Source organism: Rhododendron vialii, chromosome 13a (genome assembly GCF_030253575.1).
Source record: "Rhododendron vialii isolate Sample 1 chromosome 13a, ASM3025357v1".
In the NCBI taxonomy this organism is placed as follows: Eukaryota; Viridiplantae; Streptophyta; class Magnoliopsida; order Ericales; family Ericaceae; genus Rhododendron; species Rhododendron vialii.
The window spans coordinates 22,842,695-22,913,939 of record NC_080569.1 but is presented as its reverse complement, the minus strand read 5'-3'; the positions used below and the strand labels follow the sequence as shown (position 1 = coordinate 22,913,939).

The window sequence follows — 71,245 nt, the reverse complement described above, 5'->3', positions numbered from 1 at the left end:
GTCAAGGACAGAAAGATTGGATCATGGAAATTTGGAGCTCCGTGCAAATATTCCTAGACTACCAACATAACAAGCTATTCCAGAAACTACAAAATAAAGAAAGACCACATGAAGCATTACATTACCTTAATGGTGCTATACACAAAATGCAAACTCATAATGTCCACCACACTATGAAGCATAGTAAGAAAACGGAATACGGATATGAAGAGGAATTTTGAAAACTCTCTGTTGGGGGCATGAAGATGCTATTACGAATACGGTGATACTGCAAAACCTAAAAAGATACGGATACGTCGGGGATACGGCTGTGTAAATTATACATTTTTATAATCATTAGTCTTCTACTAGGCATAAAATTGAAGCCAAAAGACATACACATTAGCATGTAATTGGTATGCGCAATATACTAACTACATCATTGTGCAGGCTACCATAGGTATACTTTACAGTTTACAGTATATAGTTTATGCATACCATCACATCATATTACAACTTTTACCAATTAAAAATTGTGGATCTGTGTATTTTTTGTAATAGGTATATCGGTATATGTATACTTCATGTATGTATCAGTAAATATTATGTACTCCCTCCGTCCCTTATTTAGAGTCCAGTATTCATTTTGGGTTGTCCCTTAATAAGTGTCCATTTTGTAAAGTTAGTGGGTAAAAGTTGGTGCATTGTCTATTTTATCCCTAAAAGTAGATTCTATTTTGAAAAGTAAGTGAGTAAAAGTGTAATGATGATGGGTAAGTAGGGAAAGTTGAGGAAAAAGTTGATGTGAAAGGCATAATGATAGATGTTTTTTTAATGAGTTGGAGTTACGAAGCAGGACACTTAAAAAGGGACGGAGGGAGTATAATTTATCGTGAATGTAAACAATGGAAACTCAAACAACTAAACCAGTAAAACAGAGATACGACGAGAGGAAGAGAGACAAGAGTGCGAGAGAGAGTACCATGTGTGCAGCGACTGTTTCAGGCAGATAATATTATGGGTTAGTATTTCATAGTTATACTATTACAGTTTTCCAACTTAGAGATTTTACTTGATACTTCAAAAAAAAAATATTTTCACCCCCTGCCGTATCCCTCGCATATCCGAAAATAAAAATTTTAATTTAAATACAGGATACTTATTTGCCATATCCGATATGTGTCGGGGCGTATCGGCCATCAATATCCGATAAGTATCTGATACACGTAAGCGACTAGTTTCGGACTATCCGTGCTTCAGAGGGCACCACACCTCCCAAAACCTTAGTAGATCTTTGATTTTTTAGTTTTACCACAAGAGTTATTCTTCTTCAACTAACACAGACTTACACAGATCCAACTAACTTAGGACTAGGGGATTACTCTCCTACAAGTAGCGGGCCCAAGACAAATAATCAACAGCCAGCAACAGAAGGCTTTAGAAGCTGGATTTTGTGGCTGAAAGAGTAATAAAGGTATAGGGAACTAGGGTGTGTATTAGGTTAGAGAAGGGCAGGGTTTTGAGAGGGAAAGGGTTTAGGGGCTCTTTGGGGGCTGCTTTGAAGCAGTGAACATTAGTTACATTGAACAGGAGCATTGTTGAACAGCAACAATAATACGCATGTATTGGAGAAGAAGAAGAGTACTAACTCTGGCAAGAGTTGGAAACGTCACAATCCCAACACAAGCTCTCATACAAAAACTAACTCTCCATTAGAAAGAAATATTGCTTCATATTCAAAGACTAAGAGTCTAAGAACCCTAACTTCATCAGAACAATTTAGACCAACTAGGAGTCTAGGACTAGGACTCTAATTCTTCTCCAACTAGGAATAGGAAACTCCTACTCGTTTGAATAGTCTGACTTCTTAGACATAATAACACCCATGTAAATTGACCCTCCTAATAGCTATACTCATTTTAAGATCCATGGATCCAAAAAAGTACCCAAGTCCAAGAAAAAAATACCAAAATACCCTTAGCTCAGATACACTGTCAGTCCATCATGGATACTTTTTTTGGACCAAAAAAACTTCTTGACGATCTTGGGAGCCACGGCCTAAAGCAAAACTACCATACTTGTTTGATAATTGTATAGATCTTGCACAGCCAACCCATGTTCATGTCATCGGCATTCTCCAATTTCTTGAAAGAAGTGGGCAACTATCCTAACACTTTTAAGTCCTCTACAAACTGCTTGGACAGTAGGGAAAACCTAACATGCTACAGCAGCTCATTAGCGAGCTAACACATCCAACCAATTTCTTCGAGCGTCAAAAGCTCAATCTAATCAATTGGTATTCCTCATACCATATTCTTCATGCTTAACCTCAAAACATTTAGGCTTCAACATTATAAACTGCATAATTCCAATGACATGGAATTTATGGATCTTTAGACCTTGTTCGCTTTGGGTCTCTAGACTAAAAGCTTCTCTCTGCCTAGGGTCCCCAAAAAGCTTTCTCTACAATTATTACTATCATTTTTTCTATCTCTCTCTCTCTCTACTCATTATCCAATAAACCTCCCTCAAAACAAGAACCCAACACAGTCTTGATGTCCAAACTATACCTTTGATATATGAATAAAACAAAGCCAGGCACATTTCACGTAGTAATTCACCACAACAATCGGGAAAGGGGCAGGGTTGATGAGGATCTGTAGATCACATTTAGTATTTGGCATTTCAGATAAACACCAAAGCAAGGTACAAGTACAACTTATAAGAAATGTGCACTAATGAACAACATTCCCAGCAGATGAATTTATAGGTAAGTTGAAGTGTGACCAACGAGAGAGGAGACGGAAGGGAGATTGCATTAAGAAACTTACACTATCCACTGTTGACTGTTCAAGCTGACGTCTTGCTTCCAAGTACTTGGGATTGACATGAATTCCATGAATTGGTCGAGGAGATTCAGAAGCCTTAAGAGAAGGAAGGTTGGAAGATTGATGATTCGCCGACGGAGATAATTGCAATTGCTCCTCAATTTTGCGAAGTACTGGAGCTGGGAAAACTGTTAACCAGGTCCCAAAGAGGTGCCGCATAGCAGGACGCATGTTGGCGTTAACTTGTCTGTAGGCCTCGCAGAAAACCTTGAAAAAAAATAAACCACGTGAAACAGAAACAATGCTTGAGTAAGAGCCATCAGAGAAGAAAAAAAAAACAGTGTCCACGTGAGTGTAATGTCTTGAACCACAAAAACATGATGCATCATATCAAAATACCACTCACCTGCGGCAAATGGGAAGAGAAATACCTAACATATTCTCTGCCAATATTTTTGACAATGCTGTCCAGAAGATAAAGAGAAGGTAGTTTTTGATCCACTGGGACCTGAAAAGAGCAAAGCATAAGCGAACAGTTGTCCGTGTCAGGATACTACAAAATAAATGAATGGCCATACCAAATATGGAAGAGGGATTCTAAAATTCAGAAATAGGAATTATTACTTTCACAAAACCAAAGAGAAGGGAGCAAAAGAAAGGTGGGTGAGGGTAAAACTGCAGTTGATCCTTGAACAAATGAAACAACTAAAGTACCAGCATATATCACAGTACACCGTTGCAAATGGTCCACAAATACTAGCACACAGCCGGCAGTATATCAATATTACACAATCCTGATGTTAGTACTACTCATTAGATGCTTAATACTGGAGCTAAGTTCCGCTCAACCAAAATCCAGTTCCCTTTCCAACATCACCCAAATTGCTTACTTTTTTAAAGAATAATCCCCTAATTTCTTCCTTTATGAATGCTGGTAGATCAAACAGCATGAAAGTGGTGACTCCAGGTGACAAATGAATCACCCGATATCAAATACACCCTCTGTGTCAGTTTTACTGGATAAACTTTCGTTTCTAGTCCGGGTGGAAATTCAAACTGGTTACTCCATCTTCACCACAGACTGGAGAAATAATTCGTCCACTCAACCCTAATTGATTAAGACACAAGGCTTAGTTTTGTTTCGAGATTGAAAACCACATCGCGTAAAGTTGAGGACAACACGAAAATTATTGATTAGTAACACACAAGGCTTAGTTTTCTACTTTCGCATCCCAGATTCTTTACGGATTAATCAAAATCGAAAATTTCCCTCGTCCTATCTTTTTCATAACTTGATTGTGCATGCATTGCGCGTGTGCCTGGCCATCTACTATGCCAAACGGCCCAAACATAATGTACGAGAAAGGGAAAAAAATTCCTGCTCTGGAAATACAAAATACTGCAATAGTAGCCAAGTCTTTACACTCCGAAGTAGAACAAAGAAAATACCGTAAGGAAAACTACACAACAAGTCTCAAATTGCAATAGCTATACATAATCGAACTAATCCCAAGCCAAAACCCCCGAAGCTACCTCGAGAATCCTCGCGCAAATTGCGTCGGCGATGCCCTCGGCGTACGCCCTGTGCTCCCCGGCGATTATAGTGAGATCGGTGATAATTGGCTTCGAATTGAAAGTGAGTTCCGATAAAACCCGCTCGTAAAGCCGCACAACAACTTCATCTCCCTCGTCGTCCTCTCTCTTGTTCAACAGAGCGTTGAACCGGTCCAGGATCGAAGGCAGGGCCGCCGCCTTCTGCGCCGCGGGTAAGTCGCCGTTGGTGGTGTTAGCGGTGCCGAGGTACCTAGGGTTTTCTCTCGCGGATACGAACCTCTCCTCGTCCATGGCTGTTCGAGAATGGTTACACAAGCGTTTAGTGAGTTTGGATTAGGGTTAGGGTTTTGAACCACCAACACTGGGTAAGTAAAGAATGAGCGTTAGAACTGCCCATCAAATTTAGAGAGGGGAATAGAGAATTTAGAGGGAGAGAGAGAGAGAATTGGGGGGTTGGATTTCTGGTGCGATGGATTTCGCTTTGAAAGGGGAACTAGGCTAAAAAATTTCAAAATACCCCCAACTTTTATTCTAAATTTCAATTAAACTTTCAAACTTTAAAAAAAATCAATTTTACTCTCAACGTTATCTTCCGTTACTCAAAACGACCTCTTCCGTCCAAATGACTAACGGATTTTGTTAAAGGCTCCGTAAAATAGCGTTCCGATCGAATTTTGATGATGCGAGCCGCTCAATGTGTTTAAAACGTGATGTTAAGGGTACCTTTAAGAAATCAGAAAAAAAAAGAGCCCAGAAAGGGCTTGATTTAACAGTTTTTTATTAAACAATTCAATAAAAAACTGTTCGGATGAAGCCCTTTCTGGTCATTTTTTTTACTGATTTCTAGCAATTACCCTTAAAATCACGTTCTGAACACATTGAACGGCTCGGATCATTGAAATTCGATCAGGAAAGAGGAGATGCGGATCGATCCGAAATTTGTTCAAGTTAGGGCGTCTGGATTTTGCTTCGGTTCGCACCTCCCTTTTTCTGATCAAATTCAATAATCCGAGCCGATTAATGTGTTCAGAACATGATTTTAAGGGTACTCGCGAGAAATCAACAAAAAAAATGGCCGGAAAGGGCTTCATCCAAACTGTTTTTTATTGAATTGTTCAATAAAAAACTACTCAAATCAAGCCCTTCCCGGTCATTTTTTCTGATTTCTTGAGGGTACCCTTAAAATCAGGTTCTGAACATATTGAGCGGCTCGAATCATCGAAATTCGATCGGGAGAGGAGAGGGGCAGACCAAAGCAAAATCTGGACGCCCTAACTTGAAAAAATCCGAATCGGTCGGCACCTCCCCTTTCCCAATCAAATTTCGATGATCCAAGCTGTTCAATGTGTTCAGAATGTGATTTTAAGGATACATGCAAGAATTCAGCAAAAAAAAATACCGGGAAGGGATTCATCCAAACAGTTTTTTATTGAACTGTTCAATAAAAATTCAATTTAATAAAAATTGTTCGGATGAAGCCCTTTTCGGTCATTTTTTTGTTGATTTCTTGTTGATACAATTAAAATCACGTTTTGATCACATTGAGCAGCTCGGATCTTCGAAATTCGATCAGGATGCTATTTAACGAGGCCTTTAACGAAATCCGTTAGTCATTTGGACGGAAGGGGGGCGTTTTGATTAACGAAAGATAACGTTGGAAGTAAAATTGATTTTTTTGAAAGTTTGGAAGTCTAATTGAAATTTAGAGTAAAGGTTGGGGGGTGTTTTGAATTTTTCCCAACTGTTTATGTTTATGGAATTTCGACACTTCACATCTTTTTTATCGATCGGATGTACTAGTCAGCTCACGTGAATTTCAATTAATCATTGTCTCAGTCCGGTCGAAGACAAGTCATCGATACCGGGACTAGGTGGGTGTTTACGGAAAAAAAAATTGACAAATTTTCTAGATTCTAGCATCTAAAAATTAATTTTGAATGTTTGTCAAAAATTATACAAAAAGTGATTTTTAAAAGCTACAGATCTTGAGAACCTAAAAAAGGAAATAAATTTTCAAAATCCCAAAGCTGGATTTCAATATATTTTGCAATTCTACAACACAAATTTTCAAAAAAAAAAAATGAAATTCTCATAATCTCGCAGCTGCAATAAACAGATTTCTAACCTCCTATTAAAATTCGGAATCTAAAATGTGCAGTCGAATCTAAATCTAAAATCTAACGAAAATGATATTGGTACCGACGGGGTCGGTACCGAAATTGTAGGGACGGCCACGCCGGGCCGTCTCCGGCCACCACAAGGCCAATCCGAGCCGTCCAAAAATTCAAAAAAAAAAAAAAAACAAGGGATACACACATATATACACGAAAAAGGGGTGCCGGATCAAGCACCCTACACACCTCGGATGCCGTTGATACACACATATATACACGAAAAAGGGGTGCCGGATCAAGCACCCTACATACCTCTGATGCCGTTGATTCTCGCGTTGGCCCCTTGTTTTTTTTTTTTTTTTGAATTTTTGGACGGCTCGGATCGGCAGTGTGGTGGCCGGAGACGGCCCGGCGCGGCCGTCCCTACGATTTCGATACCGACCCCATCGGTACCTGTAGCACTACTCAAAATCTAAAGTCCACATCCACAGATATCGTAAATACGCCCTAGAAAATTTATGAAAAATACTTTCTTTCAACCTCACTCCAAAAATTGAACTCAAAGTCTAGGAAGCAAACCGAACTAACCTTGAGGCTAACTTTGACCCCTTGCCATGGCCGAGCGTCCATTTTTAATCTTTACTACGTTTTTAGTGAAATTCAAGATCATCTCCACTTCTTACTCTATTTTGAACTCATTCAAATTTGAGTTAAAAAATCCTCCAAACACAGCTTCACTACTTACCCAAATTCAAATCAAATTTGAGTCACTCAATTTTTTCACCCAATCTCATTTGAACCAAATCAAGAACCAAATTTGCAATGGTCACTTTTGGTGGTTTTTGCAGTAGGTAGTTGTGGTTGCTCGTGGTGGTCGACAGTGGTGGTGGATTTTTGGCATGAAAGCTGGGTTTTTTCGGTCGGAAATCTGGTAGTGATCGACGGCAGTGCTAGGTTGTTAGTGTGTAATTTGATTTTTCGACCTGGTGGTGGTGATAGACAGTGATGGTAGGATTTAGGGTTCTCTGGCGGTGGTGATGGTCCCTGTGGTGGTGCTGGTGGTAGTGGCTCGTCTCTGTGCTAGTGATCAGGAGCAGATTCAGCTAAAGCACGTGACCCTCCTGAAATTATTGGAATTTTTTTTGTGTGAATCAAAAGATGAAGTAATACGGAGTAAGATTGGTGTCTAGTTCGTTGTTGGTCTCCAACTTGAGCGGCACAGGTGCAAAACTTGCTGCCGCCATATGATTAACCTTTTTTAAACTTACACGAGTGGGAAAAAATCCTCCAATACTTGCTCCTAATTGTAGTTGAACCATGTTACAAGTGTGACTTAGATTGTTGGACTACCACAAAGCCATCCCATACAATTCTATCAATTACACAAATAAAAATTTAATAAGCCAACCCATAAAATTCTACTAACTACACAAAATAAAACTGTCATAAATAATCTAGTAAAAATACAGAAACATTAGCAAATTCATTTTTTATTCTCTTTATATTTTTCTGAACACATGTTTTTTTTCTATTGGATTGTGAGTATTTTTATTAAATTTATACTCGAAACATGACCTCTCTGTCCGAAATTTCTAAATCCACTACTGTTGGTGGTAAAGGAGATGAAGAATTTGGGGCTGTGGAGGAGGGTAGAAATGGATAAAATTGTTTTTTAGTTTATTTTATGCAAAGTTTTGAGGAAAAAATGGGTTTATGATTAGGGTGGATGATACCATATCAAGGTGTTACCCAAATTTTACTCAAATTTTGAGTGAGGGCCGGATTCTGAGTGAGGGCCGGAGATGCTCACATTTGACGATTGTCAAGTCTAAAGACATTGATCAGATAAAAAGTCTAGAGCGCTGCTATTCGCAGCCCTTTATTTTCTCCCATAGCCCACTACATTTCGGTAAATGGTTGTTGAAAAGTATAAATAACATTTCGGTAAATTGCTGTTGAAAACAAAATTATATTTCGATAACTACATGTCGAAAATATGTTCAACTTTCGGTAAATAACTGCCGAACATACATTTTCGGTAAATAGTTGTTGAAAAAAATATTATATTTCGGTAATTGGATGCTGAAATATATCTTAATTTTGGTAACTAACTGTCGAATATAATTGAAAATTGTTAATTGGCTATGGGAGAAAATAGAGGGCTGCGAATAGCAGCGTCCAAAGTCTAAAGACAATTTTGGCTTAATTTTCTACACACTCCTAAACTATCATTATGTTTCACTTTAACCCCCTAAACTGTTAAATGGTGTCACTGTAACCCTTCTATTAGTGTTCTGATCCATATTTGGATTACTGGATTCGGATTATCAGATTTACGTTATTGGATTCAGATTTTTTGGATTGGATTTGATCTATTGACAGACCAAACTGAATCCCCCTTACTCCTATTATATGCTCACATCAACCAAAAATCACCACTAATTATTTTTACATGCTTCCTTTTATCAATCTGTATAGTATTTGTCCACTTTTCGTGTGGTACACGCTACACCTACACAAATTTATACAATGTAAACAGTTTGTATAATGCGAGACGAGATTAGTATTTAATATGAACCTAGTTAACTGCGGTCATCCAAAGAAGGCTGATGATGATCTAGTCTTCTACTCTTGTATGAAAAGGTTAGGCCCAAACAAGGATATGGTCGATAAAAGGAAATGAAAGAAAACCATTATAGGGATTCATCTTTCCAATGGCTTGTCGTGGACAGTACCATGAGAGAGAGAGAGAAGATGTCAATCTGGAGAGAGAGGGGGTATATGTCGTGGCAATATAAAAATCACTAGTGACATTATGACTTGCCTTTTTTCCGTGGTATTGCAGGGTGTCCCGGGCCATTGAAACACAAATTTTACAAGAATCACTCAAGATACACTACAAGAAATTTCACTTTTCCCGACATTTCATAAATGCCGTTAAAAGTTCAAAAAATGCCGGTAAAGAGTATTACCGACATTTTATTACAAATGCCAATCTCAGTCTAGAAGTGTGTCGATAAAGGTACAAATGCCGGGAAAAGTCTCTATAAATGCCGGGATAGTTGGACTAAGTTGTGGCATTTTACAAATGCCGGGAAAAATTGTACCATATGAGACGAAATGCCACAAGGCGCTTGCGTGGCACTTGATTTTGTGGAGAAATTGCTTACCCCAGGATTTGAACTCATGACCTTTGCCTCGCGTACGCATGAGGCTACCAACTGTGCTAGCCACCATATTGGGTCACCTTGCACAATGAAAATATTTATATTATACGGAGATTTTTTCCGGCGTTTTTTTTAACAAATGCAAGTAATAGTTTGGCGGCATTATTTTGGTGGGAAACTCGACTTTTGCCAGCATTTTTTTAAACAAATACCGGTAATAATTACTATTTTTTTTCCGGCATTTCATAGTGGCTTTTCCGGCATTAATTAAAATGCTAGGAATGACCATTTTTCTTGTAGTGATAAGCATAATTTAGGAAAGCCTTTGTTACATGTAACATGGTATCACCTAGTTGTCTTTAACAGATATGACTTTGATATTTTTAGATAATTGTGGCATTTTTAAGTCCTACTGAGGCTAGATTTCTCTCTGATGTACCTACACTCTTGCGATCAACACCTAATATAATGGTCTCCTCAAAGATTGGAACAATCTAGCGTCTGCGTTTCTGTAATTTTTCGCCCCTCATTTTTTTACAAAGTTGCTCAAGGAATCTTCATATGAAGGTTCCCTGTTAAGTTAATCAATGAACCAATACAAATATACATATTAAAATTTTCAAGCGAAATCCTCAATTGTGTAAAAGAGTTGCAATGGAATATGAAACCTACGCATCTTAACTTACATCAAAAGATTTTATATTTAATTCCTGTTCCGAAAATAGTTCATTTTGTAAAGTTTAGCTAGTCCCTATTTAGTACAAGAACATCTAGAATTACTTACAAGGTTTCCCTCATCTGGAATATATACCTAAGGAAAGGATCAAGTTGGCCCTTGCGAAAAAATTTATTTTACTCCTGATTTTTGGCCATCGCCTGGGGGTAAAAATGGGAATTAAAGAGAAACTCAACAACGAAACTAACACGAAACTTTGTTTGGAAGGTTGGGGAATGTGGCTTCCCCTCTCTCTGTTCAAAAAGATTGTTCCAAAAAAATCCAGACTTCTAGTGCATTGACCTTCCATTCTAGTTGTAAATGTTGCAACCCAAAAAACAAGTTTTATGTTTATTGAACTCTCAACTGGTCATATAAAGTCAGATCTCTCATAACCATAAGGTCCATAACCACACACCACTTAAAAGATACAAATAAACACATCTATGAATGCACAAGACCTCAAATTCGTCCAGTTGGAACACAAACTCTCATTTGTCAGTAACAAACACAATGGAATTCCAGTACCATTTTCTTAACGTAACTGTATGTGGAAACTCCCGTTTCATTTCATGGCATATCGAAATACTCGAAAACGGTAACAACGTCACCGATCAATGGTCGGGTCACAGGTGCTAGCTTCGTCTTCGAGACAGATGGCCGCAACAAATGCTTGATAGAGTCCCTTCACAGGTTAGTTCCCTTAGTCTTGGGTCAACCATTAGGGTGAACTTTCTTCTGCTCTTCAAAAGTGGTGCCTACAATATGGACAAAAGAAGATAATAAACAGACAACTACAAATTCCCCACTTGGATTCTCAATCTCTCTCTACTAAAAATGAGTATCTAATTATGGACTAAAAATGATTATTGTGGGATTTCACGTTGTTAATCTCAACAGAGTTTTTTTTCTTCTTTTTATCCTTAAACTATGCACATTTTTTCTATTTAGTCATAAACTATTAATTTTAACGATTTCATCCCCTCAACTATTATTTTGTTGCCTACTTAGTCCAATAGATAACGGAAATTAGTAATTTCGACGGAAAATGTCACGTAAGGCCCTGTTAGAGTAGATATTTGATTATGAGAGACTTAGAGATAAAAATTAATTAATGACCATTTGGGATGAAATGATCAAAAAAATAAAATTTTCGCATCGGTTCAAACAGATTGAAAATTGGAGCACTTAATTTTTTAACCGTATACCTAATATTTTCCACACACTTCTAGTGCACTTGCACGGCCAAGTTACATTTTACCCTGAAGCCGTTAACACTGCTACTATCACTGCCTCTAATTATAGGCTACCACTTCCGGACACCACCTCCAGTGGGGTGGATCCAATGTAGGCACAGAAGGGTCACGTGACCCTCCTAAGAATTTAGTAAATAAATAAAAAAATTGTTACCTTTTTATGAAGGTGAGTAATGGTCCAGTGGTAAGTGAGCAAGATCTTTAGGTTTGAAGTTCAAAACTTTCTTCGCTTCCTTTTTGATTCTGCCTCTGTCTTTGCTTTTTAATGCTCCAATCATCTTTTTATGCTTCCTTTTTAATACACCCAAGTCCAAGAGTCCTCCGCCATCTCTCAAAGATTTTTTGGACAAATATATATATATACACACACAATACCTTTGTATATATTTTTTTTATAGGCAATAAAAGTTTTATTATGAATATACCTTTGTATATTAAAGCGTCATGATTAAAAATATTTAACTTTGTTTCAATTATTTTCCTCTTACAAGATAACTTAAAACTTTCATTTACTATTTTACCAATTCAATAAGTGATTAAATTTCGAACATCATTAAAAAGATTATATTCAATTTTAAAAATACTAGTATGGACATTTTTGAAACTCAAATTACTATGATTATAAAAAGATTTTTTTTCCGCATTCTTAGCAAATTTATTATTTTGTTGTTGTCCATTACATTATATTAATTCAAAACCAATGTTACAGCAAAGGCTCAACTTTCTTTGAGTGATTTTATCTTTTTTAATTATTGTAAAATAAAACTATCAAGGATTCCATATTTAAGGTTCGCTAGCCCTAAAATCTCAAGGCCATTTTTGTACTCGAACGGTGACCCCTTTGTACAAAATTCCTAGATGCGCCATTGCCTCCGGTGACCTCCTTCAACCACAAACTCTGGGGTCCGCCTCTAGTGATCGCCTCCAACCACCAACAACAGGTACCGATGACCTCCCCTTGCATCCACCTCCTATGACCCACACCTCCAACGACTAGCTCCGATAAGTTTCTCCAATCGGCAACCTTTGACCACCAACTCACCAACTCCTGAGACATCCGACCATCTTCTACTATCTCTGACCAGTGACCACCCCTCGCCACCTCTAAACACCACCTCCGACCATATTTCATCTTTCTATTTTTTGAAAGAAAAAACAAATGTCGGCCAGTGCATTTTCGGACAAAGATACTCATTTTTTCGTTTTCTTTAAAATTAATGAACATATTTAAATTTTCTGATTGAACTTTTGAAAACAAATAAACTTATCTTATGAAATGTTTTAAAAACATAAAAACTTACTTTGCCAAGTTTATCTATACATCTGCCAAAAACGACAAAACAACGTACAAATAATCTAATAAGATTATTTATTCATCTGTTCAAAGTAGTTAGTAGATAAACTTATATTTGCAAAATTTATCTTTGTATACTATCAGTCAAACAATAAAAAATATCTATGTTTAATTTGTCACTATATCTGTTCAAATAACTAACAGGTATGCTTATCTTTGCAAAATTTATGTCCTTATCTGTCCAAATAATAAATAGATAAATTTATATCGCTAAAGTAAATCACACTTTAGATGATGTGGTGAGAGAAGCTATTAATTGTAAATTTAATATGAAAAGGTAAGTAAATCAATATATGTGAGGATATCTGTCCGGTCAAAAAATTAAGTGAACCTCACTCTTTAGAATTACAATTAATGAATCCTAACCCTTGCTCAAAATGATAGTGGACTGAGACTTGGTCCAAACACCTTTAGTGAACTTTAGATCAATTTTTTATTGATTAAAATAGTAGCACATACATGTGCACATTTAGTAGTCTAGTTGATAAGCTATATTGATATAAGCCTTACCGTTAGTTGTTGACTATGTGCATGGGGAAAAATAATATCCATTATGTACAGCAATTTCGTCAATCAAAGAGAAGTTAAGTGATTTTTATTCATATATTTTTGCCAAAAAAATCCATTAACATCAATTTATATGTTAAAAATCGCTGATGAACTCATATCAATTTATCATTATTTAGATAATTCTTGAATCACGCAAATATGCTTACATGCAAGGATACAATTTTGTCCACTAAACCAAAAATAGGATGGACATTACCCATTTCATTTGGGATACAAATCGGTTCTATCAATTATCTAAACTGTTTATTTTGTAAGTCTTAAACTTTTTATCATTCCTAATTCCTCCAAAAAGCTCATATCATTGCAAATTGGTAAGTGCTTGATCAAATTATACAATTATTTTGTCAAGACTATGAACCAAAATTCTAAAGCAAGACACTTGTTATTTGATCAAATACTTACATGTAGAGGAATCAACCAATGTTTTGCTTGAATTGTTTAAAAATCAAGCCCTACAAATGAATATTTATTAGGAGTATCCATGTAAAAACCAAAGGTGGACTATGCAAATTTGACTAATGTTAACCTACTTTTTGGATGGGTGAACAATATAATCCTCACATATAACTTGTAACTTTCCTTGGTTTCTCACGCTGCAAGAAGCAATCCATCGTTACATCGCCAACAACCACCAACTTGCGGGTGTGTGGGTTGTTGTCGACGTTGACTATCGTCAAAATTCTTATTTCATAGTGCCCCACTAATACATATTCCTGTCTACGCTACTGGATGAGCTCTGGAAAATTGAGGTCCAAACTTTGTGGGACCGTGGTATTTTTAGGGGGAGTTCATTCTAAAAATTGGGATTGTAATACCGAAAACATAAACACTCTATTCGGCACAAATTTACCACTCAAATCCTCTGGCGAGGCATAAGTATCATGACGCAGGATCCACCACTCAATTTGATGTCCAGATTTGAGTTTTTCCTAATGGCCGGTCCTATTGGTTGGTTGAATCTAAATTATAGAATTAGAATTAGAATAGCTATTAATCCCAATTCCCATTTTAATTACATCTATCTAAACAGGTGTGAAAAGAAAAATAATAAAAATATCACGTTAGAGTGAATAATTAACTGAAGTAGTAGTTAATGATTTGGGTGCACGTGTGGGAGGAATTAGAAGACTTGCCTTGGAATTGGATGACGAGAGGGTTCTTTGGAATAATCAGAAGGGGGTTCTACACAGAGAGAGAGAGAGAGAGAGAGAGAGAGCGCGCGCTAGGCAACGCACAGAGATTAATCAATTCCAATGGCGATGATGGCAGGAGAGTCGGTGGTTCCGGCGAACAGGGGACGGGGACAACTATGGCTACGAGAAGCCCTCCGCCATCCAGCAGTGGGCCGTCGTCCCCATCATCATGGGCCGCGACGTCATCGCCCAGGCCCAGTCCGGCACCGGCAAGACCTCCATGATCGGCCTCACCGTCTGCCATACCGTCGACACCTAGTCCAGAGAGAGTACACTATACGCTTCTTGCAAAAACCCAAGTTTCCTTAGAACTATGTCGTTTTAGGGTTTCAGTAATTTTGAATAACATATCTAGAGAGTAAAAGCTTCTCACAAACCCACCTTGCCCTCTTTTTTTTACTGGGTCGTGTATTTAGGTACGCGAGTATGTATATTTAGGGTTTCGTATTTGATCTGGAAATCCTGTATGTTATGGCTTGGTGTATGTTGTTTGTAACAGAACCCCAGTTTCGATTTATGTCTTGTTTACTCTTGCTAGACCGTCAACACCCAGTCTAGAGAATACGCCACGCTTCTTGCGACACCTAGTTTCGTTTTAGGGTTTGAGCGTTTTATGTTGTTTCTGGATGAATAGGGTTTGTCTTTTCTTCATATTTGGTTTCGGAAATCCTGTATTTTACAATGTTCTAAAAGTCGCTAGGCGCTAGTCAGGGGGTCGGCCACCTTCGAGCAATTAATCGGATTGATCAGTGCATATTAATTAGTAATCGGCGATTAATGGTTAGTCGGACCTAATCGGATAGGCCCTGCCAATGATTAATCGCCAACTGATCGCCGATTAATTCCTTATTTTAGAACACTGGTATTTTAGGGCTTGGTGAATGTTGTTGTGGCAGAACCCTAATTTTGATGGATTTATTGTTTTCTCTTGTTGCTAATGCATTTGGTTGCAATTTTCAATCATACAATAATTTCCTCCTTGATTGCCCTCGCCATTTGCCAGTTTGTACCCTAATGTCCTTGCCCCTCTTCTCTTTTTTGGGGGTTGTGTTTTGAAATAATTACTCTAAAGTTACATAAGTATGCGTGTTTGGGGTTTTTGCGTTTTATGTTGTTTGTCGACACGTAGGGTTTGTCTTGTTTTCGTATATGATTTATCCTGAATTCTAGGGCTTGGAGTATGTTGTTTGTTAGAGGACTGTAGTTCTGATTGATATATTTTTCTTTCTGTTCTTCCCAGATTATAACTTACATGCTTAGAGAGTACGCTAGGCTTCTTACGAAACCCTAATTTCCTTAAGGACCTTAACTACATCTTTTGAGGGTTTCTGCGTTTTTTGTTAGTTTCTTTATATTGTAGCATTTGCTTAGTGTTTGGTAGCATTTTATAATCATACTGACACATTTTCTATTTTTGGGTCACTATTAGGGGAACACCCATGGTATTGCCCCAAATACTCTCATCCCAATTGATGATAAGAACTTATCTTAGATGGGCTTGTGTATGGGGGTTGGGTACATTGTGGATGACTGCATGTATATGTTCAAGTGTCTGATTCATCTAATTCCCATCTTAAAAACACAGGGACATGAAAGATAGACATACTAAGTTGTTAACAAATCTGTGTTTTGGTCCTATATGTTCCTAGGATAAATTTGTTTTTAACAAGTGCTATATGTTATACTATACACAATGTGCAAGATTTATGCAGAGTTTTTTGGTGAACTCAAATTACAAAACCCATACCCTTAATCGAGTGCCTGATAAGGGTACTTTTGATCTTGTGACTGACAGAAAACATTGCTTTGAAAAGCCAGAGTCGTGTTCATCAATAAAGCATACAAGACACAAAGTTAACATGCCAAAGTTCGGAGCAGGCCCGCTGTGAAACTTCTAGTTTTCCTTTTTCAAATTACGCAATGAGTTGCGTAAAGGTATCCTGAGACTCACCATCAAAATCAAAATATACAGAGGGGGGTATCTTGAGATTAATCAAACAACGATTCCTGTCTCTTCGGGGAACTCGGTTGAATAACTGGAGGATGGTGATTGGTTGGGCAAACTTTATGTGGAAAAGATGGGTGTATTGGCTTATGGATGAAAAAGAGATGTGGAAAAGAAAAAAGCAGTGTGCGATTGACTGGACTAGCTGATTATAATATTCAAACAATTTCCTCTTTCTACAATAGTCAAAAGTTCAGTTAACTTCTTTGTTAGCTTTTTAATATCTTGCAGCTTGATAAATTTCATTTCAATCTCACAGGGTCCAAGCATTGATACTGTTGCCGACACGGGAACTGGCTACTCAATTAGCCCTTGGGAATTTAATTAACATACAGGCCCATGCATGCGTTGGAGGCAAAAGTGTAGACTAGGATATCAGAAGACTAGAAAGTGGACTTCATGTGGTGTCTGGAACTCCTGGGAGATTTTGTGACATGATCAAGTGGAGAACATTGCGGACTACAGCTATCAAAATGTTGGTTCTTGTGAGTATAACTTCCTGTTTATGTGTTTTTTACCATTTAGTGATTTCTGCTATTTTTCTTTGTGTCTGGTTCTTTTTGTAGATATTATTGTTAAATGTTGAGGACATTCATTCGGGGAATTCATTTCTTTGTAATCGATATCACAACAGGATGAATGAGATGCTATGCCAGGTTTTGAGGATCAAATTTTTGATGTCTATAGATACCTTCCTCTATGTGTGTGCATGTGGGGATGGATATTGGCATTGCATTCAGGATTTAGGGGTGATTTAGTTTAGTAATGAAAATCTTTGTCATGCTTCATGTGTTTCTGATGCTAGTTTATGACAATTTTGTTTGTAGTTACTTATCTAAGCATGCACCTAGCTTGTGCTGGGACATAATTTGGGTTTGCATTACTGGTAGTTCGCTGCTTAGACATGGCAATGTGTGCAGATCCTGCTGGGAGTGGCGTGGTTGAATGTTTAGAATGTATAATATTTGATCTTTATTGCAGGTGGTTTTGATATCTGCTACCCTTCCTAATGAAATTTTGGTGATGAAGAGCAAATTTTTGAATGATCTTGTTATGATTCTTGTTAAACGTAATGAGTTGACTCTTGAGGTAACTTCTCTTTTGCTCTTTATCTTCCTTTTGAGTTTTGAGAATCTAAAATTCAAATTTCGTTACCTGTAAATTGCTTTTTAACTATATTTCCAAATATTACAAGGTATCAAGTAGTTCTTTGTTGCATTAGAAAGGGAGGAGTGAAAGTTTGATACTTTATGATACCCTTACCATCACCCAGGCTGTTATTTTCTGCAACACAAAGCGGAAGGTATTGGTTTCAGTGGTCTTATTCATGATATTGAGTGTTGATGTACTTAATGTCTCACTATGATGCAAGTAATGGGATATTAATCGTAGACATAACGTAATAGGGATCTAAATGTATATGCATTTTGGAGTCGAATTATGGTATTTCCAGGTATGCAGCAGGAACAGCTGTTGGCATCGGCTTAACAATATATTTCATTTATGTGTAGTTCAAGAAAATTATGTTGGAGTCTCTCCATATCCACTTACGTACCTGTACGTATACCCGTACCGTAATCGGCTATAATAGTATTAGGAAAAAACTGGTCACGTAATCCATTTACCTTATACCCTGTACAATTAGTCATGCCCGGGCTATACCAACATCAAATATGTATTCAGAGGCATCATTTTTGACGTACCCATGCTTCATATATCTCCAGATGCAGTTTTATAGTAGAAATTGTTAATGCCCAATTAAGATTGCCAAATTTGGTGTTTTCAACTATTTGCCGTACACTTATGATTTGTTGCTACCTGTGTTCTAAATGGCGGCCGCCGCCGCGATTATACCCCTTAGCGGTTCAATCGGCGGCCAGGGAGGCTTGGCAGAGCTTGGCGGGTCTTGGCGGCTTAAGCATTGTGGTATTAAAATAAGAGGGCTTTACATGTAATTGTACAAAAGTATATATATACATATAACTACAGTACTACTTCTGTACTCCAGAGTCCAACATCGATCGACACCCCTTGCGCTAACCCAGACGAGAAACCTAGATGTTTGTTCACGCCGATCGTCGTCGATCACGTCGCTGGTGTCGTGATATGTCTCTTTCTCTCTCTTATCTCTCTCTATCTCTCCTCTCTCCTCTCTCGTCTCTTCTGTCTCTGTCTCTCATCTCTCTCTCTCTCTCTTCTGTTTCTCTCTCTCTCTCATGTCTCTCTCTCTTCTGTTTCTCTCTCTCTCTCTCACGTCTCTCTCCCCTCACCCGTCTCTCTCGTCCACTATGAGCTACTGTCTGCTTATGCTTCTGTTGTTTGGAGCTGTATTAAGTATTTAAGTGATGTATCTAACAAAAATAAATAAATAAAAAATCTGCCTAAGTGCTTGGGCGCCCTCGGCTCTTGACGGTGGGTCGCCACCCAATTTTAGAACACTGGTTGCTACCAATTTTAATCTATTCAGTGTAGTTGATTGCATTTGTTTTAGATAATCAGCCAGATATCCATCAAGTTTGTATCCTCTGGATGATTTAGGCCTATTTCATAGTAAGAATCCAAAATTTGAAATTCAAGTAATTGGGCCTTGTCTGAAGTTGGCCAAAATGTGTTCTCTTCAGTTCCTACATTTGAAAACGGGGTTTATTAACTTTGAAGACTAGAATAATGCCTTGTGTTTTTACGATCAACCTCTTTTTATTGTAGGTAAAGCGTACATTTCTTGTCTTGGTCAACTCCCTTGTAGTTTCAACTTACATGTCCATCTCTACTGTTTTTCCATCCAGTTGATCAAGGGACATATTGGCTGCTGAAACTTTCTGACCATTTGGTTGGTGCTCATTTGCTATTGAATTTGTATAGATTACTTTTGGGATGTAGAATATTTTGTATGCCAACATATTGTAAAGGAAAGGATTTGGGGATCATCTTTGATTGTCAAGGACAATGCATTGGTAGGGAAATATTTTCTCTCTCTTTGTAGCGCTTGAGTTCTATCATTTGGATTTAATTGCCATGTTTTATGTGAAGGTTGATTGGCTAACTGAGAAGATGCGTAGCAACAACTTTACTGGTCTCTTCTATGCATGGAGATATGCCTCAGAAGGAGAAAGATGCAATAATGAAAGAGTTCCGGAATGGTGACACCAGCGTTCTAAGCACTACTGATGTTTCGGATCGAGGGCTGGATGTTTAACAGGCAAGAACTCTCTTTCGTTTAGTTGTTCATACACTTTTGTAGTATTCTGTGAAGTTTCCTTCCGGCTGCAATTTACAAAGGGATCAGTTAACAACTATGTCGACAATTGATGATGCTATTTATGTACTAAGCTAATCTATATTTATGTAGCATAATTTCTAGCCTAGGCAGATCTAATTCAATTGGCAATTTCGGATCTTGAAAACACAAATTGGTAGATTCGATTTTACCTCGGTTTAATACGGATTAAAATGTACATACTAGATCCGAAACGTACTTGTTGCCTCGAATCGATGTTGCCTTGGTCTACATGGATCGAATCTTACATACTTACATCAAATAAGTATTTGTTGCCTCGAATTGCAAGAGTTGGATCAATTTTATTGATCCTATAGTAGGTGTAAAGACTACTGATCACTAAGTGATAAGAACTCTGAAAGTGCATTTCAGATTATACAATCAGAAAAATAGTGGTTCCTACTAGGTTAACAAGACTACTGGCCACAATAAGTAGCTCGTAGTAGAATTCTACTGGTCACTGAAAAAGTGATTCTTAGTAGAGGGCCACTGGCTACAGAGGAGTGAATTTGTCAAAATCTAGTTAGACCAAGTATCTTTGATGTGTCTAAAACACGTTGCTCTGATTCAAAGAAAGGCCCAATTCATCTTATGAGTCCAGTATTGAGAAATATTTGTTGCCTCGATTGGTTTTGGAACATGTGGATGTGATGTTACGTCGACTTAATATGGATTAGAGTTTACATACTAGATCCAAAAGGTACTTGTTTCATTGAATTGATGTTTCCTCCGTCAAATATGAATTAAAGCTTAAGTACTAGATCCAGTAAGCATGTTGCCTCGAATCAATGTCGCCATCATTGAAAGAATTGGATCAATTTTAAAGATCCCGAAATTTACGTTTTGCTTTGGTTGAAAATAAAAGGATGTTTGCTTTATGAGATGGAAATAAAGAAGTGGTTCTCGAAATTTGCGTTTTGCTTCGGTTGAAAATAAAAGGATCATGTTTGCTTGATGAGATGGAAATAAAGAACTGGTTCCTACTTCCTAGTAATGTATGATTGCTGACCACGAGAGAAACACATGGCGGTTGGTAGGCATTTAGACTTTTAGTCATCTGAAGGAAAAATAGTGAAACACGACAGTTAGTAGGTGTTTAGACTACTAGTCATGTGAAAAAAAATCATTCCTAGTAGGTGTAAAGACTACTGATCACATGACGGTTTGTAGGTGTTTAGACTACTAGTCATGTGAAAAGAAAATAGTGATTCCTAGTTGGTGTAAAGATTACTGATCACTAAGTGATAAGAATTCTGAAAGTGTGCATTTCAGATTATGCAATCAGAAAAATAGAGGTTCCTAGTAGGTTAACAAGACTACTTGTCACAATAAGTAGCTCCTAGTAGAAGGCTACTTGGTCACTAAAAAAGTGATTCTTAGTAGAGGGCTACTGGCTAAAGAGGAGGGAATTTGTCAAAATCTTGTTAGAGCAAGTATCTTTGATGGGTCTTATACATATGATGCTCTGATTCAAAAGAAAGGCCCAATTCATCTTGTAAGTCCAGTAATTTTTTTTTTGATAAGTTCAGTATTGAGAAATATTTGTTGCCTCGATTGGTTTTGGAACATGTGGATGCGATGTTATGTCGGTTTAGTGCGGATCGGAGTTTACATACTAGATCCAAAAGGTACTTGTTTCCTTGAATCGATGTTTCCTCGCTCAAATATGGATCAAAGCTTACGTACTTGATCCAATAAGTATGTTGCCTCAAATCAATGTCACCGTCATTGAAACAATTGGATCAATTTTAAAGATCCCGAAATTTGCTTTTTGCTTTGGTTGAAAATAAAAGGATCCTGTTTGCTTGATGAGATGCAAATAAAGAAGTGGTTCACGAAATTTGCGTTTTGCTTCGGTTGAAAATAAAAGGATCATGTTTGCTTGATGACTACTGACCACGCAAGATAAACACATGACGGTTAGTAGGTGTTTAGACGACTAGTTACGTGGAGGAAATAAAAGTGATAAACACATGACAATTAGTAGGTGTTTAGACTACTCTCATGTAAAAAGAAAATAGTGGTTCCTAGTAGGTGTAAATACTAATTACTCAGTAACAAGAACTTTGAAAGTGTGTATTTCATATTATGAAATCGGTTAAATAGTGGTTCATAGTAGCAGTGTGTTCTAAGAGGCGGCCGCCTAGGCCGATTAGTTCCTGCCTAGGCGCTAGGCAGTGGTCTGACGCCTGGATTAGACAGCCGACTAGTCGGGCGCCTAGTCCCCGCCTAGGTGCTAGGCGGCCGACTAGTTGGCGCCTAGGCGCTAGGCGCCCCTTTTCTGCCTGACTAGCGCCTTGCGATTTTTAGAACATTGCATGGTAGGTTAACAAAACTACCCGCCACAATATGTAGCTGGTCACTGAAAAAGTGATTCCTAGTAAAGGGCTATTGCTACTGTGATGGAGTTTGTCAAAATCTTGTTAGACCAATTTTTGATGGGTTTAAACTATATTTTTCTCCGATTCAAAAGAAAGACATAATTCATCTTATAAGGTACTGTATTGAAAAATATTTGTTGCCTCGATTGGTTTTGGAACATGTGGATTCAATGTTATGTCGGTTTAATATTAGCCCTTAAGAATTTAATTAATATACCGTCCCATGCACGCGTTGGTCGCAAGAGTGTTGGCGAGGATATCAGAGGACTAGAAAGTGGAGTTCTTGTTTTGTCTGGAACTTCTGGAAGATTTTGTGACATGATCAAGCGGAGAACATTGCAGACTATAGCTATCAAAATGTTGGTTCTTGTGAGTATAACTTCCTGTTATTGTGTTTTTCCCATTTAGTTATTTCTGCTAATTTTTTGTGTCCGGTTCTTGTTTTAGAGATTATTGTTAAATGTTGAGGATATTCATTTGGGGAATTCATTTCTACGTAATTGATATTAATAGGATGAGTCTGATGAGATGCTAAGCCGTGGTTGTAAGGATCAAACTTATGATGTCTACATATACCTACCACCAGAGCTTCATGTAACTCTCTCTCTGTGTGTGTGTTTGTGGGTGTGTAGATAGATATTGGCATTGCATTCCGGATTTAGGGGTGATTTAGTTTAGTAATGAAAATCTTTGTCATTGTTCATGTGTTCCTGATGCTGGTTTATGCGATTTTGCTTGTAGTTACTTATCTAAGCATGCACCTAGCTTGTGCTGAGACATAATTTGGGTTTGCAGTACTGGTAGTTCACTGCTCAGACATGGTGATGTGCCAATCCTACAGGGAGTGGCATGGTTGAATATTTAGAATGTATGATATTTGAACTTTATTGCAGGTGGTTTTGATAACTGCTACCCTTCCTAATGAAATTTTGGAGATGACGAGCAAATTTATGACTAGTCCTGTTAGGATTCTAGTTAAAAGTGATGAGTTGACTCTTGAGGTAACTTATCTTTTGCTCTTTATTTTCCTTTTGAGTTTTGAGAATCTAAAATTCAAATTGCTTTACATGTTAATTGCTTTTTAACTATATTTTCCAAATATTACAGGGTATCAAGCAGTTCTTCGTTGCAGTAGAGAGGGAGGTGTGGAAGTTTGATATTTTGTGTGATCTATATGATACCCTTTCTATCACCGAGGCTGTTTTTTTTTCTGCAACACAAAGTGGAAGGTATTGGTTTCAATGGTCTTGTTCATGATATTGTGTGTTGATGTACTTAATGTCTCACAGTGATGCAAATAATCTATTCTCCAATATATAAAGGGAGAGCACCATTTGGTGTGACCTTTTTTTTTGAAGCCGTGTCACAAAAGTGTTTTCCAAAATTGCCCCACTTATTGATCTGTTTCCTATTCTTATGGGAAGTTAAAGGTTGGGCAAAATAGTAAGCTCACATTTCAACTCCTCACCCACGTTGCTACTCAGAGACAATAACTGCCCAAAAAAAAAAAACCCCAATTCCTTTCTTCTATTTTCTTTTTCACGCAAACAATGGTACTCTCTCTCTCTCTCTCAAACTACTCAATTGCAGTTCTGTTTGCTTTCACAATTTCTTGATTTGTGACATAATTTGGAAAAAGCCAAGGAATAGGTTAAAGATTTCACGTTAAATTGCAGCCGAATTGAATCAAAATTCAATCCCTCTCTCTCTCCAATTGGGTTTTGTATAACTTCATCTCTCTCTCTCTCTCTCTCTCTCTCTCTCTCTCTCTCTCTCTCTCTCTCTCTCTCTCTCTCTCTCTCTTGCGTGTTTGATTATAGGTAAGCAAATGAGACTTTATGCATGTGCAGCGATTATGCCGTTGATGTGGCCGATCAAACCATGCGGACTCTTAAGGATTCGAAATTGAATCGTTCGTTCGAATTTTGTTGGAGTCTCCAAGGGTATGATTCGAATCCTTTTTTGTTGTTGGGTTTCTCTATCTCATATTCTGGGTTTTATCTTTTTAATTTTCTGAACCAATTTCCTTTTTCAAATTTTTTCGTAGTTTCAACTTAATTCTAGGGTTTCGGCTTTGATAAGTTCTCTTGGCGAAATGTGGGGTTAAATATCTTGATTTATGGATGTTTTAGTAGCTGAGGGTCTGTGTTCCCGTATTTTTTCAATTGATAATTATCTGGAATTTGTTGAGTTCGAGGAGTTGAGTTTTCCTTTCGACAAAAGAGGAAAAGTTCTGTTGGGGTACTATTGACAAGTATTTAAAACTGGGTTACTCAGATTCAAAGGCGAGAAGCTTATATGCCTTTCGCTGATCAACTGGAGCACAAGAAGAGCAACCTGTTGCAAACTCTCATAGCATGTGTATGTGCCGTTGCATATTTCTTTCTCTGAAAATTTATACTCCTTATAAAAGGGAGAGATGTTTGTCGATTTTTTATCCCTTAACTACCTCCCCTTTTTCCCGGGCAAGAAACACACTCCCATTACCCTTTCCTCATGCCCCGACCATCGCATCCCTTCCGTGGACTCCAAAGTCCAAACATCACACATGCAACCAACCAAATGGACACACCCAGCCGCCTCCCCAACTCCTTCATCCATTGTCCATCCCTCCCCCTGTCTCTCTCTCTCACACACACACACACTCGCTCAGGGTATTCTTCTTCTGATCATTTTAGTTTTCTTTTCCTTTCAATAAATCTTTTTCTCAGCCGTCGAATGGAGTTACAAAGTGTTTTCCCGTGGATTCGGTAGCAGATACATGGAGTCCAAAAGCCTCTGCAATCCACCAAACTAATGTTGGTAGTGCGGTAAGTAATCAAGATTGTTGAATTTCATCTGTTCAACTTCTTCCTATTTTTCCTTTCCGCTTTCCTGTTGGATATGTTTTATAGTTAATTTTGGTTTAATCATCTATAAATGATATTGCAAATGCAGCACCCATGGCATTCCAATCTTCAAATTTTCTGAAACATTCAAAAATCAGATGCAATACCTTCTGAACGTGGCACCGCTTTCCCTTGCCAAAATAGGTAACTATATTATGTGTACAAAACTTCCATCAAATTTCATATTGAAACAGTTATTGTGAACATCCATATGCTCCCATTTCTACTTGCATTTTACATGTTGGACGAAATGTGCGAGAGAAGCTTGTATGGATTATATCTTATCAATTAATTTCCTTAGTGGATCCGGCATGGATTATATCTTATCAATATGGAGTAAACTTTTGGTGTAATGGACAATGCTTGGTAAGTGTTTGATAGGCTGCACGAATGAAATTTTAATTCGAAAATCAATGTGATTATGTGTTCGAACTGTGCTGGAAGGGAGACCATGCACTAACTTTTAGAATCCCCCTTGCTTTTTGAAGAGAAAGTTGACTCATGACTTTTCCTTAATGTTCTTAGAAATAAATTTAGGAGAACCGGTAAATCGCAACGTTCGGAACTTGTGCCAAAAATTGTCATGTTACATTATTTTTGCTTTCCTAATCTATCAAATCAACATTTATTTTTTTTGCACTTTTATTGTCTTTGTCGAAGATGACTATTTGGCAAAACAGTAAAACAACCAGCAACCACCCATCATTTACTGTTACACCCATTATCAACATTTATTACTGTTCTTGATTGAAGCATTTCTATTTGCAATTCCTGAATACTTTGAAAAGCAAATCTTCCTGTATTTGGTTTGTTCCTTTTGATCCAACAGTCAAAATCAAATTCTGTTGGTATACGTCAATAGAGGGGATGAATTGGAAAATGGGCATCACATCCATTGGATGAAATGGATATGCAAGATGAGGGCACATAACCATAAAACATGCTGTGAATGGCAGCATTGGCAGGGCAACAAAACTCCAATGATATCAATGCCATATATCTATGTCAGTTATATTGGGTCCTTCACAATGGCTTGATGGATATATATGAAATTTGATTTCATAGACAAAGGTATTTAATGCACATGCCGATGTAATCCTTCAAAATGCATATTGGCAGAGGCGATTTGCCTAAATTTGTTGACCTTAGAAACTGAGACAAATCAAATGTCAATATTTATGCGACGGGCCAAACAAACCATGGTCACCAATATAGATATCCACATAGCTGTACGTTGTGGGAAAATGCAGAGGGAAACGCTGTACCACAATGGGGCTCTCATTCGGTACTTTTACAAACTCGCCAATGTATGGGCATGAAACATTCTTAGGTGTTCTGTTTACTCTTTAGGAAGTGATTGTATTAGGAGCGGATTACTTATAGATGTTCTGGTTGGCTTGCTCATTAGGTCAGCTTGGACTCCTTGTGAATGATGGCGGTTTTTTCGTCTAGATACCTTAGAAATCTCTTTTATTTTCTTCTTGACTGTTAATTTTACAGTGCCCATGTTCGTAACTGATAGGAGGGTTTCCTGTGATGCCATCATGCCACCATCTAGAGTGACTTTTTTTTTTTTAAAGATTGTGTACCATTTAGGATACCTGAGTGTCCAAAGTAACAAAACTTTAGTTTTGCCCTTTTATTTTAAGTTTCTCATCCTGTTCTTTTTACTAGATTGTCTACTTATAATCAACTCGGCCCATTCAACTAAAATCTTCTAAGTTCTAACCTTTAGCACAAAGTGGCAACATAGCTTGCTTTTAAGTTTTTAACCGCTACCAATTCCAGCTCCAGCATTATCTGAGGCTTAGTATCTCAAAGTTTGAGTTCTATATTTCTCTCTCTCTTTTATACTTACGTTGGTTGTAAACCAGATGGCAAGCGCATGATCCTGTGGTTCAGTATGGGGCCCATCATCTTGTCAACTCCATCCAGTAGAGGTCCAACTCATTGTTCCCTTACAATCTTGCGTAGATTGTTCACGCAAAAGCTGAGGTATATCCAACAATTTCTCTATTACTGTTTTCAAGCAAAATATTTGAACTCGTTATGTTTCTTGAAAATGGTAATTGTCCATTTATATGCAAAGTTCCAAATACACAGCCACAAAACACTCGCGTTGACTTTTTCGTACATAACTCACCTTTCGATGGTTCATATCGGTTGGTAAAGAGATTTGTCAGAGAGAGAATCATATGATCAAGCAAGCCGTTCTTGCAGACCAGGCGTACATAGAGTTACAATTAGGCAATCCTCTTAAAGCCCTTTTGATGGCGAGGTCTCTCTTAGAACTTCCCGTATGTTCCAGAATATATGTATTTCTCGGAAACATGTACGCAGCTCAGTCTCTCTGGCTACTAACCGACCAAAGGAAGTTTGCCGAGCACTTGTTAGTTTATTTGTTCGGTGGGAGACACGTTGAATCGCGTAAAGTGAAGAGGACCATGAAAAAGTTTGAGAGGATTAACTTGCGGATTTTGAAGAGTCAAATAGTGGACTGTTGGCAGCCCAAAACCTGCCCCAAACCAAATCACAAGATTTTGTTCCTCAAACCCGAAGAGGCACGTGGGACACTGGATGCAAACCTAGCTGCTTTTTTTGCAGTGAAGAGGCTCACCGGTTTTGGGTTCAAGCTTTGTTCTCAATACCTAATAGCTAGAAGCAGTGCTTCCAGCGATTTACGTGCATGATGCATCTAATGTTTGGTAAGAAGTAAAGTTCTCTCCAAGTTGGAAGATTGTAGTCAAATTAGATTCGTCTTTCAGCAGTTTACTGGCACAAGGCTTTTTGCTTTCAGTTGGTCGCATTACCATTTTAGGAGGTAGGTTGAGTTCCTTTCTCTCAGGATTTGTAACATATACGTATTTTCAACCTAGGGAATCAGATTTTTATATATTTTCACATTTCAAGAATTAAAAATTTTCAGACCGAGAAACTATTGGAAGGGGAAAAAAAACATCAAAGGTAATGATGGAATCTCAGGCTAACAAAGGAAATGGCAAGGTGACTCATATGCAAGGATTGTCAGAGTGTAAAAGTACTCAATGGAATACCTATATGCGACCACACATTGAGGTACAATGCACACTCATTTTGCTAACTGCACCATTCCTTTGTAATAAAATGGGCTTATGTATAGTATGTTTTCTTGCTTCCTCCAGGTAGCATTGTTGAACCACCAGATCGACTAGAATAATAAAATAATGCTAATCATAAAGACCCACTCAAGAAAAAAAACTCTTCCAATAGTCAAATGATTATTTCGAATGTTTACTCTTAATTTATGTGCACTTCTATTTTGGTTTTCACTTTTTAATAATGATTACTTTCAAAGGAAACCCTTGGCGGCCTTATTTGTAAGTTGTGTACATTGGATCAAATTACAGTACAAAGGCTTTTCGCAAGGGTGAGATTCAGTCTTTGAAAATTTTAGTTTCCCTTAGAGACGTTAGTGGAATACAATCATACATTGAACCATTACAATCATAAGCACTAACCATTACTATATTTTAATATTTGATGTCTCCGAACTTATTGAGACACCCAGCTCCAAACAAAATTACTATGCCTAATGGTTGGGCAAACGAACATACGATGTGCAACGCACGTGCTGACACCATTAGTAATAGCTAAAAAGGTAATCATTGTAGCTATTATTTTGTGATGAGTGATACCCAATGAGCTGTTATAACGTTTTTGTTCTTTCAGGCTTTGTGCAGACTCAGAATGAATGTAAAGCTTGCCCAAATGGGGTTTCACTTCCCGAGTGGATTCTTAAATCTAGGGAAATAGGGACAGACGTACAGCTCTTATTTTGGATATGCAACTGAAAAGATATCAAACTGCATATTTTGTAGCATTTGATGTAATTTTCTTTTTCAGGAAGTCCCATTCCGAGTGTCTTTATTTGGAAAGTAAAAAGCTTTGGTATAGCTTCCCTTCTTTTCAACTGTATTTAAGAATGATAACTTTCCGCTGGGAAAAAAAAAATCCAAACAAGACAAAGGCCCATTTTGGAAATTTAGTATCAAAGATTCGTTCTTTAAACTTTCTGCCTGTCAAGTGATGAAAATAGATTGGCATAGACGCTATAATTGCGAGGTGTTAAGCTCATATATAGGAAGCACTCAACTGCCGGCCTATAAGACATGCAAAATGTTCTCTTCAATGTTAGTATGTTATACAGTTTCTTTTGATTGGAGCTGAATGAAAATAATTAGAAGTAACATGGCTGCCCCTTTCCATTTTAAGTCCAACAGGTGGTCTTCCATGCAAATTTGAGGGTGTACTTGAATCATCACTTGAAAGTGGATATCATAACAAATGCGAGTTCTTGGTTGGAAATTCTCTGCAGGGCAATTCAACTATGGGCTTTGTGGTTGGAAACTTCAGGTAGTCAATTTATCTTTTCACATCCTGTCATTGAATTTTTCTTTGTATTTATCACAAACAAGGACCATTCATTTCAAGGAAGGTGTGGCTGCTTTTGAAGAACCTACGAAGTGCCCAGTATTAAGAAATATTTGTTGCCTCGATTGGTTTTGGAACATGTGGATGCGATGTTATGATGGTTTAGTACGAATCAGAGTTTACATACTAGATCCAAAATGTACTTGTTTCCTTGAATCGATGTTTCCTCGCTCAAATACGGATCAAAGCTTACGTACTTGATCCAATAAGTATGTTGCCTCGAATCAATGTCGCCGTCATTGAAAAAATTGGATCAATTTTAAAGATCCCGAAATTTGCGTTTTGCTTCGGTTGAAAATAAAAGGACCATGTTTGCTTGATGAGATGCAAATAAAGAAGTGGTTCCCGAAATTTGCGTTCTGCTTCGGTTGAAAATAAAAGGATCATGTTTGCTATATGAGATGCAAATAAAGAAGTGGTTCCTGAAACTTACGTTTTGCTTCGGTTGCAAATAAAAAGATCATGTTTGCTTGATGAGATGGAAATAAAGAAATGGTTCCTACTTCCTAGTAGTGTGTGACTACTGACCACACAAGATAAATACGTGACGCTTAGTAGGTGTTTAAACAACTAGTTAAATGAAGGAAATAAAAGTGATAAACACAGGACAATTAGTAGGTGTTTAGACTAGTCATGTAAAAAGAAAATAGTGATTCCTAGTAGGTCACGAAGTAACAAAAACTCTGTGCATGTCATATTATGTTACCGGTTAAACAATGGTTGATAGTAGGTGAACAAAATTACCGGCCACAATATGTAGCTGGTCACTGAAAAAGTGATTCCTAGTAAAGGGCTACCGGCTACCGTGACAGTTTGTCTAAATCTTGTTAGGCCAAGTATCTTTGATAGGTTTAAACCATATTTTTCTCTGATTCAAAAGAAAGACATAATTCATCTCATAAGTCCTGTTGCCTCCATTGATTTTGGAACATGTGGATTCAATGTTAAGTAGGTTGAATATTAGCCCTTGAGAATTTCATAAATATACCTTCCCATGCATGCATTGGTCGCAAAAGTGTTGGTGAGGATATTAGAAGACTAGAAAGTGGTGTTCTTTCTTTGTCTGGAACTTTTGGGAGAGTTTGTGACATGATCAAGTGGAAAACATTGCAGACTAGAGCTATCAAAATGTTGGTTCTTGTGAGTATAACTTCATGTTATTGTGTGTTTTCCCATTTAGTTATTTCTGTATTTTTCTCTGTGTCTGGTTCTTTTTGTAGAGATTATTGTTAAATGTTGAGGATATTCATTTGGGGAATCATTTCTATGTAATCGATATTGCAACAGGATGAGTCTGATGAGATGCTAAGCCGAGGTTTTAAGGATCAAATTTATGAGGTCTACATATACCTGCCACAAGAGCTTCAGGTGAGCTTCAAGTATCTCTCTCTCTCTCTCTCTCTCTCTCTCTCTCTCTCTCTCTCTCTCTCTCTGTGGATAGATATTGGTATTGCATTCGGGATTTAGGGATGATTTAGTTTTTTTTTAACAAGAAGGGTGATTTAGTTTAGTAATGAAAATCTTTGTCATGGTTCATGTGTTCCTGATGCTGGTTTATGACAATTTTGTTTGTAGTTACTTATCTAAGCATGCACCTAGCTTGTGCTGGGACATAATTTGGGTTTGCATTACAGTAGTTCACTGCTTAGACATGGCGATGTGTCCGATCCTGCAGGGAGTGGCATGGTTGAATATTTAAAATGTTTGATATTTGAAATTTATTGCAGGTGGTTTTGATATCTGCTACCCTTCCTAATAACATTTTGGAAATGACAAGCAAATTTATGACCGGTCCTGTTAGGATTCTTGTTAAACGTGATGAGTTAGGTAACTTTTCTTTTGCTCTTTATCTTCCTTTTGAGTTTTGAGAATCTAAAATTCAAATTTCATTCCTTGTTGATTGCTTTTTACTATATTTTCCAAATATTACAGGGTATCAAGCAGTTTTTCGTTGCAGTAGAAAGGAAGGTGTGGAAGTTTGATACTTTGTGTGATCTTTATGATACCCTTTCCATCACCCAGACTGTTTTTTTCAGCAACACAAAGCGGAAGGTATTGGTTTCAATGGTTTTGTTCATGATATTGTGTGTTGATGTACTTAATGTCTCACTGTGATGCAAATAATCTAGTCTACAATGCGTAAAGAGAGCACCATTTGGTGTGACCTTTTTTTTGAAGCCGTGTCACGAAAGTGTTTCCCAAAATTGCCCCCCTTATTGATCTGTTTCCTAATCTCATGGGTGGTTAAAGTTTGGGCAAAATAGTAACTTCTCAATTTAACTACTCACCCCCGTTACTACTCAGAAACAATAACTGCCCAAAAAAAAAAAAAAAAGTTTCCCAAACCTCGAACAATTCCTTTCTATTTTCTTATTCACGCAAACAATGGTACTGTTTCTCTCTCTCTCTCTCTCTCTCTCTCTCTCTCAAACTACTCAATTGCAGTTCTGTTTGCTTTCACAATTTCTTGATTTGTGACACAAAATTTGGAAAAAAGCCAAGGAATAGGTTAAAGATTTCACGTTAAATTGCAGCAGAACTGAATCAAAATTCATCCCTCTGTCTCAAATTGGGTTTTGTATAACTTCCTCTCTCTCTCTCTCTCTCCCTCTCTCTCTTGCATGTTTGATTATAGGTAAGCAAACGAGCCTTTATGCATGTGCAACGATTATGCCGTTGATGTGGCCGATCAAACCATGCGGACTCATAAGGATTCGAAATTGAATCTGTCGTTCGAATTTTGTTGGAGTCTCTAAGGGTATGATCTGAATCCTTTTTGGTTGTTGGGTTTCTCTATCTCATATTTTTGGTTTTGTCTTTTTAATTTTCTGAACCAATTTCCTTTTCCAAAATCTGTTGAATGAACCAATTTCCTTTTCCAAAATCTTGAAATTGAACAGGCACAAACCTTCTCTCCCTCACTGGTCGCCGTCTCTCTCTCTCTCTCTCTCTCTCTCTCTCTGTTTTCTGTTTGCATTTTGTTATGGGTAAATTAGATCTTTAAACATAGTAATACGGTTGGGGTCTAGTAAAATAAACACTTCCTCCTGGAGTATTGGGATGTCCGATCCACACACCATGAGTCAATCAATTTGATGCAGGAACACCCTACCCCTTATGGGGGCCCTTTCTTTTTTAGCATTTTCTTGGGGCCTCAAGCAGTGCCTTTATGCTTATTGCTCAGAATGAATTCTCCGTTTTGTGACTTGATTGGCCTCGGCATTAGCTTCTGTGCTTTACCCTTTACTGGGTGTGTTCAATAAATTCACTACCTTAGTATAGTTGGGGCAAGATTTGTCCAAAATACTAGTTTCTAATTAGCTCTTGTACAGAGAGGTTTTATGCATAATGAGCTTTGTTTTTTTAGAATATTATTATTCTGCGTAGATGGATAAGGATCGAATTGATGCGAACTTAAGTGAAGTTGCAGTAATTGAAGCCGCCACATAAGCGGTAGCTAGAGGTGTTGCAGTCATTGGAATTTTTAAAATTAGGACCCTTATCCGTGATATATACCTAGGTCATAGCTTGTCACGAGAGACTGAGAGAGGAGAATTATATAAATAGAATGTTGTAGGCTAGTAATAAGCACTATATGTACCGTCTGATATCACTCTCGAAAAAGATATGGTTGTGTCCTTTGGGATTTTCATAGATTTGCGAGACTTTCAATAAAAAATGATTCTTCCAACCAACTTTTCACATTCCTGTGAGAGATCAAGTGATGATTTCCTTACATATGGTTGGACTTGGGCATAATGTGAGATTCTGGGTGATTGGTTCACCACTTCCCGCTTTCAGTGATCGATGGAAACAATTCACTTGTGTTTTTTGATTGTTTTGATTGCAATTCTGCAGTTGTATGCAGAGCTCATTAGACTACCGGGTGGTCCGGGTGGTTCTAGCCTTCAAAAGTACTAAATAATTGAAGATTTTCTCACTAGTTTGCGGTAAGTTTGAAGAACATATATTAAGAATTGACTTCTTTGGGTTGGTTTAGAAGGATTTACTATTTTCTTTGGTTTCGTACACCGCTGTCACAGCACTCATGAAACCTTTATGTGCTTATTGGCCTTAATGCTTTTGTTAGGTTTGGAATTCATAGACTGGATGTTAGATAGGGATATGGAATTTTCATTATGTAGTTGGATTTTTTTAACGAGCTTTTACGGGATGGTAAATGTACTACTTTTTGTTTTTTAACGTGGAGGTTTAAAAGTGCTTGGGAGGTTCTATTTTTGACATACTATTGTAGGTGAGTTCGTAACCTTTACTTGAAAATTACTTTTCTAGCCAAATGATGGAAAAGTTTTGTTCTGGAAATTCTTTTCCAAGCGTCGACCAAGCACCAGAAAAGAAAAAGAAAAAGTTTGTTGTGTGCGAAACACTTTGCATGGAAAATATTATATGTTGTAAAATGTTTTACGCCGAGACAAGCGGACCCTAGAACTCATGGGACTTGCAAATCCATGAAGATGCGAATTAAGGAGAGGGCGTACTACAAGATAATGTACATTAGCTTACACGCTATCTTATTAGTTACCCCTATACTGTTTACCACATTTCCTCCTCACCTATCTCAAAGCCCTAATCTTTGACATCTCCATCTTCTATGCATCAGTGTGATTTCCAATAAAATCAAGGGTAACTTTTAATCTCTCCCTCTGTGTTTGTGTGTTGAAATCAATCAAGCTAAAAGACCTGTAGTCGTTTATGTTCTCTCTCTATGCTTGTGGATGAGGTTTGTGTTGTGTTGTATATCTAAAGGTGTTAAATGTGTAGATCCTAAGGTGGGCATTGTTATGTTTTTTCAATCTTTATGGCTTCCCTATAAATATACGTTATGTGCAAAAGGTTTATCTCGAGTCGCTCAATTTCTTTCTTGAAATTTGTTTGTTTTAGTCACTGTTTTGTGTTACTGTTTCTGTAACCTCTATCTAGCTTGCAAAGAGAGGGAGAGTGATGGCATCTGGATGGGGGATAACAGGAAACAAAGGGAGGTGCTATGATTTCTGGATGTACATCAGCTAGTGCATGTCTCGTTGCAGGGAACCCAATGACTGCTCTCTTCTCAGAGAAGACTGTCTCGAGTGTCTCCACCACTCCAAAGAGGTCATCTCCATCCCCCAACTCGTCTTTTTCACTCCCTTAAGTCCATCTTCTGTGATTGTTTTGTTGGTAAGTGGTAACCAATATCTAACATTATTGTCAAACTTCCTCTGTCATATCTCATACCCTACCAATTTCCTGTAGACAATCAGCAACCCAATTCTTCAATCAAGTAAACTACCACTCTACTTTTAAAGGGATGGCAACGGGGCGGATATACGGATAATCGTACCCGATACCCGAAAATATACACGTACCCGAATCCGCCCCGATAACCGAATGGGTAGAGATTAGTTGCCCCATAAACGAACCAAATGGGTTTCGGGTATTCCCCGAACTGAATGGATACCCGATTTAAACATAAGGAACAGCTATAGATCTTTACGAAAACATCTCTTCTTCCTACCTGCAATTGGAGTACAGGAGAGAAAACATACTAGATTCATACACAAGTGACAGCTACAGATCTGAGCATGAGGAACATAGTAGTAATAGTAGAAGAAAGAAGAAGAAGAAGAAGAAGACCCATTTCTCCAAACACGAGCTCCATATAAATTAAAAAAAAAAAACAAACATTAAATCCCAAAGAGGGGATGAAGTTTAGACAGAGGGAGAGTTCCACTCGAGTTATATGAAAGCGAGAGAGAGCGAGATCGAGGCCAGACAGAGAGGAGGCAGATCAGACGGATAGGAGGGAGGGAGATCGACGGGGAAGAGGGAGGTTGGCCTCTGAAGCGGCGCTATGCCTTTGTGAGAAGCAAATATGTGAAACTGTGAAAGCCCTAGGATTTTCGGACTATCTCTCCATATATGATATTATATTATATGTAATAGACAATATATATTGGATATTATATATATTTAAGAGTTTGGTTCGGGTAACAGTTAAACCATGACCGAACCGATACCCATTCGGTTATCCAAGGCCTCAACCATACCCATATCCACGGGGAAAATTTCGGTTATGGTTTGGGGAAAATTTTCGGTTACGGTTTGGGTACCCATTGGTTCGGTTCAAATTGTCGTTCCTAAGTCTTATGTCTTTCTGGGAAATGTTTGATCTAAAATTTTCATGTTATCCATTGGGCGTTAATGTTGTATGCTGTGGGATTTTGTAACCGAGACATAAATTTTGCACTTAGAAATGACATCTAACATATCCTCTTTTCTTAATTTCATTGCTTATATAACTATCATAGTTATTTCACTACAAAAAATAGCAAATATATTTCATCCCCATTCCTATGAACAACCAAACGTAGAAAAACGAATCATCATTCGAACCTTATTCCATTCCATTTTTTCGGGTTCCCATTCATTGCATTCCATTTCGTTCAAACATTGATACCATTGAACCAAACATAGACTAAAAGATTTGGTATTAGGGGGAAGAGAATTGTAATACAAAACCTTTTGGGGTTGTGAAAAGGAAAAATGGGTATGCCCTTAAAAGCTCCCGTAAATGTGATTTCAAAACTACCCTGCTATTCATGTGAAAGGAAAACAGTGACTCTTAGTGGGTGTAAGGTCTACTAATCAGCAAATGATAAGAATTCTGAAAGTTAGGATTTCAGATTATGAAATCGGAAAACCAATGGTTCTTAGCAGGTTAACGAGATTACTGGCCACAACATGTTGCTCCTAGTGTAGAGCTACTTGTTCCTAAATAAGTGATTTCGTAGTAGAGGGCTAATAGCTACCTGTTAGCACCTTGATTTCCAATGCGTGCTAAGCTTGGCTAGCAGTGGCACCTTGCACCGTAGCCAATCAGTAGAAACGAAGGCGTGAGGCAGTCATGTCTTTACAAGGTGACCCGATGGTGTCGGCACTAGTCCCTTAGGCAAGTGGCTGTCGTGATGCATGTGAAGGATTCCAATAAGAATCCAAGTATGAATGCCCGCTTTAACTTCTAGCTTTGAAAGACCAGGAACCTTGTTCGGAGCTGGCATGACTGTACAAGTTCCTTTCCTATTTTTACACAAAGAGCTTTTTCTATTTAATATAATTAGGAAAGATTGGCTTCATTCCCTTCTCTTCCTCAAATCCCACACTCGCCTACTTAGTTAGGTCAATCAGTTCCTTGACTGATGCCATACTTCACTAATTCAGTCTTTTCTATTTGGCCTTAAAGAGCAATAGACTCTTCCTAGTGTAGCAGCTAAGACGATTCGTTCAAAGCACCACTTTCTTACCCATAAGCATAAGCAAAAGTAGCAACACGTTTATCCCGTCTGGGTACATACCTATGGCCATGAGCGGGAGAAGTGGAGGCGGGGGCACCAGTAGATCGGCGCCATAGTCTCAACAGATTGGATTGCCTTCGTAAACTAGTCTGGCTTACAGGTCTGATTCTGATTCTGGCTCCTGCTAGCTTCCTTCTCTTCCTTTCCTTGCTAGCTCCCTTCTAGCTCTGGAGGGATCCCCCTGTCCGGCATTCCTTCCTAAGGTCCGGAATAGAGTAATAAGAGTAATAGACGTAAGGCCTTCCCCTTACTCTTTTGAGACTGACCTTCACTCTTCAAGCTCCGCCCCCCTTACTAAACCCCTCTCTCTATAAAAAAGAAGAAGCCCTTTCTCCTTTTCTTTTAATAAAAAGGGTTGCTTTGAAGCCGTAGCTTGTTGGTTTTTCCATCATCCACAACAAATTGAATGAAACCTGGCAAAAAAGAAGTGAACACTTTGCTGAGGAACGAAGCTTCATATTTGTTTTTCTTCAAACCCCCAACCCGCTCTCGCTCACCGCTACTAACGGGCCCGATGATATCGAGGCATGGATGCTAAACGGGAAGCAGGCTTGTGGGACAATGCAATCAGCAAAACGGCCAAGTACTTGGAGCTGGGGTTAGATCACGAAATTGGCATGGTAGGCGTGAGTTGGATCAGGCAAAACAGTTAACGACGGTTACAGATTTCTGCATATGTTGTTGGTAGCAATGGACAGGTGTCCCGGGCAGAAACGAGCAGTTGTTGGCAGTTGTCGGTGACTCAGTAATTCTGCACGTTGTTGAAGCCGTGGACAAGTGTCCAAGGCAGAGAAGGCAGAGGCAGTTACGGGCAGTTCCAGGTGGATTCAAAATCCAGTGTGCTGGCTGATTCTGGCTAAGCTAGCACAGCCCTAGGGTAGTAGGGGGTGTCAACTACAAGATCATGGGTTTGCCCCATGATCTCATGTACTTGGTGGTCACGTTTTGGATTGTATAGCCTATTTAGGCAAGGCATTTTCGTAGCCTAAGGCAGAGGGATGTTCTGTCTAGATTCTTGAGTGTTTCCTTTGTAAGTTGGTGCTTAATAAAGGTTGGGACAGTTCCTGTAGCTCTTGGGTGTGTTCTAGATGTTCAAACATAAACGGAGTGTGTGAGTAAACACTAATTGGTTGAGACCAAGTTGCTGGCAAACTTGGTGCCATCACCGGCAAAATTTCTAGGCGAAAAACAGCTCCGTGACACTACCCATGATGGAATTTGCCAAAATTTTGTTGGACCACGTATCTTTGATGGGTCTCACATATATGTCACGCTGATTCAAAAGAAAAGCCCTTTTCATCTAATAAGTCAAGTAGTGAGAAATAATTACTGCCTTAATTAGTTTTGGAAGTGGATTCGATGTTACGTCGGGTTGATATAGATCAAAATTTACGTATTAGATCCGAAGTGTACTTGTTTCCTCAAATTAATGTCGCCCTGCTTGAAAGAATTGGATCATCTTTATAGATCAAGAAATTTGCGTGTTGCTTCGGTTAAAAGTATACATACCATGTTTGCTTTATGAGATAGAAATAAAGAAGTGGTTCTTACTTCCTAATAGTTTATGACTACTGACCACACGAGAAAAACACATGTAAGTTGGTAGGGGTTTAAACTACTAGTTATGTGAAGGAAAAATAATGATAAACAAATGAAAGTTAATAGGTGTTTTGACTAACAGAAATTTGAAAGTGAGATAGTGATTCCTTGGAGATGTAAGAATTTTGATCACTAAATAATAAGAACTCTGAAAGTGTACATTTCAAATTACGAAAACGGAAAAATAGTGTTCCTAGTAGGTTAACGAGACTACTGGCCACAGATTGTAGCTCCTAGTAGATGAGTACTTGTCAATGAAAAAGTGATTAACAGTAGAGGGCTACTAGCTACCGAGGACAAAATTTGTCAAAATCTTGTTAGATCGATTACGTTTTATGGGTCTAAAATATATGTTGCTCCAATTTAAAAGTGTTGGGCCTGAAGTGCCCTCGTGGATTTGGTTACAAGATGCCACTCCCTACGATTACTCTAAAAGCAAACTTGCGGGTGCGATGTCGAATGTCATAAAAAGACTTAATTGAAGCTCTCCCTAACACCAATTAGTTTTAGGAAAGATTGTAGAAAAGCAGTCCGATAAGTGGTATCAGAGTGGGTTGCTCATTTTTTTAGGATTTCTTCCTAGAGCATCTCCTTAGCAATAATGAATCTGAACACCAACATGAATCATCCGTCTAGTTACACACCTATCTTGGATAGTGAAAATTTTGATTATTGAAAATCTAGAATTGAGGCTATTACGAGGTCTGTGAATGAGGAGGTTTGGAATTCTTGCATCAGGGGGTATAGCCTTCCCATGAAAACAGTAGAGGAAAAAAAGGTCCCCAAGCTTACTTCTGAACTATCTACCACGGAAAAGGTGGCTTTGTAGGCTAATAATCGTGCCTTAGATATATTATTTAGTGGTGTTGATGTTAATGAGCATTGTAAGATTGCTAATTGCGAGATTGCAGAAGAAGCGTGGAATATTTTAGTAACTTGTCATGTGGGAATGGATGTTGTTAAACAATTTAAGTTAAAAAGACTAACTACTGAATTTGAGATAATCAAAATGCAAGAGGATGATACGTTTAACCGATTTTACTCAAAATTGATTGCTATTATCAATAGTTGTGAAACCCTCGGTGAGCCTACTCCTCCTTTTATGGTAATTAAGAAAATATTGAGATCCTTGCCTGAACGGTTTAAGATGAAGGTCACTATGCTTAAGGGTAAACGTAAACTCAATGAAAATCTGTTGAAGAAGCGGTAGGCCTCCTCCAAACTTGTGAAGCATGAAGCTGATGTGTCACAACTTGAGTTTCAAAAATCTAAAATTGAACCTTCGGCTAAGCTGATCGCTTTTTCAAGCTCCCAAAGCGAGTCTAGGGATTTAGATTGTGACGGTGAATGTGATCTTGAGGCAATGGCTTTATTTACCAAAAAATTCAAAAAGTTCTTAAGAAGAATGTGGCTGGTAGTGATGGGAATAAGAAATTCGGAAACAAAGGAAAAAGTAGTTTTTGAGTTGTAAAGAAAAGAAAGGGATAGAAGGTCCTCTTGCAGGTCCTAAATGTTATGAGTGTCATGGTTATGGTCATGTTGCACATGAATGCATTAATAAGTTGAAGAAAAAGACTAACTTCAAGGCAATATAATCTGGGATGACGATAGTGAGTCTGATAACTCTGAGGAAGAACAAGTAGATAATGCTCACTCTGTCCCAAAATGTTTGTCCGGTTCGCAAAACGGAGTGTTAAAAATAATACAGTTTTTGCAAGAAAAATTCAAAAGTTTTTCAACAGCTTGCTAGATATCAATGAGTATTTTTAATTTGTGAAAAAAGTTTGATTTTTTTCTTGAAAATTTTTCATTATTTTTAAGTTATTGTTTTGCGGACCGAACAAACAATTTAGGACGGAGGGAGTACAAATTTTATGGCGTTTGGAGCTTCTTTGTAGTCAAACTTTAGTGATAACGAGGAAAGTGAAGAAGTCTTAAGTTTTGATGAGTTAAAAGATTCCTATGATATTTTGTATACGGAGAGTATGAAGATTAATGAGACTAACTTAAAGTTGGCTGAAAATTATAATAAGTCTAATGTGGAATTAGCGACAGTTAAGAAACAAGTGGTAGAATTGAAAGGGTTGTTGAGCAATGTCACTAGTGAGAAAGAGCAGCCGAGTAAGGAAGTTGAGAGTTTGCAAGAAAAGAATTGGGTCTTGATTGAGTTAAACACTGCCTCGGACGGTAAATAAATTTGTTAAATGTTGAGATTGATAATGCTAATATTCTATTTGAGCATTTGAATACACGGTCAAGGACATTGGATAATATTCTGAGCAGACAAAGACCGGCAAGTGACAAAACAAGGCTTGGATTATATGAAACTTTGTCCTCAAAAACAGTCGGAGGTAAACCAACTGAATGAGTTGGAATCAAAGAAGGTAATGCCGAAACTCCGTAGTATAGATACGGCTAAAAATGTGATTGGAAAGGCTCATAATATTAGAAATGGCAGTTTTGCTAAATTCACTCCATTTGTCACTTTTGTCAGATTAAAGGTCACATTAAACCAAAATGTTTTCAATTGCATGGCTACCCTAAGGTTTTTGACACTATAAAGATACAACCAAGGATGGCAGTATAGGAAATATTATGCCCAGTCTTTTTAAGTACAAAAAGGTCAAGAGCTTAAAGTCAAAATCTTTGAAAATCAAAAGAATTTTGGTAAAATTCGAACTAGACAGATTTGGGTTAGAAAAAGAGATTTGTGCTTTATTTTTGTTCACACTACTTTTAAAGCTCGTAATTCCCATATGTGGTATCTTGACAATGGTTGTTCTTGTCATATGTCTGGAGACAAGTCTGTGTTCGTTAGTTTTGAAAATTATAACGGAGGTATAATGACTTTTGGTGATGGGAACACTTCAAAAGTTGTAGGTAGAGGGACCATACGAGCTCCTAGGATAACTTGCCTTGAAAATGTTCTATAAGTGGACGGATTAAAAGCTAATTTACTTAGTATAAGCCAAATGTGTGATTCTCATCATGAAGTTCGATTTTCTAAAATTGACTGTTATATTTTGGATTAAGAAGGAAATAGTGTCATGCATGGTACTCGTACTAATGATAATAGTTATGGCATACTCCCTACTAGTGAGATAACGTGTCACTCTATTAAGTTAAGCGACACTAAACTTTGGCACCAACGTCTTGGTCACATTAATTATAAGGATTTATCTATATTGACTAAATGTGAATTGATTAGAGGTGTGCCGATATTCAGCAAATCGAAAAATCATGTTTGTGGTCCTTGCCAACTCGTAAGCAAATCAAGGCAACTCACAAAAAGTCCATTGGGATAGCTCTACTAAGAGGCCTCTTGAACTTCTTCACATAGATTTGATGGGCCCTTTTAGAGTGGAAAGCATTGTAGGTAAAAAATATATATTTTTGTTGTAGATGATTTTTCTCGCTTTACTAGGGTAAGGTTTCTTTGTGAAAAATCCGAGACTATATCTATGTTTAAAGTTCATGTTAAACATATTCAGAATGAGAAAGGAATGAAAATCGGTTGGTATTACTCGTATTTGTTCAAATCATGGAAAATAGTTTGAAAATTCAGAATATGCCAACTTTTGTGATGAACTCGGTATTCGGCATGAGTTTTCAGCTCCTAAAACTCCACAACATTATGATGTGGTTGAGAGGAAAATTTGTGTTATACAAGAAATGGCGCGAGTTATGCTACATGCTAGGAAAATTGTTGTAGGTTTTGGGCAGACGGCTCCTTGTTATGTGATCAATCGTGTCTTAGACCTGGTACTATGAACACCCTATGAGCTATGGAAAGGTAAAATACCAAATGTTAAGTACTTTAAAACTTGTCAGCAAATGCTTTATCATGAGAGATGGAGCATTTAGGTGAGTTCGATTCTAGAAGAATTTTCCTAGGCTATTCCACAGATAATAGAGCATCTAGAGTCTATAATAATCGTACTCGCAGTTTCATGGAGTCCGTAAATGTTGTAGTTGATGAAAGTCCATTAAATGAAACAGACATTATCTCTACCGATATGTATGAGATTTTGAGTGATCAGGACACAGGTGACGTGGAAGAGTCAAATTCAAGCGACGATAATCTAGATGCAGATATTCCAAAAGAAGAGCAAAAAGATGATGAGCAGGATTGTGAAATTCATGACGAGATACTACCATTGAACCCATCAGCTTGAGTAAAGCTCAATCATCCCACAACTCAGGTAATCGAAAATGTTGTGGACCCAATGAAAATTCGCAGGCAGCTTAGGGATGAGATATCGTATGTTTGTTATGTTTCTTTAGTTGAGCAAAAAAATATTAAGGAAGCCTTAATTGATGGTTTCTTTAGTTGAGCCAAAAAATATTAAGGAAGCCTTAATTGATGAATGTTGGTTTGATGCAATGCAAGAAGAGTTACATCAGTTGGAGTGCAATAATGTTGGGGAATTAGTTCCTAAGACCCCTCCTCCCCAACCACACGCCCCCCCGCAACACACACACACACACACACACAAAATCTAACAAACAAGGTATTGTAGTTAGAAATAAAGCACGTCTTGTAGCTCAAGGATATACGCAGGTTGAGGGAATTGATTTTGATGAAACATTCGCTCCTGTAGCTAGGCTAGAATCTATCCATATTATGTAGTTGTTTCATATTATCCACACAAAATTGACCACGTGTATTGTTTAAACAAAGCACTCTATGCGTTAAAACAAGCTCCCCGAGCATGGTATGAGAGGTTGACCATTTTTTTGTTCAAGTAAAGACTTTGTTTGATTGAGTGTCAATAAAACGTTGTATGTCCAGCATAAGGGAAAGCATTTACTTGTAGTTCAAATTTACGTAGATGATAGTATTTTTGAGTCCACATCTCCTTCTCTGGTAAATGAATTTTTTAATTTTATGCAATGCGAGTTAGAGATGAGCATGATGTGCAAGCTTATATTTTTTTCTTGGGTGACAGGTACGTCAAATTAATTTTATCTTTAGAGCTTTCATAATTAAGTATCTACTTTTTGTTTGGGACCCTGTAAAGCAAATATTTGATTATGAGAGTTGTAGAGACAAAAATTAATTATGACCTTTTAGAATAAAATGATCAAAAAAATAAGATTTTCAACCCGGCTCAAACGGATTGAAAATATGAGCGCTTAATTTTTTAACCATATTTTTAATTTATAAAAAGTCAAATTCTATAAAAGGAGCTCAATTTTTTTTGAAAAAATATTATGTGTTAGCCTCTATAAAATGCCACGTAAAGCCCTGATATATTAATTATGAGAACTCTAGAAATAAAAATTAATTATAACCTTTTAAAATAATATGATTAGAAAAAAAAAATCTTCCCACTAGTTCAAATGGATTATGTCATTGGAGTTATCCTAACTGGGGAATGGATCGTGGAATTCTTCACGAGGATCTCTTTTAGGAATTCTTTGGACAGTTTTGGAATTTTCTGGAATTCCAATCGCTGCAGAAAAGTATTTACCCTCATATCAGTGTTATTATGTTTGTCACATAATAAAAGTACTGCACGAGCAAGAGCGCGATTGTAAAAGTTGAAACAACTTTAGATCCAAGAAACATAGCAACGTTGCGTCACAATACATATGAGACTCACAAAATTTGATGTAATTTCACCAACTGTGAAGGGCCGAACTCATGTTGAGTTTTTACCCCGGGTTCTTTCATGATACAGAGACTTGCAACATCGATCGATACTTGTTGGGCCACACGGACGCAGCGTGGCTGCGATGCCTTTACAGATTTCTCCCTCCCCGGTTCTTATTGCCTCAACTCCATAAATGAAACAAACTAAATTCCCTGCCAAAGAGATGGGGCTCTAGGTTTGTCAACCAAAAAAGAAAAAGAGAAAATAGAAAGGGAAAGAAGCTAATTCCTATGCTATCAAAAGAGAAAATGGGAAACCAACTCTTTTCAAAGTTATTTATAGGCCAATTGGAGTCCTGCCGCAGCAGTATAAAATCAAATCATAAGAAAAGTGTTTGACAATTTCCCAGGCGCATTAAAGTTGGAGAGAAATTCAAAAGAGGCAAAATAAAAAAGTTGTTAAATCTCGTATTGAGCTGATTTATAAGTTTTTCTGTTAGAACATTAAAACTCCAGTGAAACTACAAGAATGGTAGGAAAAAATTTCTCTCTATGCATGCATCATTTTGACTTCTGCCGACCAGAATTTAATTAGAAAGCAAAAAAATTAGTAAGTTAGTAATTAATACACTACCAAGAACAATTAGGCTTGTTTTGGCTAAAGAAGTTAAGTGACCTTTTTTTATTTTATTTTACTTTATTCAAATTTTTTAATTTGCATTTTGTTTGTTTTGCGTTAAACTTTTGTAAATTATTGATTCGTCTCAACAAAAGAGGAGTCGGAAAAGTTAAAAATTATGAGTTTCAATTATGATTGAAACTCATAATTTTTTGAATGAAAATAAAGAGTAAAAAATACGCTTTTTGACTTCTTCTTTTTTGTCTTTTTAAAAAATTATGAGTATCGATCAATTTTTTTTACTTTTTCAATTCCTCTGATCACATTGAGCGGTTCGGATCATCAAAATTCAATCGAAAAATGGGAGAAATGGAGAGGTATGCATTTTAACTAAAATGATGACCCTCTCATGTGAAATGACACCCTTAAATTCACATTCTGTACACATTGAACTGTTCAGATCATAAAAATTTTATCGGAAACTATAAGATTGAGATTTTGAGATGTTTTTTTTAGATATTTTTATAAATGTCTCCGGAAGCGCTCTGCGTGTGTGTATATATAATAAGTCAAAGATGGTAAAGGTGAACAATTGCAAAATGAAAATGATTCACGATGTTTCCCCGGGTACACATGAGAGAATGATCACACCCTCTCTTTATCCATAGATACAATCATAGAAATAATTAGCTCCGTCAACTTGGACTAAAGCATGTCTATAAAGTTGTATAAAACAGATATAATAAAAAAAAGAGAGATGTCAATGCTTTAAACTTTAAGCAAAGCCAAGATACTGTCCTAAAACCGCCACCACTCCTTTCATTTCATCCTGATGCATCTTCTAAAATATACATACATATCTATATATAAACAGATAAATAAAGAAATAAACATACCTATATTTATCTAAATACCAACCACCACTACCACTAATTTCCCCACAAAAAGAGGGAGAAGAGAATGGGGGCATAGAACAGAATATGAAAATGTTATTTTTATAATGAATTAGGTGTTCGGATCAGTTTACGCACATCTCGTCTAATCTTGGGAACCCAATCACTCCGCTTGCTTGCTCGGAGCCCAATTAAAACTTGAATAAAACTCTATATGGATTGGCTCTAAATTAAAGAGTTGATAACACTTAAGATGTTTTGAATCAGCTGAGACCTTAGGTTAAAAACAAATCTCTAAATCTCAGGCCTAACCCACTGGGCCAACCCGTAACTAGGGTTGAATATGACGATGTTGGGTGTGTTTGGTAAGGTTGTAAGCTTTTTGATTTTGGATCCAAGCTGTCATGAACATAAGTCAAAAGGGTAAAAAATTGATGTGCAAAATAAAAATAATTACCTTGTTTCAAGTTCAATTGACAGAAGAGTATGATCACCGCAAGACTCAATCCTAAGCTACAATCATGCAAAATATCACGCTGTCCACTTTGAATAAAGCAAGTAAAGATCTTTAAAAAAGACGAGCGCCTAGTTTCTTATATATCGGATAAAAATAAGATAAATTATCGTTCCATTTAATGATCCTACCCGTTTCTTTTATACAAGTTTCAATCTATTTATCACTAGTGTATGCCCGTGCCTAAAGGTACGGCTCAAATAATTAGCACATGGAAACAAATACTGAACTCGCATGTAATATGCGGCTCAAACAATTACCACACGTAAATTAATACTAAAATTGCATGCAATATACAAATCCGTGTCTAACAGATTCAACTATGCGATAAACAATAACGCAACATATCCATTAATAAAAAGGAAATGGGTAGCAAATATACAAAGAATGATGGAAGAACTCACCTCGGTGGTTTCGGTGAAGTAGATTTTGGTGGTATTGAACTTCCAGAGAGAGAGAGAGAGAGAGTAAAGAAGAAAAATGTGAAAATGATATGAACGAAGTATAGAAAATTCTATTTTCGGTGATTTCCGTGATGTACGTTTGATAGCCTAGAAATAGGAAAATGAATGTTGGCTTTGATTTCGGTGATCTCGGTGACTTTGATTTCAGTTTTGTACAAAGGTTATATATGATTTTGGTTTTTCATTTGAATAATGCTGGGTGGTTTTGAATACCATGCCTTAAGAGGAGTAATTTAAGGGGGGGGGGGGGGGGGGGGGGGGGGGGTTAATACATTTGGAAACCTTCATTCCTTTGATCCAACGGCTATAACCTTATCATTAAATACGAAGGAACGACTGTAGATGCATCTATGTTTGTATGTGTAGACATTTTGGTGGAAAACCGCTATGTTTTATAATATAGATTCGTGTAGAAAGTCAAGTTGATTTCACATCGATATTTATTTGAAGGAAGCATATTTTTTTCTAGAGAAATAGACGATCACTCTATCCATACATTTCTTTTTTTATGTATTGACCAAGTCTTTATCAATGTTTAAGCAATTTGAGTGTTTGCATAGACCACAAACACACATAGTTCTACTAAATGAACGATTAGGGTCGTTAAATGAAATTTACCATAAACACATAGAGTCTTACTAAATGAACGACTCGGGTCATTAAATGAATTTTACCTCACAGGAGAGAACCCAGGATGGATCTTCACATGATCACAGGATAAAGCATGCCATATAAAGAGATGATTAATAAGGCAAAAGAGTACATGCTTTAAGCTTGAAGCAATCCCCCCCACCCAGAAAATTAAGGATTTTCAAACCACCACTCCTTTTCCTCCAGAGGCATCCAACATTCTCTTCCACTATAGTGTCAAAATGCCTATATGAACCCAGCTGATCCACAACCACGAATCTCCTGAAAAAAAATTCATAAATGATTACTAGTGTTATCTTCTAGCTGGTAATCTTTACTCAAGTTTCTGAAAAGATGGGTGCAACAACGTCCCCGGTTGAGGTAGGCACGAGAGGCACCGTGGCATCGCTTGTGATGAAGGAAATTGAGTATTTCCGCGGTCTAGAGCTAGAATCTAGAAAGCCACAGGAGCACATTGTAGGTGGGGGTGTGGCATCTACTTCTTCCAGAAGAAGTAGCAGTAGTAGCAGCAGCAGCAGCAGCAGTAATTTCTTGCCTAGTTTCGGGTTTTTGGTAATGACGTGGAGGAGGAAGAAGAGAAGAGGCAGTGGGGGGTTCGTTCCAAGCATGTGCTCCTCCGTGGAAGTTGAAGATAATAGTTTGAATGGAATTCCGGGGTTCAATTACCGGAATCTTAAGGCTGATGTGAAGAAATATGAGCTCTAGACATGGATCATCTCGTATCTTGTATGTATGGTTCCATAGTTTTGTTATTATTGTTTTGATTTGAACATAGGGTTAACTGTGTTTTCTGAAGTCACAATTTCTGATCAACTCCAACAGCACCCTGTGGAGAAACGAAAGTCCTAACAAATCTCAGTTCACATTGAAACACAAATTTTGCAAGAATCACTCAAGATAAGCATAATTCGGGAAAGCCTTCGTCGCATGTACCATGATATGATCAAGTTGTCTTCAGCAGATATGACTCACTTTGATTTTTGTTTATATTTTTATGTCGTAATGAGGTTAAGATTTCTCTCTGATCTACCTACACTCTTGCGATCAACACCTGATATAATGGTCTCGTACAAGATCAGAACATGATCTAGTGTCTGCGTCTCTGTACTTTTCGCCACTCATTTTTGCTACAAATTAAGTTGCTTATGATGTGTTCTTCATATAAGATTCCCTGTTAAGTTAATCAAGGAACAAATTACTACAACTATTCATGTCAGAGTTTCCAAGTGGAATCCTCAGGTGTCTAAAAGATTGAACAAGTGCTTTCATTGTGGTTGAATAAGAAACCTTCCTGTCTTAACATCAGAAGATCTGCCACTTTACTCCAGTTTCGAAACATTTCATTTTGTAAAGTTTAACATAGTCCCTATCTAGTACAAGAACATTTATCATTACTAACAAGGTTTCCTCATTACTTACCCCCCCCCCCCCCCCCCAAAAAAAAAAAAAAGGGTTTCCCTCATCTGGTGGGGAAGAGGATAAAGTTGGCCCTCACGAAAAACTTGATTTTACTCTTGATTACGGGCCATCATCTCTAGGGGATACGAAGGGCCTGGAGGTGAAACTCAACAGCGAAACTTACATGAAACTTAGATAAGAGGTGGGGGAATGTGGCTAAACTTCGTTTGGGAGGTCAGGGAATGTGGCTTCCCCTCTCATTGTTGAGAGAGTTTGTTCCGAAAAAAGTTAAGATTTCTAGTGCATTGACCTTCCATTCTAGTTGTAAATGTTTCAACCAACAGAACAAGCTCTCTATAAACTGAACTCTCAACTGGTCTTATAAAGTCAGATAACCATAAGGTCCATAACCACACACCACTTGAAATATACAAACAAACACATCTCTGAATGCACAAGAGCTCAAATTCATCAGGTTGCAATATACGCTCTCATTTTGCCACTGACATACATAATTCAAAGAGCTCAAATTCATCAGGTTGCAATATAAGCTCTCATTTTGCCATTTCCTTAACGTAACTGTATGTGAAAACTCCAGTTTCATTTCATGGCATAGCCAAATACTCGAGAGCGGTAACAACATCACAGATCAACGGTCGGGTGCTAGCTTCGTCTTGGAGACACATGGCTGCAACAGCAAGTGCTTGATAGAGTCCCTTCGTAGGGTAGTTCCCTTCAAGTCTTGGGTCAGCCATTAGGGTGCACTTTCTTCTGTCCTTCAGAAGTGGTGCTGCCTGCAATATGGACAAAAGAACAGAATAAATAGACGACTATGAATTCCCCATTTGGATCCTTACTTTTTATGAATAAGTTTTTCAGAACATTGTTTTCAGAAAACTTGTTAGGGGAAATCAGAGGAATATGTTTTAACATTTTGAAAAATATACCTATTTTTACAATAACACCAAAAAGATGTATTCAAATTCTCAAAAACTGTTTTTGCTGGAGAATAACCTCAAATATGAAATGATGAAAAGCGTTCTGTGAAACTGATTCTGAAATCTCAAACTACTGAGAGAAGCATGAAAGTGTAAACTATGAAAAATCGTCTATGCAAATACCCACCCAAACAATCAGGTTTTGCTCCGCTGGTGGTCTCGCCATATCGATAACTCTCCTTCCCGTTATGATCTCCAGAAACACAACCCCAAAGCTGTACACGTCAGACTTAGTTGTCAGCTTACCTGTCATGGCGTACTCTGGTGCGCAGTATCCGTAAGTCCCCATGACCCTTGTGGACACATGTTGCTGGTCTCCTGTTGGACCTAACTTAGCAAGTCCAAAATCAGATAACTTGGGAATGAAGTCTTCATCCAGTAAGATATTGGATGGTTTGAAATCACGATAGATAATTGGAGGATCCACGGTATCATGCAAGTATTCGAGCCCTTCAGCTGCTCCTTTTGCTATCTTCATTCTAGTGAACCAATCAAGTGGATTCTTGCCTTGGGGTAAATCTGACAGAAAAAATTTATATTGTTGTTAACAATTATGCTGATAGAATAAGGAGACACCGATTTATTCATTCTCCACTCAATATGTACCAATATGTAATGGGTGATGGCCTCAACAAAGCTCAATGAGAAAACAAATTCATGCAGCCAACTCCAATTGATTGGGACTTAAGGCTTTGTTTGGTTTGATTTACACAATGGGCACTGATATTATTCCTTATGATGGAATGAGTCCACACTCCTCAATAGGACTCGTCAATAGAAGGACCTATTCACAATAATTGTCCTTTTTTCATTATGACTTCCATCATTTTATAATTGGGTGACTTGTCCCCATGTATAAAGTAGTCATTTTCCTATACTTTATTGGTCATCTTGTCCCAAAATTTTAGTTATTATATTGTTCTAGATTGGAGAATTTTACTAATCTTGTTTGATTCTTGTAAGGTCAAATTTTTTGGGAAATCCATATGTAAAATAAACAGCCAATTTGCCCGTGTGAAGAACCACATCAGAGAAAATCAGAAATGTTTGTGGACATACCAAGAAGGTGATCCTCCAAAGACCCATTGGACATGTATTCATATACCAAAATTCGTTGATGCCCATCGGCGCAATATCCAATCAGATTGACGAGGTTCGGATGGTTTACAAGACTGAGTGTCAAAACCTCCGCGAGGAATTCTCTATTGCCCTGCACTCCATTCTTGTCAAGTTGCTTCACAGCCACAGGCTGAATGCCATAAAAAATGAAGCATGAGACCGAAAAAAAAGTTACCAAACGACACAATAACAAAAACGCAGAAAGTGAGAAGGCGGGTAACAGACTTGACTTGTGGTCCTAATGTGGCCTTTGTACACCCTTCCAAATCCTCCCTCACCCAACAGCAGATCAGCGTTGAAGTTGTTTGTTGCAGCGGCTAATTGACGGAATGTGAAAACTTCAGCAGCCACTTTTACTTTCCCGAATTTGAGTATCTCTTCTGCTAGTTTTCTCTGCTTTATGCTGCCTGCACATTCATGGTGAGAACCAGTAGTTTAGAATAGGCATTGGGTTGATTTCCGATGTACCGAAAAATAAAAATTAATAGGCATTGGGCAGCCACAAGGATGCCTAGAATGTGCAGACTGATTCTTGGTTCTGGGCATGTACCATGAAGGAAATCTTTCGGAACCGGATTATCAGCTCCTCGATATATTCTTGATACAGGCTATATATATGCTTGTGTTTTCTTGTTCCATCCCTCTAGGGTGCCCGACGATTCAACGAACCATGCAACGACATTAGCCGTTCAGATAGAGTGCCGTGATGGGGAAACGAGAACAGGCGTAAATGTAGAACCTTAAAAAATACAATGGTCTGAATTTGTCCAACCATACAGTTGGATTATTCAAAGGTTCAATCCACAAAGGTAACCATTGCCATGAAAAAAAGGAAAAACCAAAGCAGAAAAACAATCAAATACAAAAACCATTGCCATGTAGAATGGATTTGCGTATACTTCATCATTAATTCCTCGTAATTTTGTGAAAACTTCAGCGGAAGATGAAAGCTGGCAGATCAAAAGAGAAAATAAGAAAGCGCGCAGAAGATGGTTACGCAACTCATGCCATGCATAGGCACGATATTAAAAAAAAAACTGAAATTTGAATACAATAACCTCCTATCCAAGAACTCATATTTTGCGATAAACGCGATAGGAAAATCGAAGAAAAAGAGAATCTGATTATGTCATGGATACGATTTCACAAAAGAAATCAGAAATCGACAAAAAGGTTGCCCTTGACCGACCTGACCGCATTGAGATGCTTCTCACGATGGTGGCCAATGCCTCTTGATCATCATCGTATTTTCTAGCATTCTTCTTCTCCTTCTGATGACTCTTTGCATAAACCACAGAACTCCCCTTGATCGAATCGCTGCGGTCCATCCTACAACACGCAAATAAACTCATCTGATCTTCCTTTCGTTTCTCTCTCCGACACCGTAAAACTTGTCCCAAAGGTACAAAGACTCTCAGGATGCCTTGGTTTTCCGAATAGGATTTGGGCGCAACATTTTCGCATACTTATCCAAGTTGGAGAAATTGATCTAAATTTTGATGAGGGAAACTGAAAACGGTACACCGCAGTGAATTCAGTTAATTGAGACAGGTTTTGGCATTCATGTCTGGGCTATGACGAGCTTTTGTTTTTTTCCTCTGCCAGTTTTCATAGGAGGAATAGAAAGAGAGGCCCCTAGTCCCAACCCTTTGGAGTAACTAACTTCAACAATACATGGGGAAAATTCACCAAACTCATTAGCTGGCAAATGGGTATCATCATTGCCTTTTTAAATGTCATCAATAAATGGAATCTGCTGAAACGAAAAGTACGTCTAGGAACACAATCCCTGGATGCAACCGTGTTCGGAGTCGTATGATGTACGCGGGACCATGTGCATCGGACGGCTTTGGATGCAGTAGCGTCCAGAGTGGTAATTTAAAGTTGTGTACTTGGCATTTCTCGGAACTCCCATATTTTCGTTGACATATTAATTGTCAGCCATCAATTTTGGTAGTTGACCACTACACCTTGCACTTTCCTTCATTTAGCATTTTAAGACAAGATTTGGAGTTGTATTCTAAATCAAATGTTCTGGCTTGAAATAGTAGGATCTTCTTGTTGGATATCTTCACCTTTTCCACAAGAGGTGGATTTGATGAAGGAAAATCTTCACAAGATGGAAAATTATTCAATGTTCCGAGTATATCCCATCCCCTCACATAACATTTGAGGCTCACGCATTTAAGCCCTACATATTAAGTGAGGTGGGGGAAAATATACTCCCGGAGTACTGAGTTGGATTGGCTCTAAATCACCTACCATGCTAAATTACCAATTTACCACTATCTCCATTGTTTTTCTCAATACCCACGTGGAGCACGCCGCCCCCCTCAGTCACCAACATCACCTCCTCCAACTCTCCTAGCCCAACCACCACCTCCTTCTCCTTCTCCACGTCTCATAACCACCCTCCTCCCAGCTCCCTCAGCCCACCTCCTACAACCACCCCATCCCCAGACAAGACCATTGATGCCTCCAACTTTGGACAACCAGCCACCATAGCCGAACAACTGTTCAACGTATGGCATTGTAATTCCGGAAGAAAGTCTAGGTTTTCAGATCTTGCAAGGTGGCTATAGTGATGATGGACAGGCCTCTGTCATATGAATGATTAAGAGCATGTGTACCCTAGGTTTTTACATCTTGAAGCGCTTGTCCTACACATGAGAGAGGTTGAGTAGGATGGGATGGGGTAAGAACGGGAGACAATGGAGAGTAGGCTAGAGAAGATGCGGTGGTGATGGTTCTGGTGAGTGATGGCCAGAGATGGTGGTGGCTGGATTATCAAACCGCAAAATGGTGGATTAAGAATACTCAGTCCATAGTCCATACTACCCCTCTCCTCGATCTTCTCCTCCAACCTTCCCAAATCCCATTCCTAAACCGAAAATCTTAAACTTCCCTTCATCGATCCCTTTCCTACTCTCTGCCAAATTTGCCACCATTTTCTCAAATTTATTCTCACGTCTATCTTTTGGAGGTAACCTGACACTGCTACCATGTTTTGTGTATGCTATCTTTTGGAGGTAACCTGACACTGCTACCATGTTTTGTGTATGCTAGACGACCACCTCTACTCAAAAAAGGTCTAATTCATTCCGAGATAGATGTTCCAACCCCTTTTTTCAAAGATGGATGTGGATGTTGATCGATACACCTACAATGGCTAGAGAAGTGAAGATAGACACTTTTTTCCTTTGTTTGGTCCATGCCCTCCCTCCACTTGGGTTTTCTAATCTTGGACCATTTCAATAACTCCTCCCTTTGTGGGGTCTTTTTCCACCTATGTGGAAGTTTTTCTTTTCTTTTTTGGGACGCATATTGTAGTCCGATGTATTTCAATGTCTGATATTTTGTCAGCAGTCCAATAAATTAGGCCTCATGCTTTTTCGATTAAAGAAATCCAGATTTATTCTCTTTTTCAATCTCATGTTGTATCATATCTCAATCAAACATGATACAAGTACTTTCAACCCTTGTCAACATAATACGACTCATTATTCCAAATCTCTCAAAACCTATTCACGGTACTATTATATAGGAAGGATAAGCTCACATAATCTCTTTGCTACTTTGGTTAAGGTTATTGTGATAATTTTCCTTTGACAAGGCAGATTTTGTAATCTAGCGTAAGAGAATTTGAAAGGAATGGTGAGAGTCAAACTGAGTGCCTGATAAATGAAGGAACCCTATTGAGTAAGCTCTACCACATGCCCTATGCCTCACATCCAACAATGATAAATTCTGTTACCAAATGTTTTGAGTTTTTTTGTGTGGGTACAAGTAAGAACATCAACTAGTGTTACTTAGTATCTCAGAAGAGAATGAATGAAAGTAAAATGAACCTGAGAAAAATATTATGTTGATACATGAGTAATTAGTAAAAAAGACAACTTGGGCTTCTTGTTTTGTCCTTATTTAATTTTTTTCGCATTTGTTAATTTTGAGTTAAGCTTTTGTGGATTACTGTTTGTCTCAACGAGAGAAATCGAAAGTAAAAAATTATGACTTTTACCCAAATATTTTTAGAAATATCTAAGAATAAGTATAGAAAATTCAGAAAGTTGGATTTTCTGTATTTTTTCTTGGGAATTTCTAAAAATATTTGGGTAAAAGTAAAAAAAAAAAAATACATATCTGATTCGTCTCTTTGAGAACCAATAATTCACAATTTTTTACACAAAATTAACAAATGTAAAAAAAAAAAATTAAATAAGGACAAAACAAAATGACAAGTTATCTCTTCTTCGTTTTTTCCCGGAAACTATCTTCAGCCTGAAGGAAATGACAATAAAGATTAGCGAGTGCTTGGCTGCCCCTCGCGAGTTATTTTAAATTAAATACCTACACTAATCCTTTGTGATTAACAGCCGGATCCGTGGCGCAATGGTAGCGCGTCTGACTCCAGATCAGAAGGTTGCGTGTTCGATTCACGTCGGGTTCAATCCCCCCCTCCAATCGGCATCACTTTTTTGTCTCTGCTTCCCTTCAGTTGTACGTTGTCCTGGCAATAGGAAAATCCGTCTGGCCATTATAAAAACTCCCATTCCCATTTCTCCCAAACCCCACCTGTTTCTTTCTGGTAAACCCTACTGGCAATCTAGCATTCAGAATCTCTCTCTCTCTCTCTCTCTGTGAACCATGGCTTCTCTCTCCAAGCTCCGCCTCCCCACACCCCACCGCCGCCCTTTCTCCTCTTCCTCCATCCTAAACCCAGACTCCAAAACCCCACTCAGCTCAAAACAGAAGTCCCGCGCCGCCCTCGCCCTCGTCAAATCCGAAAAAAACCCGGAACGCATCCTCGACATCTGCCGCGCCGCCTCCCTCACCCCGTCCTCCCACCTCGACCGCATCGCCTTCTCCCTGGCCATCTCCCGCCTCGCCGACTCTAACTACTTCCACGGCATCCGCCTCTTCCTCGAAGAACTCAAGACCCGACCCGACTTGAAAACGGAGCGCTTCATGGCCCACGCCATCGTCCTCTACGGCCAGGCCAAACTCATCGACGATGCCGTCCAAACCTTCGTTAAGATGCCCGACCTGGGTGTGGAGCGGACCGTCAAGTCGCTCAATGCTTTGCTGTTCTCCTGCCTCGTGGCCAAGGATTATAGCGAGGTAAAGCGTGTTTATCTTGAATTTCCGAGAAAGTATGGGATTGATTTGAACTTGGACAGTTATAATACGGTTATTAAGGCCTTTAGCGAGTCGGGTTTGACGAGCTCGGTGTACTCGTTGCTGGGGGAGATGGATAGGAAGCGTTGCAAGCCGAACGCGACGTCCTTCGGGACGATGATTGCGGGGTTTTATAAGGAGGAGAAGTATGAGGATGTTGGGAAGGTTCTGGATTTGATGAATAAGTACGATATGCTACCGGGGATTAGTACGTATAATATAAGGATTCATAGTTTGTGTAAGTTGGGGAAGTCTGTTGAGGCGAAGGCTTTGCTCGACGGGATGTTGTCGAGGGGGATGCAGCCGAATTCGGTTACGTATTGCCATTTGATTCACGGTTTTTGTAAGGAAGGGAGGTTGGATGAAGGGAAGAGTTTGTTTAAGAAGATGGTGGATAGGGGGTGTAAACCTGATAGTGACTGTTATTTTACTCTGGTTCACTTTTTGTGCCGGGGAGAGGATTTTGAGGCCGCGTTGGAGCTTTGTAAAGAGAGTATGAAGAAGGGTTGGGTTCCTAATTTCTCGACCATGAAGTTACTTGTGAATGGGCTTGCGAACGTTTCGAAGATTGATGAGGCACGGGAACTCGTCGGGCAAATGAAGGAGAAGTTCTCGAAATCTGCTGACATGTGGAGTCAAGTTGAAGAGGGTTTACCCAAGTAGAGAAGACAAACATTCGTATGTGACAATTTTTATGAAAATAAAATTGAACATTAGGTGGATGTTTGTAGGAATTGTATCTTAAGAGTGATTTCCATCTTGCATTTCAGTTGCTGAATTTGTTGAAACCTGAAATACATTGTTCTGAAATGCCTTTTGCAAGAGCTAGAAGATGATGTTTTTGTGGGATAATGTTATTTTTGAACTTCTTCCTCATGATTTGTTATTTTGGCCTGGTTTCGCCTATGGTCTGGCATGCATTTCCTAATATCTTGGGAGCTGTTAGAACAGAATCTACTTTGTCGGGAACATGAGTTAAAGCAATAAAAAGTCTCTGGAAGTTATTTGAAATGAACATTTTCCCTGTAAATACACTCTCTCTGTTAATGTATAGACTAGTATTGACCGGATTCGAATCTGGTGTCTATTTCTGCATACTTGTTGCTGGTTAAAGTCAACATTTTGTCATGACTTCGATTTTGCAAGAGGCGGCAGCTTCTTGTATATGAGCTCAGACTTATGCGATCAAAAGTCGGCACATAAGGGCTAGCATGAGGTTTACATCTATGAATTGTATTTTGTATGCTTGGCTTGGAGAGAGAGATTGGAATGGTTTTTCTTAAAGCTAGCTTTGTAACTCTTCTTAGAGGACACTAATGCCTTGAGCTTGTGGTTTGCAAGATTTGACATCATAGGGCATTGGTAGGGGGAGCACATTCATTCAATAACTGAAGCATAAGACTCGAGGCCACGGTTTATAGTACAGTTTTCCCTACTTCCCTTCATCTTGTGGCAAAATGGAGAGTGTGTAAGTTGAAGAATCTGTGGAGGCAAATGTTTTGCTTGATGGGATGTTGTCAAGGGTAATGAAGCCGATTTCGGTTGTGCAATTGTCATTTGATTCATGGGTTTTGTAGGGAAGGGAAATTGGATGAAGTGAAGAGTTCGTTAAAGAAAATGGTGAGTAGTGGATGCAAACCGGATAGTGACGATTATTTTACTCTGGTTTGCTTCTTATACCAAGGTGGGGAGTTTGAGACTGCGTTGGTGAGTTGTAAGGAGAGTATGGAAAAGGGTTGGGTTCCTATTTTCTCGACCATGAAGTCCCTTGTGAATGGGCTTGCAAGCATTTCAAAGATTGATGAGACACGGGAACTTCTCGAGCAAATAAAGGTGAAATTTGCCAAATCTGCCGACATGTGTAGCCAAGTAGAAGAAGGTTTGCCTAAGTAGAGAAGACAAACATCTCATTTGACAATCATTAGGACGAAGGCCACATGAATGATACTGGACATTAGATGGATATTTGTAGAAAATGGAATCTCCAGAGAGATACCATCCTGCATTTCAGATGCTGAATTTGTTGAACTACCTGAAAGGCTGAAATATGTTGTTCCGATATTTTATTAGTGGAGATGTTCGTTTTCGTTGGATAAAGCAACTTTCGATCTATTTCCTTATCATACATTGCTCAACTTGCTTTGGTCTGGTTTGTTTCCCTGGAAGTGCTTTCAAATGAACATTAATCCTTGCATTTTTCTCTCGCTTTTTATCACCCCGGGAATATGTGAACTAGTATTGATCGTTGGAATCTACTGTTTATATCTGCGTAGTTGTTGCCGGTTGATGTCAACATTTTTTTAGGACTTCTTGTTTTTACGCTCAGGCCTGTATTTTGTATGCTTGGCTTGGACAGAGACATTTTTATTTGAACGTTGGACAGAGACTTATTAGTAGCACTTTTCTCAAAGACTAGCTTCAGATAACTCTTCTTTGTTGGACACACTACTTGCATGCATAGATGTAGTAGTTTAAATCCTCTGTAGTATCCAATTTTGTCTCTAAAAGGTGTATCATTTTCCGCCAATGGGACATGCGAGAATCTTCTCATTACAAGATACTACTCGCATGATCCAATGGCCAAAACTATGCTAAAATATATACCAATACAAGCAAAATTTAGTACAACGGACTTGAGGGGATACTACCGGCACCTGAGTCATGTTGCCTACTTTACATCATCCAACTTAGGTCTTGTAATTATGAGAATTTTGTCTAGAATATTGTTGCTCGAATTGTATCCCTCGCTGCCTTTTGCTCTAGGAGTGCAGTATTTGTTCTTTTTGGCACAATCCTATGTTTAGTATGATAGAAGATACCATTCAGTAGTTTTGTTGAGCTGAAATAGCACCAAAAAAAGACCCGGTGCTTAATCCAAGTGGTCAATCTTCTTGTGATTGGTCTTCAAGAATAAGGTTGCCAATTTTGAGCTGATGGAGCAGTGTCAGTCCTTCGTAATAATTTAACTTGCTTACATACTGATATCCTTCCGCGTGATGGTAAGAAAAAGAAAAAGGTATAGCAGTAAATATATTACATGATGCTCCTAGTAGACCGGTAAATCAAGACACTGGCAATGCCATAACTCACTCTACTAGATTGACAATTTCCCAAGTGCACATGCATTTGCCAACCCCCACTTTACACGTAACACCTTTTTTTATAACCGAATATGCGGGTCAATTTCTTCGCACTTCGACTAATTTCGGGACACAGAAATTAACGATCGGGCACAGTCCTCCAGTGGCCCCAATGTTTGGAATGTTTGGCCTTCATAAAATTCGAACATAGAGTTTCACGAAATGAAAATCACCTATTTGTTTTCTCATGCCCACTTGACCAGACCCCATAAAATTCGAATATGCGACCTCATCCCATAACACTTGACTCAACCCACTGACTATAAAGGGCAGGCGTGGGCTTATTTGTTAACACCGAACCTGTCTTCATCCAACCGTCCAAAGCCGTCCAAACCTCTAGAATAAACTTGTGCTCAAGTGATTAAGGTCAGCAAACATAGCCACAAAACCGACATAGCAACAAATGAATGATTGAATTAACCCCATCTTTTGTATCATGATTATGACTTTTTAGAATGTCGGCTCAAGAAACTTTAAAATTATAAGCTTATCAATCTACTTATTCAAGAAAATCTATTTGGTTTACGTTGTGTGAAGAAATCCTAGATAGACATGATATAAATAGTTGTAAATACGTTACGGTAATGTATACTAGCGCCAAACCTGTGTGCTATGCACGGGCTAGTTAATTAAACCTTTTAACTAACTTGTACTAATACGCTAACTATTCAAATTATACTTTTATACTTTTTACAAAGTAGAACTATGGAGAAGTACCATTTTTAATAAGTTTCTACTTGTTGAAGAAAAAAGTAATTGTCTACGATAAAAAAAATTATTCAACCATATCTGTAAATTTTAAAATAATAAACCACAAACATCGATTTAGAAGAAGCTATAGTCTATTTACTACATTTTGAGGATATTATCAAGGGACGGAAAAAAAAAAAAGTATAGATCGAGAAACAATTAATCCACAAATTCCCGAACCAGCGAAGCAAAATGCATTTTCAATTTGCACATAACAATGATGAGTTAAAGAAAAATGAATTAAAATCGAAATGGTAAAAAACAAACATCATATTAGTAGAAGTAACTATTAAAATAAGTCACCTAACTCCGTCTTCCTCAATCTTAATTTGTAGCAAAGAATACGATTGATAAAAGCTATCCTAGCAGCTCGGCTCGGTTTGGCTCGTTAACGTTTAGCTCGTGTGGAGCTCGACTCCTTAAGGGAGGCTTGTTTAGTATATGATTAAATTCGGCTCGTTAAGGTTCAAACTCAAGTTTTTGACTTGTAAAGTAAACTAGCCGAGCTTTGTCATATAAATATCTTTACAATTCAGATGAATGATAGTATGATAACTCTCTATAAAAAGAAAGATCGCACTGTGATTGAGGGGCTGTTTGATGAAACTGAAAATTGAAAATTTTGCCTTGTTTGGATGGTGTTTTAAAAATTTTTGAGTTTGATTTTTAGGTAATGAGTGTATAGAGAAATTAGGGTAATGATTGGAGATAGGAGTAATGAGTGGAGAGAGATAGAGAGATAAATGAAAATAATGATTGGAGAAATGAGATTAATGATTAAAAATAGGGGTAATGAGTGTTTTTTGAGTTGAATTTTTTTTTCCAAATTGTGATCCAAACAAGTAAGTACTGAAAGTTGAATGTTAAATTTTTAAAGCTAAAAAGTTGTTTGATAAATATATTAAGGGAAATTTTTATAAATGGTCCCTCTAGTTTGCATGAATTTTCATTTTCGTCCCTCTAGTATCAATTGTGTTACTTTTAGTCCTATAATTTGCATTCTGTCTCAATTTCGTCCCTCTCGCTTACGGCGTTAATGAAACAAACGGAATTGGAGGACAAAATTGTCATTTCTCCTCACAGAGGGACTAAATTGAGATTTTATGCAAACTAGAGGGACTATTTCTATAATTTTGTTTTTTACTTTTGTTTTTGTAAATAAATTTAAAATACATCATATATAATATATTTCTCATCTCACTTTATATTGAATAATAAAATATACGTTGAAATTTTGTAAAGTTTTTATTATATACATCACAAAAAATATGAGAAAATTCGAAAAATGACCCTTATGTTAATTGTCTTGGTCTTGTATTTTTTTTTTCAATTGAATTTTCACTATCGTTATTTTTTTTGTCACATGATTAAAAAGAAAAAGTTGTTCAATAGTATTTAGAAATCTTGTAATTGTGTTTAATTAAGCAATGAAACACTATTAAATATTAAGAGATCAAATACATTAAAATATGGGTATAAGTGTATTTATTTTGGGACTTACTCATAAGATCACTCATATAACAAATAAACACGGATTTTAAACATTTTTTTTATTGGGTGAAAAAATAAGAAGATTATAAGAACATGATACAAAGACATTAGCTAAGGGATTGATTTGTACATTTTCTAATATTTTTGTAATGTGTAATGAAATATAAATTTTCCAATATAGTTTGATTACCCAATAAAAAATAATTCAGTTGTCAAATACATTACTTATGGTCTTTTTTATTTTATTTGCAAAAAACGAAAGTAAAATGTAAAATTTTAAAAATAATCCCTCTGATTTGCATAAAATTTCAATTTGGTCCCTCTGTGAGAGAAAATGACAATTTTGCCCTTCAATTCCGTTTGTTTCATGGATGGCGTTAGGGAGAAGGACGAAATTGAGATGGAATGAAAACTATAGGGTTAAAATTGATACAATTAATAGTAGAGGGACGAAAATGAGAACTCATGCAAACTAGAGGGACCATTTTTATAAATTTCCCATATATTAAACACTGAATTAAAAAACTGATCAATAATTTTAGTTCCAATTCTCTCTTAAATTTACTTATGGTCACAATGTATTTGTGGTAATTGTGGAGTGGTGATTGTGGTGGTGGTGGTAGGTTGGTGGTGATGGAGTGAGGGTGGGTGTGGTGGCGTAATGGTGGCGGTGGCTGCATAATGGTGGCAGTGGAGTGGTGGTGTAGTGATGGTAGTGAGTAGGTGGCTGTGGAGTGATGGTAGTGCAATGGTGGCTTTGTGGTGGTGGTGGTGGTTGCCTAGTAGTGGAGTAGTGGTGGTGGTGGAGTGATAGTGTAGTGGTAGCGATGGTGGTGGTGGTCGTGGTGAAGTGGCAGTGATGGTGGTGGCGGTAGTGGAGTAGTGGTGGTGGTGAAGCGGCGATGGAGGTAAAGTATTTTGTGGTGGTGAAGTGATGGTAGTGGCGGCGGTGGTGGATTAGTAATGGTGGTGTTGGTGGTATGGTAGTTTAATGCAAATATAGAAGAATTCAGCAAGAATTAAGTAGCTCAAGCTAGGGGTGATTTTCGGTCGATTCGGGGTGGAATTCCAGAAGATCGATTCGGTTCGGGGTAATTATTTCCTGGACCGACCCCGACCGTGTTGGACTTCGGTTCGGTTCAGGGTGGTGTCGGTCCATTCGGGAATTTCGGTCCACCCAAAATGGGTCTTAGTTGGGCCCATTTGTAAAAAAACCTGACAATGGGCCATTGCCCAAATGGCCAAACGGCCCAAACCCATATTATGTCACCTGCATTTTCAACATGATAATGGGCCAATGCCCCAATGGCCAAACGGCCCAAACCAACATTATTTCACCTGCACCTGTATCTTCAACATGAAAATGGGCCCAATAACTACAACTGATCGACTATGCATGTTTATTCCAACAGCAGGTATTAAAAAAAATAGCAGGGTATTAAAAAAACCCAACTAATTACTATATGCTTGTTTATTCCAAGGGGTAGACCAACTCACCAACAGCATATTTTTCAGTCCAGCAAGGGTATTAAAAAAAAGAATACCAACAGCATATTTTTCAGCCCCAAAATGCAGAGAATTACAAGTTCCAACTTTCAACCAATCCGAAAGAATTTGCCATAACAGATTCAACAAAATACTCTAAAGAATCTGCACTTCTTGTGAGCAGTTGAGCATCACCATTTTCAGAAGAATATAAAACCAGAGAATCAGTACTTCTTCCACCTGTTTTTTTTTCAACCACCAATTCAAAAGAAAACACTAACAGCTAACGACCAAGTATACTCAAAGAAATTACAAGTTCCAACTACCAAGCATACTCAAAGTCTCAATCTGCAGAGAATACTCCAAAGAAAAAGAAAACTTCTAATTAAGACCAGCTACATCTGGCACTTCAATCCGCACAAAAGGTTCCTTGCCTCCCTGGCATCCACTCCAAGCATCCATCGAACACCCCACCCGTACAAGACTTGAAATCAATAGGCAAAACAACTTAAAAATTTCAGAAAACGAAAACAGAGTTTGATTAGGGTTTCAGTAACCTAAAAGATATCAAAGTCCCCGTACACTTGTTTCTCTCCGATGAGAGAGAGAGAGAGAGAGAGAGAGAGAGAGAGAGAGAGATCTGGAAACCTGAAATAGTGAAAGCAGTGCGTAATTGCGTAGGTCAGGCAGGTGACGGAGGTGAGTCAGCGACAGATGTTAGTCGGTGACGGAGGTGAGTCTGTGGTCTGAGCGAGGGTGAGAGTCATGAGGGACCCACAGTGGATTAATCAAAATTAGATAGTCAAAAGTTATTACACCACCTTTTGATTATTCATTTAAGGGGTTCCTAAGGTTAGCAATGTAGAAGTCTACAATGGCATAATGGAACATTGAATAATCAAAACTTTTCACATCACATTTTCAACCTATAAAAATCTAAAAATTGTCACCATATAAAACATTTTTCAAACTAATACAAACATGTTGTTAGAAATAGAAAATAATTTTGAAAAACACTTTTCCATAAAAGTTTTTAAAAAATAGTTTTTGAAAAAAGATATTTTTTTAAATAAAAGTTTTTGAAAAAAAAATACAGTTTTACAAAAATAGTTTTTAACAAAAAACAGTTTTTGAAAAACGGTTTAACTGTTTTTGTAAAAAGAAAAACTTCTTTTAAAAATATAGTATTTTTCTTAGAAACATTGTTGAGAGAGAGAGAGACAAAAGGTTTTGATTACTGGCAAAAAGTTGTTAGTTTTGATTATCCAATGGCCAAAATTTGATGAGTTGCTAAGAGATTGTTAAGATTGGTTATGCCACTGTGAGCTCTTTTTTGAGGAAATATTGCTAATTTTAACAATTTTATGATTTTGATTATTCCACTGTGGATGCTCTAAGGGGAGAGTCGTGAGGGACAGAGAGAGGGCTGCGTTTGTGATGGTGACCGATGAGATTGAGGGAATTAAAGATTAGGGTTGAGCTTGTGTGGACCGTGGATGGTCAAGATTGAACAAGAAATAAACCAACGGTCCAAATTAATACGAATTATATAAATATTATATAAAATATATAGTCGGTTCGGTTCGGTTAGGCTCACGTTTGGTTCGGTCCGGTCAGTCCATATTTTCCCAAAACCAAGACCAAACTGAGGTCAGTTCGGTTCGGGGTGGACCAAACCTGAAAATTTCCATCCCGCCTCAGCCGAAACCGAACTGATCGGTCGATTTTTTCAAATTTTTTCGGTCGGTCAGGTTTCGTAACAACCCTAGCTCAAGCTATTTCATTTTTTTCCAGCTTTTTAGCCTACATTTTAAAAGATACTTAATTTATTAAGCAATGTAAAATATTATTTTCAAACCTATTGAATCACTTATTTACTTAATTGATTCAATTTTAAGTGTTGAATTTAGATTATCAAACAAACCCTAAGTCTTGTTTAAACAATCAAACTAGTGGAAATTTACTCGTAATTACCCTGTGAGAAGGTAGCGCGAATACGTTTTGAAACTTGTAAGGGCTCTTTAGACAAACACGAATTGATCATCATACTCTTGGGCCATTCCTCCATCTACTTAATTTGTTAGCACTTTTTGCTTCGAATGTGATAGTAATAGTCAATAGTGGGACCTCTTTGTTTTCCCGAAATCATCAGGTAAACATAAGCATCAATAGGTCCGAATATTCCTTAAATTGGCAGCAGGAAGAAAACATTTTCATTGGCAGGAGTATTCTAGCTGGATATGGCTTGTCAACGGCCCAGGTTTGGATTGCAGAGGTGCAGTTCAAGTGATCACAACCGTCATTTGACTTTTTTAATAGCCTAGATTTATTTTTAATCTTTTACCGATGTTATTATCGGAAAAAAAATTCAACATATCTGAACCATTAATTGTTAATATGAATGGTCCAGATTGAACTGTACACCTTCTATCCCTACAGAGTTGAGAGTAGGCGGATCCATTTTTTTTTTCCTGATAGTAAGGCGGATCCATTCTAGTTTATGCAAATCCCCCCCTACGAAATCACTAATGTTAAGGAGACACGAATGGTTCTCAAAAGAGGGAAAAAAAAAAAAGGAAAAAGAGGAGACACGTATATTTGGACCAAATCAATGTCTAGAGGAGTATTTTTTTTGTTAAACTCTAAAATTAGATAACTAATTATAGAAGGTTCTCGGTATACAACCCCTACAACATCGGTGATTGGACCAAATTTGCGTCCACATTTATCTATATTTCTAACACTGATCTATTTTCATGCAATACATTTATACTTGGATGTCGAAAAATTTGACTTAACTATATTATTACATTACTCTTCAAAAAAATAAAAATTTTAGAATTGTACGCTGCAGTGTGTGTGGGCCACCTCGCGATGGCAAAAATGTTTACAAAATTAAAAACTCAAAAGACCGAAAAAATATTAAAGCGAAGTTAAGCCAAATGGACCGTACATGTAGATACACACACGTATACTGTAAAGGCAGAGAAAGTAGTACAGTAAAAAAGCGGTCACGGAAGCTTAGGTGAGACCGACCACCACAAAACCCCAAGACCGTCTGGTAGACTCCACACCACTCCTCTCCCTCTCCCTCTCTCTCTCTCTCTCTCTCTCTCGACAGCAAATCCCACACGCTTCTTTGCTTCTCAACTCTTGAGATAGCTCTCTCTCTCTCTCTCTCTCTTGACAGCAAATCCCACACGCTTCTTTGCTTCTCAACTCTTGAGATAGCAGTACTAATTTTGGAAGCTTTTGACTTTCTCATCAGAGCTTCGCAGCACAACAGAGGGCTCTGTGTGGGGGTGGGGGGAGATTGAGCCAAATGACGAGAATGCCACTGAGCGTACTCCCGTCGGTGATCGATCTGGCTACGGATTGGTGGGACGACATCAACGAGTCCCAGCGCTGGCAAGATGGGATCTTCTACGCTCTCTGTGCCTCCTACGCCCTAGTCTCCTCCGTCGCCCTTGTACTCCTCTCTCTCTCCCTCTCTCTCTCTCTCTCTCTCTCTCTCTACATATACTCATTTCTGTATCTGTACCTATGTGTGTATACATTTTTCACTGGTTGAATTTTGTAATTTTTGAATCTGAGATTCGCTTCATTGTTTGTTTCTTTCGTTTATAACCGGGTGTGGGGCCAGCTTGCGCACACATGGACTAATCCAGGACAGACCTGAAGTTAACGACCGAAGTTAACAACCGTACAAAAGCTCCAGTGATCCCAAGGTTCAAGGTTTGGCTTTGGTGAGATTCAACCTTGCTAACTCTTGGGGCAAGCCCTTTAGTTGTTGTCTCATGCCCGTTGGGCCAAACCCCTTGGGGTTGGATTTGCTTCATTGTTTGGGAGCTGAGAGAACTAAAGCTTCAAACTTTGTTTGGGAGCTGAGAGAACTAAAGACGCAGAAAGTCTGATCATCTATCCTTGTGTTGGTGATAAGTGGTTATATATTAGACCATGTCCGGGTTTTTTCCTCAAATTATTCTAAATGTGAGTGAAATGGGGAGTATATCACTCCAGCGGGAAGGTACATATTTATGCGTAAGATTTGAGTAAAAGCTATATAAATTGCGTTGTTGGTAAGTGGCAACTATGAAAGACACAAAATGGCCTTGAATATTTAGAGTAAAAAAAAGTCTCTCGCATTGTGGAGGCCAAGTATTGATTTGGGTCAGTATGAATTCGAGTGGAGAGATGCTTTGGGTGGTTTTCTACTTCAGCATTAATTTGGTTCAGTATTTGTGTAAGGAGTGATGAGTGGTACATTTGAGAGCCGGAAATTAGCCTGAGAAGTACAAATTAATAGAAAAGGTCTCTGCCTTCGTTTAAGTGAAGAAATGAGTAGAACTTACTTTGATATGCGTTTGTTAAGAAGGTATAGGGTTGTATTTTATGTCACATTCAATTTTGAGCAAGGGCTGGATATGCCCTTATCGTTTTGTTTTTCCACGCACACAGAAGCTTTAGTAATAAGACTGTGTATCTAAAATCGTTGGTGGGATTTGACCTGGGCAATCCCTTTAGTTGCCATCTCATGCCTACTGGTTCAAACCCTTGGGGTTAGATTTGCTTCATTGATTGGGAGCTGGGAGAACTGAAGCTTCAAAGATTAATGCGGAAAGTCTGATCATCTATCCTTGTGTAGGTGATTAGTGGTTATATGCAACAACAGCTCAACACCGAACGGGCCTGGCCCAGCCCAAAAAACTGTTGAGCCCAGACCGCCAACCCAGGAACCCTAAACATGCAGACACCTCTGCCGCCACACCTCCGCCAGTGACCACCACCTCCCCAGCAAGCCGTCCACCACCACCATAGAAAACTTGTCGTGGCCATGAAACCAAAACCACCAGACACCAAGAACACCGACAACCATGTCGCCCGATCCCCACACACTCCTGAACTCCATGAGTGGCCGCCAAGAAACCGGTGCTCCAATCCTCATAAACGGCCTGAAAATCCGAGAGCCAGAGATCCATGAACGCCATGGATACCGTTTTGTTTCTTTCACGCACAGTAGCTTTATTAGTAAGACTATCTAAAATCGCTGTCTTTATCCAGTTTTCTGACACAGAAAACTCGGTATTAGTTTGTCTTTTGTTACTCTTGACAGTGGCTTCCATGGATTTGGATAGGCAAAATTACTTCTTTCTAATTTTTGACATAGTTGCTGGTACAGATCGAGTTGCTTTATGTGCTTTTAACTGCTTCGTAGTTCAATTACATTATTGTAAGCAATAAGTGTAAAACACAACAAACTCATAGTCTATCGTCTAATCTACAGTATACTATACTATTGCAGTGTTCCTAATGAAGTTCACAGAATTATAAACCCAAAAAATTAAGAGAAGAAGATGAATTCTCATTAATCCAAATGTTTAACCGTTTACAGAAATGAACCTTTCTATTTATCTAACCTCTCTAATATATTGTCCGCGTTCCGGTAACATCCTAACAGGTTTGTAACAGCTCACTAACCACTTGCTGACCTCCTGCCAGCTCCCTAACTGAATTCTACTTTGCAGCTTTAACCTCTTCCTTTCTAGTTCCAACAGTCAGACCATGTATGTTTTAACTTTCTAATGTGTAATGGGGGAACTCAGAACTGAATAAAAGAAAAGCCAATGCACATTTAGACAACGTACTGAGCCATCCTTTCATCGATTCATTTTGTAAAAACATTTTCCATATTCTCACTACTTAAATTGGATGTGTTCCACAGAATCGAAATTTAAATGTTTTTTTAGTTAACTAATGTATCTGACAATGTGGTGGATATTGATTTGTGAGGTCCAATCAATCTTGAACATGCAATGCATGATTTTCTTGGGAATTGCAGACTATCCTTCTTTGGTGGATTGAAACATCCTTTAAATTTATTCTACATAACTTTTGAATTTTCAAACGCATTATTCCCTCGTCACTTTGATGTAAATTCTGCTCCTGATCTTGAATTGCTTGGATGCCATTTAATTGCTGATTCATCAATTTGGGACAGAGTTGTTCTTTCACTTTAGATTAAAGAGAGTTGGGGAAGTCATAAGTTTGCATAAGCTATGTTTGCATGCACGTAAGCACCTGTGCTTGGAACTCCTACTTGTATGGTTTTGGTAGTAGATTCTCAATTAATCAGTAGATATATTTGGTGGGGAAGTTAATTTTGTTGTTTGTGTATGTTGATCGTATGCAGTTTCAGTTGATAAGGATTGAACTGAGAGTGCCCGAGTATGGTTGGACCACTCAAAAGGTTTTCCATCTTATGAACTTCATTGTAAACGGAGGTAATTATGAGAGTCCTGGCTAGTATTTTGTCATTTGGACATTTTTTTATGGGCCTTTTAACAGTCAAACTGGTTATTACAGTGCGTGCAATTGTGTTTGGATTTCATGGGGAAGTGTTTCAGTTGACTCCTAAGGTATGTTAACATCTGCGAACGTTTGCATCACATGTTTTGGTTTTCATTTCTTACTCTTTTGGTTTCTCTTTCCCCCTTCTTTTGCTAGTTAGTATAATTTATCCTGTTCCTTCTATTAGACTCTGAGTCAACTTTAAGGACGATTTCCCATTTGTTGTTGTAGTTCATTTTCCTTGTGTACCAATTCATGATTAGTTTGAAAAATTCCACAATACTTAGGAAGGTCAAGGACTTTATACTCCATGTGTTCATCTCCTTTCACCTGAAGGTCATTACTAAATAGGTGCTATTCTATTAAGTAATTCTAAGCTGAAATTTGTGTTTTCATAGCTTACCCTCCCATTGTCATTTTGCATCTGTACCGATGCTGGATTTTTTGTGAACTCTTGATTACAGTATTACTTAGGACGATCAAGGACTCCCTGCATCATAGAGTTATCCCATTTCACGCAGAGGTCGTTTCAATGTAGTGTCTTTTTATGAGGTTGTTCAACTTCGAAGCTGAATGTTGTGTTTTCATAGCTTTCCATTCTTTCCTAATATTTGTAACTGCTATCATGTTAGCATGTTAGTTTGGAATCTCCTTGCCCTCTTCTCTCATGTCAGTTTGTTACTGTCTGTGTTGATTGATTTCATACATCTGTGCTGAATGATTTCACACAACCAAGAGAATTTATGTAGTAAAAGGAAACTTTTATCAAGTTTGGAGCACTTAAGAAGCTTGTGTGGTTAACATTGAAGTGCTTTTCCCTAAGCACTTAAGTTCCACTTTCTTCAATGTGTCAAGTACATTCTCTCCTATAGTATGGATACAAAACATAAACTGTATGGATACAAAACATAAACTGAACGCCTTAAATTGACAGTTTACTTTTTCTTCCATACTGTCTGGGATGCTCTAGGCCGTTATGCTGACAATTGGCCTGCTGTATTTTGGACCAGGTGCTAATTTGGGTACTATTGGATCTACCTGGAATTCTGTTTTTCTCTACTTACACCCTTCTTGTCCTCTTTTGGGCTGAGATTTATCACCAGGCAAGTTCAAGCGCTATGAGTTCTGTCCCCTGAGCACTGATATACGATTCTAGGAATAGTCCACATTTAATTAGCATTCAGGCCTCTTTGCAACTAACATTTTGCAATATCGGTATGTGATTCTAATCTTTATTCTTTTTGGTTAATGGCCAGGCAAGGAGTTTACCAACAGATAAGCTCCGCATTGTTTATATGTCAGTAAATGGTGGAGTTTACTTCATACAGGTACTCTCCACCTATATTTCTTTTCCGATTGTGTAAGATGTTACTACTTACGATTGACTGGTATATTATGAGGAACCTGGGTATTTATAGTTGTCTGACAAGCAGCTAAGATTCATGTCATCCCGAGCCACATCAACTAGGACATAGATCTTTTGTGTATTTGCATGCTCCATTTCTTGACGATTGAACTGAATGCTTTCATGCAATAATATACTTAAAACAAGAATAAATTTAGTCAGCTATGAATTGATAGCTTGCATAGTATTAGTGCATACGAGCTTGAGTGATTTTTTGATTTTGACCGGCAATCGTTTGGCTAGGGTGGGATGTAAATAGGCTTACTCTAAGAGCATTGCTTTGAGAAAGTTACTTATGATATAAAACGGGTTAGCAATTTTAATTTAAGAATAAATTTGTGATTTCAGGTTTGTATCTGGTTATACCTCTGGATAGATGACAACAGTGTTGTGGAATTCATTGGAAAGATATTCATTGCAGGTTAGGCATCTTATTTGACTGTTCATATGTCAGAAGCTTCATTTGTGACAATTGAAAGTTCTTTCGAATCATAATT

At 38.0% G+C, this 71,245-nt stretch overlaps 5 protein-coding genes, 1 long non-coding RNA gene and 1 other non-coding gene across 10 annotated transcripts in view; 5 read left to right on the top strand and 2 right to left on the bottom strand.

Moving 5' to 3' along the window:
* The window catches only part of LOC131313451 (polyadenylation and cleavage factor homolog 4), an 11,316-nt gene extending 6,482 nt beyond the window's left edge, over positions 1-4,834 (bottom strand). Inside the window, exons 1-3 of one of the 2 annotated variants that reach the window (XM_058341760.1) lie at positions 4,341-4,834; positions 3,214-3,315; positions 2,811-3,074 (exon numbers count right to left, since the gene is read on the bottom strand). In XM_058341760.1, coding sequence (XP_058197743.1) covers positions 2,811-3,074; positions 3,214-3,315; positions 4,341-4,652 — 678 coding nt within the window. In that variant the 5' untranslated portion in view covers positions 4,653-4,834. The remainder of the gene's footprint in view (positions 1-2,810; positions 3,075-3,213; positions 3,316-4,340) is intronic. The other variant, XM_058341761.1, reaches the window with a different exon arrangement.
* A 9,844-nt stretch (positions 4,835-14,678) lies between these two features.
* LOC131313449 (eukaryotic initiation factor 4A-3-like) lies at positions 14,679-24,085 on the top strand. The gene is made up of 9 exons (XM_058341759.1): positions 14,679-17,220; positions 17,717-17,824; positions 17,931-18,038; positions 19,442-19,565; positions 19,766-21,511; positions 22,509-22,762; positions 22,907-22,987; positions 23,287-23,394; positions 23,501-24,085. The coding sequence occupies exons 6-9, from the start codon at positions 22,553-22,555 to the stop codon at positions 23,648-23,650; spliced, it is 549 nt and encodes a 182-aa protein (XP_058197742.1). The 5' UTR covers positions 14,679-17,220; positions 17,717-17,824; positions 17,931-18,038; positions 19,442-19,565; positions 19,766-21,511; positions 22,509-22,552; the 3' UTR covers positions 23,651-24,085.
* Positions 24,086-25,025: 940 nt separating this feature from the next.
* LOC131313450 (uncharacterized) lies at positions 25,026-43,104 on the top strand. Its single transcript, XR_009196200.1, has 6 exons — positions 25,026-25,203; positions 25,331-25,425; positions 27,156-27,276; positions 29,533-29,673; positions 33,610-42,078; positions 42,743-43,104. It is a non-coding gene; the product is annotated as an uncharacterized LOC131313450 (long non-coding RNA).
* Positions 43,105-49,197: 6,093 nt separating this feature from the next.
* Positions 49,198-52,652, bottom strand: LOC131313448 (probable serine/threonine-protein kinase PBL23). Its single transcript, XM_058341758.1, has 5 exons — positions 52,144-52,652; positions 51,180-51,361; positions 50,895-51,084; positions 49,963-50,354; positions 49,198-49,631 (listed from the first exon to the last, which is right to left on the bottom strand). Exons 1-5 carry the CDS (start codon positions 52,304-52,306, stop codon positions 49,443-49,445), a joined length of 1,116 nt encoding a protein of 371 aa, XP_058197741.1. The 5' UTR covers positions 52,307-52,652; the 3' UTR covers positions 49,198-49,442.
* Positions 52,653-55,329: 2,677 nt separating this feature from the next.
* Positions 55,330-55,401, top strand: TRNAW-CCA (transfer RNA tryptophan (anticodon CCA)). Its single transcript has one exon. It is a non-coding gene; the product is annotated as a tRNA-Trp (tRNA).
* A 147-nt stretch (positions 55,402-55,548) lies between these two features.
* Positions 55,549-58,301, top strand: LOC131313447 (small ribosomal subunit protein mS86 (rPPR1)). Of its 3 annotated transcripts, none has more exons than XM_058341756.1 (2): positions 55,549-56,807; positions 57,278-58,301. In XM_058341756.1, the coding sequence occupies exon 1, from the start codon at positions 55,599-55,601 to the stop codon at positions 56,790-56,792; it is 1,194 nt and encodes a 397-aa protein (XP_058197739.1). In that variant the 5' UTR covers positions 55,549-55,598; the 3' UTR covers positions 56,793-56,807; positions 57,278-58,301. The 3 variants fall into 3 exon arrangements, with proteins under 3 accessions (XP_058197739.1, XP_058197738.1, XP_058197740.1); XM_058341755.1 differs by having other exon boundaries at positions 57,471-58,296; XM_058341757.1 differs by having other exon boundaries at positions 57,707-58,293.
* Positions 58,302-66,031: 7,730 nt separating this feature from the next.
* LOC131313446 (tobamovirus multiplication protein 1) overlaps positions 66,032-71,245 on the top strand; it is an 8,671-nt gene continuing 3,457 nt past the window's right edge. Inside the window, exons 1-7 of the mRNA XM_058341754.1 lie at positions 66,032-66,056; positions 66,264-66,464; positions 69,186-69,276; positions 69,359-69,411; positions 70,354-70,446; positions 70,600-70,671; positions 71,097-71,169. Coding sequence (XP_058197737.1) covers positions 66,318-66,464; positions 69,186-69,276; positions 69,359-69,411; positions 70,354-70,446; positions 70,600-70,671; positions 71,097-71,169 — 529 coding nt within the window. The 5' untranslated portion in view covers positions 66,032-66,056; positions 66,264-66,317. The remainder of the gene's footprint in view (positions 66,057-66,263; positions 66,465-69,185; positions 69,277-69,358; positions 69,412-70,353; positions 70,447-70,599; positions 70,672-71,096; positions 71,170-71,245) is intronic.

Coding starts and splice junctions, on each gene's coding strand:
- LOC131313449 (XM_058341759.1), top strand. CDS start 22,553: ATGTGGATTCAATGTTATGTCGGTTTAATATTAGCCCTTAAGAATTTA. Junction 22,763..22,906: donor CTATCAAAATGTTGGTTCTT/GTGAGTATAACT, acceptor TGATATTAATAG/GATGAGTCTGATGAGATGCT. Junction 23,395..23,500: donor GTGATGAGTTGACTCTTGAG/GTAACTTATCTT, acceptor CAAATATTACAG/GGTATCAAGCAGTTCTTCGT.
- LOC131313448 (XM_058341758.1), bottom strand. CDS start 52,306: ATGAGTTTATTTGCGTGTTGTAGGATGGACCGCAGCGATTCGATCAAG. Junction 51,362..52,143: donor AAGCATCTCAATGCGGTCAG/GTCGGTCAAGGG, acceptor ATGAATGTGCAG/GCAGCATAAAGCAGAGAAAA. Junction 51,085..51,179: donor ACATTAGGACCACAAGTCAA/GTCTGTTACCCG, acceptor TATGGCATTCAG/CCTGTGGCTGTGAAGCAACT.
- LOC131313447 (XM_058341756.1), top strand. CDS start 55,599: ATGGCTTCTCTCTCCAAGCTCCGCCTCCCCACACCCCACCGCCGCCCT.